The 70112-nt window shown below is 47.2% G+C and overlaps 5 protein-coding genes, 2 long non-coding RNA genes and 1 pseudogene across 7 annotated transcripts; 4 read left to right on the forward strand and 4 right to left on the reverse strand.

The window, feature by feature from the left end:
- The first annotated feature begins 14618 nt into the window (after nt 1-14618).
- Nucleotides 14619-17264, forward strand: LOC139838410 (uncharacterized). The gene is made up of 2 exons (XR_011754817.1): nt 14619-14926; nt 16378-17264. It is a non-coding gene; the product is annotated as an uncharacterized lncRNA (long non-coding RNA).
- Nucleotides 16573-19447, reverse strand: LOC127341412 (rust resistance kinase Lr10). The gene is made up of 3 exons (XM_071827908.1): nt 18677-19447; nt 18455-18478; nt 16573-17782 (listed from the first exon to the last, which is right to left on the reverse strand). The coding sequence occupies exons 1-3, from the start codon at nt 19440-19442 to the stop codon at nt 16722-16724; spliced, it is 1851 nt and encodes a 616-aa protein (XP_071684009.1). The 5' UTR covers nt 19443-19447; the 3' UTR covers nt 16573-16721.
- Nucleotides 19448-20612: 1165 nt separating this feature from the next.
- LOC139837865 (LEAF RUST 10 DISEASE-RESISTANCE LOCUS RECEPTOR-LIKE PROTEIN KINASE-like 2.4) lies at nt 20613-22854 on the forward strand. Its single transcript, XM_071827169.1, has 3 exons — nt 20613-21340; nt 21448-21626; nt 21725-22854. The coding sequence occupies exons 1-3, from the start codon at nt 20613-20615 to the stop codon at nt 22852-22854; spliced, it is 2037 nt and encodes a 678-aa protein (XP_071683270.1).
- Nucleotides 22855-26161: 3307 nt separating this feature from the next.
- Nucleotides 26162-28024, reverse strand: LOC127341414 (rust resistance kinase Lr10-like). The gene has a single exon (XM_051367261.2). The coding sequence runs from the start codon at nt 27313-27315 to the stop codon at nt 26182-26184; it is 1134 nt and encodes a 377-aa protein (XP_051223221.2). The 5' UTR covers nt 27316-28024; the 3' UTR covers nt 26162-26181.
- Nucleotides 28025-29235: 1211 nt separating this feature from the next.
- On the forward strand, nt 29236-35682 carry LOC139837866 (protein FAR1-RELATED SEQUENCE 5-like). The gene is made up of 7 exons (XM_071827170.1): nt 29236-29319; nt 29410-29886; nt 30794-30847; nt 30938-31093; nt 33228-33281; nt 33372-35098; nt 35175-35682. The coding sequence occupies exons 1-7, from the start codon at nt 29236-29238 to the stop codon at nt 35680-35682; spliced, it is 3060 nt and encodes a 1019-aa protein (XP_071683271.1).
- A 395-nt stretch (nt 35683-36077) lies between these two features.
- Nucleotides 36078-37108, reverse strand: LOC139838409 (uncharacterized). The gene is made up of 2 exons (XR_011754816.1): nt 36610-37108; nt 36078-36526 (listed from the first exon to the last, which is right to left on the reverse strand). It is a non-coding gene; the product is annotated as an uncharacterized lncRNA (long non-coding RNA).
- A 17617-nt stretch (nt 37109-54725) lies between these two features.
- LOC127339309 (LEAF RUST 10 DISEASE-RESISTANCE LOCUS RECEPTOR-LIKE PROTEIN KINASE-like 2.4) lies at nt 54726-57788 on the forward strand (annotated as a pseudogene).
- An 8661-nt stretch (nt 57789-66449) lies between these two features.
- LOC127341413 (rust resistance kinase Lr10-like) lies at nt 66450-69388 on the reverse strand. The gene is made up of 3 exons (XM_071827909.1): nt 68629-69388; nt 68355-68378; nt 66450-67682 (listed from the first exon to the last, which is right to left on the reverse strand). Exons 1-3 carry the CDS (start codon nt 69386-69388, stop codon nt 66586-66588), a joined length of 1881 nt encoding a protein of 626 aa, XP_071684010.1. The 3' UTR covers nt 66450-66585.
- Between the last annotated feature and the right edge of the window lie 724 nt (nt 69389-70112).

Here is a 70112-nt window from a genome sequence, read left to right on the forward strand (position 1 = left end):
TTTAGAATTTGATGATTGCCACATCTCTGAAGTTATAAAGTTCTTGCAAAAACTTGCTAAGAGTCCCAATGCTAGCGCTGTAAACTTGGCTTTCACAAAACATATTACAAATGCTCTCATAAAAGCTAGAGAAGAGAAACTAAAACTTGAAACTTCTATTCCTAGAAAGCTAGAGGATGGTTGGGAGCCCATCATTAAAATGAGAGTCAAAGATTTTGATTGTAATGCTTTATGTGATCTTGGTGCAAGTATTTCTGTTATGCCTAAGAAAGTCTATGATATGCTTGACTTGCCACCACTGAAAAACTGTTATCTGGATGTTAATCTCGCTGATAATGCTAAAAAGAAACCTTTGGGGAAAGTTGATAATGTGCATATTATGGTTAACAATAACCTTGTCCCCGTTGATTTTGTTGTCTTGGATATTGAATGCAATGCATCTTGCCCCATTATATTGGGAAGACCTTTTCTTCGAACCGTTGGTGCTAATATTGATATGAAGGAAGGTAATATTAAATATCAATTTCCTCTCAAGAAAGGTATGGAACACTTCCCTAGAAAGAGAATGAAGTTACCTTATGATTCTATTATTAGAACAAATTATGATGTTGATGCTTCATCTCTTGATGTTACTTGAGTTACACTTTCTACGCCTAGCTGAAAGGCGTTAAAGAAAAGCGCTTATGGGAGAAAACCCATGTTTTTACTACAGTATTTTTGTTTTATATTTGAGTCTTGGAAGTTGTTTACTACTGTAGCAACCTCTCCTTATCTTAGTTTTGAGTTTTGTTGTGTCAAGTAAAGTCTTTGATAGTAAAGTAAGTACTAGATTTGGATTACTGCGCAGTTCCAGATTTCTTTGCTGTCACGAATCTGGGTCTACCTCCCTGTAGGTAGCTCAGAAAATTATGCCAATTTACGTGCGTGATCCTCAGATATGTACGCAACTTTCATTCAATTTGAGCATTTTCATTTGAGCAAGTCTGGTGGCCTAATAAAATCCATCTTTACGGACTGTTCTGTTTTGACAGATTCTGCCTTTTTATTTCGCATTGCCTCTTTTGCTATGTTGGATGAATTTCTTTGATCCATTAATGTCCAGTAGCTTTGAGCAATGTCCAGAAGTGTTAAGAATGATTGTGTCACCTCTGAACATGTTAATTTTTATTGTGCACTAACCCTCTAATGAGTTGTTTCGAGTTTGGTGTGGAGGAAGTTTTCAAGGATCAAGAGAGGAGTATGATGCAATATGATCAAGGAGAGTGAAAGCTCTAAGCTTGGGGATGCCCCGGTGGTTCACCCCTGCATATTCTAAGAAGACTCAAGCGTCTAAGCTTGGGGATGCCCAAGGCATCCCCTTCTTCATCGACAACATTATCAGGTTCCTCCCCTGAAACTATATTTTTATTCCGTCACATCTTATGCACTTTGCTTGGAGCGTCGGTTTGTTTTTGTTTTTTGTTTTGTTTGAATAAAATGGATCCTAGCATTCACTTTGTGGGAGAGAGACACGCTCCGCTGTAGCATATGGACAAGTATGCCCTTAGGCTCTACTCATAGTATTCATGGCGAAGTTTCTTCTTCATTAAATTGTTATATGGTTGGAATTGGAAAATACTACATGTAGTAACCCTAAAATGTCTTGGATAATTTGATACTTGGCAATTGTTGTGCTCATGTTTAAGCTCTTGCATCATATACTTTGCACCTATTAATGAAGAAATACTTAGAGCTTGCTAATTTGGTTTGCATATTTGGTTTCTCTAGAGTCTAGATAATATCTAGTATTGAGTTTTGAACAACAAGGAAGACGGTGTAGAGTCTTATAATGTTTACAATATGTCTTTTATGTGAGTTTTGCTGTACCGTTCATCCTTGTGTTTGTTTCAAATAACCTTGCTAGCCTAAACCTTGTATCGAGAGGGAATACTTCTCATGCATCCAAAATACGTGAGCCAACCACTATGCCATTTGTGTCCACCATACCTACCTACTACATGGTATTTATCCGCCATTCCAAAGTAAATTGCTTGAGTGCTACCTTTAAAATTCCATCATTCACCTTTGCAATATATAGCTCATGGGACAAATAGCTTAAAAACTATTGTGGTATTGAATATGTACTTATGCACTTTATCTCTTATTAAGTTGCTTGTTGTGCGATAACCATGCTTCTGGGGACGCCATCAACTATTCTTTGTTGAATATCATGTGAGTTGCTATGCATGTCCGTCTTGTCTGAAGTAAGAGAGATCTACCACCTTTATGGTTGGAGCATGCATATTGTTAGAGAAGAACATTGGGCCGCTAACTTAAGCCATGATTCATGGTGGAAGTTTCAGTTTTGGACATATATCCTCAATCTCATATGAGAATAATAATTGTTGCCACATGCTTATGCATTAAAGAGGAGTCCATTATCTGTTGTCCATGTTGTCCCGGTATGGATGTCTAAGTTGAGAATAATCAAAAGCGAGAAATCCAAAATGCGAGCTTTCTCCTTAGACCTTTGTACAGGCGGCATGGAGGTACCCCATTGTGACACTTGGTTAAAACATGTGCATTGCAAAGATCCGGTAGTCCAAGCTAATTAGGACAAGGTGTGGGCACTATTAGTATACTATGCATGAGGCTTGCAACTTGTAAGATATAACTTTCATAACTCATATGCTTTATTACTACCGTTGACAAAATTGTTTCATGTTTTCAAAATAAAAGCTCTAGCACAAATATAGCAATCAATGCTTTCCTCTTTGAAGGACCATTCTTTTTACTTTTATGTTGAGTCAGTTCACCTATCTCTCTCCACCTCAAGAAGCAAACACTTGTGTGAACTGTGCATTGATTCCTACATACTTGCATATTGTACTTGTTATATTACTCTATGTTGACAATTATCCATGAGATATACATGTTACAAGTTGAAAGCAACCGCTGAAACTTAATCTTCCTTTGTGTTGCTTCAATACCTTTACTTTGATTTATTGCTTTATGAGTTAACTCTTATGCAAGACTTATTAATGCTTGTCTTAAAGTACTATTCATGAAAAGTCTTTGCTTTATGATTCACTTGTTTACTCATGTCATTACCATTGTTTTGATCGCTGCATCCACTACATATGTTTACAAATAGAATGATCAAGGTTATGATGGCATGTCACTTCAGAAATTATCTTTGTTATCGTTTTACCTGCTCGGGACGAGCAGAACTAAGCTTGGGGATGCTTGATACGCCTCCGACGTATCGATAATTTCTTATGTTCCATGCCATATTATTGATGATACCTACATGTTTTATGCACACTTTATGTCATATTCGTGCATTTTCTGGAACTAAACTATTAACAAGATGCCAAAGAGCCAGTTGCTGTTTTCTGCTGTTTTTGGTTTCAGAAATCCTAGTAACGAAATATTCTCGGAATTGGACGAAATCAAGACCCAGGGTCCTATTTTGCCACGAACCTTCCAGAAGACCGAAAGGGATACGAAGTGGGGCCACGAGGGGCTGCCACCATAGGGCGGCGCGGCCCAACCCTTGGCCGCGCCGACCTGTGGTGTGGGGCCCCCGTGTGGCCCCCCACGTTGCCCTTCCGCCTACTTAAAGCCTCCGTCGCGAAACCCCTGATGCGAAAAACCACGAGACGGAAAACCTTCCAGAGACGCCGCCGCCGCCAATCCCATCTCGGGGGATTCTGGAGATCTCCTCCGGCACCCTGCCGGAGAGGGGATTCATCTCCCGGAGGACTCTACACCGCCATGGTCGCCTCCGGAGTGATGAGTGAGTAGTTCACCCCTGGACTATGGGTCCATAGCAGTAGCTAGATGGTTGTCTTCTCCTCATTGTGCTTCGTTGTTGGATCTTGTGAGCTGCCTAACATGATCAAGATCATCTATCTGTAATACTCTATGTTGTGTTTGTCGGGATCCGATGGATAGAGAATACCATGTTATGTTAATTATCAAGTTATTGCATATGTGTTGTTTATGATCTTGCATGCTCTCCGTTATTAGTAGAGGCTCTGGCCAAGTTGATGCTAGTAACTCCAAGAGGGAGTATTTATGCTCGATAGTGGGTTCATGCCTGCATTGACACCTGGGACAGTGACAGAAAGTTCTAAGGTTGTGTTGTGCTGTTGCCACTAGGGATAAAACATTGATGCTATGTCCGAGGATGTAGTTATTGATTACATTACGCACCATACTTAATGCAATTGTCTGTTGCTTTGCAACTTAATACTGGAAGGGGTTCGGACGATAACCTGAAGGTGGACTTTTTAGGCGTAGATGCAGTTGGATAGCGGTCTATGTACTTTGTCGTAATGTCCAATTAAATCTCACTATACTTATCATGACATGTATGTGCATTGTTATGCCCTCTCTATTTGTCAATTGCCCGACTGTAATTTGTTCACCCAACATGCTTTTATCTTATGGGAGAGACACCTCTAGTGAACTGTGGACCCCGGTCCATTCTTTAATACTGAAATACAAATCTGCTGCAATACTTGTTTTTACTGTTTTCTCTGCAAACAATCATCTTCCACACAATACGGTTAATCCTTTGTTACAGCAAGCCGGTGAGATTGACAACCTCACTGTTTCGTTGGGGCAAAGTACTTTGGTTGTGTTGTGCAGGTTCCATGTTGGCGCCGGAATCCCTGGTGTTGCGCCGCACTACATCCCGCCGCCATCAACCTTCAACGTGCTTCTTGGCTCCTCCTGGTTCGATAAACCTTGGTTTCTTTCTGAGGGAAAACTTGCTGCTGTGCGCATCATACCTTCCTCTTGGGGTTCCCCAACGAACGTGTGAAATACACGCCATCAGCGGCGACGTCCGTTGAGGGGACGGCGTCGAAGAGGGAGGCGTCGCGCTTGGAGCCGACGGCGCCGTGGACGATGGGATTGGCATTCTCCTTGTCTATCTCGCCGGCAGAGGAGAGGGAGAGGGAGAGGGTTTTTTGCTTTGGAGAAGATGATGGGACGTGAGAGAGGCGGCGTTGCGTGGGCGAGTGAGAGTGACAGAGATAGTGGGAGGAGGCGTCTATAAAGGCGAGGGGTGGTTAATGCGACCCGCGTCCTACGCGTCCACCGCTGCACGTCTGCACGTCTTGGACTTCTGCAATGCGACACGCGTCCACGATTGCACGCCTTCGACTTCTGCACCGCGACCCACGTCTACGCGTCAACAATTGCACGTCTTCCATTTCTGCACCGCAACATGCGTCCTCGAGTCTAACCCTGGAAATTTAGATATACTCAGGTATAACCTCGAGTATTATACTAGCATTTTTTGTGTGCTCAGTTTTCCCCTTTAGTGCCAATACTGGCTAGTGCAATATGCTCAGTTTTACCCTCAAGTAGCTGGTCAACAGACAGTCAACAAATGGGATTAACTAGTTAAATGAGTCATTTAATGTGCAAAAAATTCAGAAAAATAGTGGCACATACTCATGGAGTCTTTACCACAAATTGGCAGTTCTCAAAACATAGATAAGTCATAGATAAATCAAGTTTTACCACAAATTGCCACTTCTCAGAGGCCTTCTCAAATCACCTAGTAGCTATGAAGGTGCATGGTTTTCCACAATAATCCCTTCCCAAAACAACTTTCCCCAAAACATACTTTGTCTAAATGAGGCCACAATTCTCACACTCATGTATATTTGTATTGCAAATAGTTTGAGATAGGCCAAGATGGGTTTCATTGTACAAAACACGCATTTTCCATTTTTTAAATCTCGTATTTGAATCCCTTAGTCTATTTATATATTACATAGGTGCCCTTGGTTTCTTGATACTACTCAGTTTTGTCATCTCCCTCCACAAATTCTCTCACACGTGAAACATTGCCCTGATTGGTCTAGCCCATGTCACGCGGATCGTGCCCGCCGACCGTTGATCGTATGATCTAACGGGTAGGATAACCCCTCTCTCTCTGTCGGCGGTTACCTTCCACTCTCTAAGTATGCTAAAGGGCGGTTTTCTGTATTCATTTTCACGCGCTAAAAATTATAAACTCTTTTAGGCATTACTTTTCACGCAAAAAATGATAAACCATCACCGATTTGTTGTAGCCATTAATTTTCACGCAAAAAATGATAAACCATCACCGATTTGTTGTAGCCATTAATTTTCATGAAAAAAAATGATAAACCATCACCGATTTGTTGTATCCATTACTTTTCACGTAAAAAATGATAAACCATCACCGATTTGTTGTATCCATTACTTTTCACGCAAAAAATGATAAACCATTACTATTCATGGTAAAAATGATAAACGAACCAATCTATCTATCTCTGTATTTGAAGTTTGGAAGGGTTCACCATCTACTTATGTTAACTTTCGAGGTTTTGACCTGAAAAACAAATGGGTATTATAAAGGGAAAGAAAAGTTCAAAAAAATGTAAAAACGAAACAATCTACCTATCTTTGTATAGAAGATCGTCTGTTGATTTTTTAGGTCATTTAGAGAAGGTAGAAAAAACCTAACTTGTTACAAAAGCTGGTTTCAGTGAGACCTAACCAAATTTGGCATACATTATGCCATATCTATAACAACAACGAATATCTAAAAGGGAAAGTTTCACAAAATTCGAAATTTAGGGCGAAACTGATGCCATACATGATGCTGTTTTTCGAGGTTTTGACCTAAAAATCAATTGGGTATTATAAAGGGAAATAAAAAGTTCGAAAAATGTAAAAAACGAAACAATCTAACTATCTATGTATAAAAGATCAGCTGTATGAAATTTGAGGTCATTTAGAGAAGGTAGAATAAATCACCTTGTTAGAAAGCTGGTTTCAGTGAGACGAAACGGCATGCGTTTAAGCAAAGCGATTTTTTCGAACATCTCCAAATGACCCCAAATTTGCCATACATGATGCCATACGTGTAACAACAATGAACCCTATCTAAAAAGTGTCAAAAAAGTTTGCCCAACCGTATAGCTCTATCAAAAAGAACCTCACCATGGCGCTAGTATAATTTTGGGCTTAGTTACAAACTTTCGTTACCTAACCTTCAACACGAAACTTGTTTCAAATCACTTTTGGCGTACAAGAAAAAAATCCCACCTTGATTCGAGCACCACAGCCTCCAAACGATACCGACGCCGATATCGGCATGGTCAGAACGGCTATGCGTGCCGCCACTGCTAGGTCACGGCCGGGATGCACCATCAATCCCGTCCCCTCATTCGATCACTGACACACCAGAGATACCGCCGAGGCCAATGCCGAACGTACATGCTGATGCCAATGCCGAACATGCATGCACGCCACTGTGGGCACGGCCACGCCGCCCCGCTATGATGGACGCCACAGACCACCGCGAGGCCTTTCCCTTCGCCACCACACTCTTCTAGCACCCATCTATACACGCCAGAAAGGAGAGACACTAGTTTTCTCTATATTTCTCGCGTTCGTGTCGGACACGGTCAGTCAAAGTTTTTAGGTTATGGTCGATGTCGTCGACCATTTCTTCTCTTCTTTGCATGGTTAAACGCGTCTAGTTCATATCTATCTAATGCGTCTGATCTCGCCTCATGCAGTTCTTTGTGGACGTCGATCTCATCTCGGCACCCCGCAGCCCACCTCCTCCGTGCCATCGCTGTAGAGCTCCGTTTAAAAATCTATTCCTACTCGTGTATTGCCCCTTGTATCAGTGCCATGGCCCACTTGTCATTCGATATACCGAAGCCCCACTCGTGCGCGTTTTGGTCAGGGATACAGCGATGCTTACGGTCAAACAAAGATGGATGGCCTGACGTGTCTTTGCGGGCTCTACGTGGCCCCACTAGTCAAAAGATAATGGTCAACCGTCGGGCAACCGGCCGTTACAGCACCTGTGATGGTTTCAGACAAGGTCTTGGGGAAAACTGAGAAAAAACTAAGGAGCTGGGAAAAACTGAGCACAACTAAGGAACCGAGGGCACGAAAATAGAAATCCCTAAATCATTCGTGGCACCAGCTCAAGACATCAAATAAATAAGAGATCACATCGACATATATAGGATATCAAATAGGTGAGACTTCAAGTGCAGAGGATGAGAGGGAATTGTAAAAACGTAAATGCACGTGCGAATAGAATACATCAGGAACAGCGGCAGAGCATTGGACAAGAAAGACCTAGAACTCACCTGAGACGGTTGATCTTGTTAAGCATGAATTGTTGCAAGTCCTCCCCATCCTCTTTATTTAAGTAGATCGCATTCACGGCTCACAGTGAGACTTGGTTAACCAATTTATTTTGAACTCGAACCCATTTAACCATATCATTTTTTTTATAACAAACTCTCAGAATGAAAGGTTTCTCTAAAGAGTGGCGTGCGTTAATCAATAGTTTTATCTCGGGTGGAAGTGTTGCCATTAAAGTCAATGATGATGTGGGCAAATACTTGCAGACTAAGAAAGGACTAAGACAGGGAGATCCATTATCACCAGTGCTATTTAATATAGTGGCTGATATGCTTGCTGTCTTGATTGAACGCGCAAAGTCCGAGGGCAAAATTGAAGGGGTTAATCCTCGTCTGGTTGATGGGAGGTTATCCATTCTTCAATATGCCGACGATACAATACTTTTTATGGATCATGACATAGACAAGGCTCGGAACCTAAAGTTAATTCTTTCTGCGTTTGAGCTTTTGTCGGGTCTGAAAATAAATTTCCATAAAAGTGAGTTGTTTTTTTTTGGTGAGGCCCAAGACCATGTTGCAGAGTATGCTGAACTTTTCGGCTGTGGCCAAGGCCAATTTCCAATCAGGTATTTTGGAATTCCGATTCACTATCGGAGACTTACCAATGCCGAGTGGAAATTGGTTGAGGAAAGTCTTCAGATTAGATTAAGTAGTTGGAAAGGTAAATTGTTGTCCTTGAGAGGAAGATTAGTTCTCATAAATGCGGTACTCATTAATATGGTACTATATATGATATCTTTCTTCTAACTACCCAAAGGAGTCTTAAAATGGTTGGATTATTTCCGATCAAGATTCTTCTGGCAAGGGGATTACGAGGAACGCAAATATCGGCTGACTAAATGGAGTGTGCTGTGTCGGCCCAAAGATCATGGAGGACTTGGTATTCAAGACCTCCAGGTCAAGAATAGGACACTTCTTGGTAAATGGCTGTATAAACTACTTACCGAAGAGGGCATATGGCAAACACTCCTCAAGAGGAAGTATATTGGCTCAAAAGCTTTATCTCAGGTTCTATGGAAACCAGGAGATTCACACTTTTGGGCTGGTCTTATGGAAACAAAGAAGTTTTTCTTTCCATATGGATCTTTCTCTATTAAGGATGGATCAGAAATTCGTTTCTGGGAGGATAAATGGTTGGGTAACACCACACTCCGGGAACAATATCCGGCATTGTACAATATAGTACGCCACAAAAGCGATACTATTGCTAAGGTGTTGCAAAATTTCCCACCAAATGTGGAGTTTAGAAGAAGTCTCATCGGTCCCGGACAAACCTCTTGGAAGGAATTGTTACAGCGTCTTGAGTTAGTTCAATTGACGCAGGGACCGGATGTATTTCGATGGAATCTTACCGGGAATGGTTCATTCTCAGTGGCTTCCATGTACAATGTTTTAATTCAGCCTGAACTTCTGGTCAATAATAATTCCAGAATTTGGAAGATCAAGATACCACTAAGAACAAAAATCTTTGCCTGGTATCTTCGTCGGGGGTAATTCTTACTAAAGATAATCTTGCCAAACGCAACTGGCATGGAAGTAAAAAGTGTGTCTTCTGTCATCTGGATGAGACAATTAAACACTTATTCTTCCAATGTAAGTTAGCTAGGTCTATATGGTCAGCCGTCCAAATAGGGTCTACCTTATACCCACCAAGTAGTGTTGTCAATTTATTTGGCAACTAGCTCAATGGTGTGGATGTTAGGTTTAAACGTCTTATTAGGATGGGAGCGATTGCAATCATTTGGTCGCTGTGGCTATGTAGAAATGACAAGATTTTCAATAATATTTCTTCTTCCTTTTTGCAGGTCATCTACCGGTGCACAGCTTTGCTTCGTTCATGGATACCGTTGCAGCGTGTGGAGCACCGGGACCTCTTTACGGAGGTGTCTTCACAGTTGGAGGATACGGCGGGGGATATTTTCTCCCAACATGGGTGGCAGCGTGACCTTCGGCTGGATCCTCCTAGCTAGTTTTTGTTTCTGTTTTTGAACTATGTTTTATCTCGAAACACCTTTGTGGTTTTGTAACGAATTTGTGAGCGGCTGTGTGCATCTTAGTTATGTAGAGGCCGGGCTATTGCGCAAGTAATAAAGTGCCCATTTTTGAAAAAAAAATTTAACCATATCATGGGAATGGTAAAAGTTGTTAATCATTAGGTCACTAGGGTTGGAAATGGTTAACGACTGGCTATTAAGGTTCAAACATATTTTAATATTTGTAATAGCATGCCGATCGAACTTGTTATGAAATGAGATTATGTTTGCATATGGCAAATACTAGCCGTGAAAAATGAGAGAAATGGAGTGATCCAATAGTACAAATGATAATAGAGAGCCTGTTAAAAATAAATTGATCAGAGTGTTTATATATATAGGTATAGAGGGACTTATCAGTTGCTTTTTTTTTGGGAAATGGACTTATCAGTTGCTAGCTATTCTACTTTCAAAAAGTTGCTAGCTAATCTCCTAGCAGCTAGCTAACAACCTGTAGATAAGCTGGGTGCTGGCATAGCACTAGGACAAGCTACCGAACTACTAACGTGCACTAGAGGATGCCAGTAGAACACTTGCAAATCTCGAGTAAGGCGCCAAGGTAGAGCCGGCCTGACCAAGTACATGGTGGTGCCAGCGTCACGGGCAGCGCTGAGGCTGTCAGAGGTGCCAGCGGTCGAAGGAACTTGCCTCCCGGCGGTGACGGTGACCTCTCTCGTCACTACTAAGAAAACAACTAGAAGTGGCACACTTTTTTAGGCTATTAGTGGCGCATCAAGGATGCGCCATTGCTAGCGCGCCAATAGAAGTTGTTAGTCACTAGTAGAAAACCTCTCATCAATACCTGTTCCAGAGGGGCATTCGTACCGGTTGAGCAACCGGTATAAATTATCCAGCACTAAAGGCCCCCCCCCCCCTTTCGTACCGGTTGCTTACGAACCGGTGTAAAAGGGGCCTCCACGTGGGCCACCAGGAGAGCTCAGGGCCAAGGAGCTTTGGTACCGGTTGGTAATACGAACCGGTACCAAAGGTGCCCACCCGCGGCAGGGAATTTCCCGAATCTCTGCCGCGGCAGAGAATTGAAGTTTTAGGGTTTTTGGAGGGGTTTAGGGATATCAGTTTGTTTCATATCGCGTCGATGCACCAGAAACGCGTTTGGGTTTAGGTAGTACATGAAGATCAAGATGATGCATAGCAAGTTGGTGCATACAATATAACACACATGTAATTGCATAAGATCGCAAATTAAGAAGCACTATGCATGAAGATCGATCTTCATGCATAGTGGTACTCTCCGAGGTGTACTCTATATATGTCTATTACATGTAGCATAGTGGTACTCTTCGAGTCAACTAGACGTGAAGGGTCTTTGAGGTAGAGTAATCCTTCATATTCTTACAGGAACTACATGGACAATACATGAAACCATTCGACCGCCTGTTTGCCTCAGCCACATTGAGAAAATAATGCATGCCATTAATGAACTCGGGATGGCACCGGTCACCGTACATCCATTGTCGACTCATCTGCATTTTATATGTATATCAAAAATCATTAAGTACACAACATCGTGGATATATGAGTGACCAACTTAATTAATTAATATTCAAGTTCATCACATAAAACTAATTGTTTTTTATAAAAAAGAAGAGGGGCTCACCGAGGTGGTACCGTGCCGGCTAGGGGACGACGCTGGCGATCGACGGCGGTAAGGACGGGGATGATACTAATTAAAACCTACAAAACATACCATAATTTCAGCTCAAATTGCATATAAAAAAATAAAATCACTAACTTAGGCATTTCATCGAACACCTTGCTTGCACTAGAAAAATAATACGAGTTAAAACTACCAAAGAAATGAGCTAAATTAGAAACGCCGGAAGGAAGGATGATATTGCTAACCCTTGGATAGATGTATGCCGTTAATCTTGTTAAAATGGTGGAGAAAAATAAAGATTATTGGAGTGTGAGAGGTGCAAAATATTTGGAAATGTGAGGGAGGAGGAGAATTGGAGAATGAGATGCAGGGGGCTCGGGCAGGGTGGCGCGCGCTGATATAGGGGGACCCTTTAGTACCGGTTCCTTAGATGAACCGGTACTAAAGGTGTAGCCCTGGCCCCACCTCAGCCTGGAAACTGGCAGAAACCCTTTCATACCGGTTCGTAACACGAACCGGTATTAAAGGGCCATAACGAACCGGTATAGATGTCCCACCCCTGGAACCGGTATTAATAACGCCTTTCGTACCGGTTCGTAAGGGAACGGGTACTAAAGGCTTAGATGGATGAGAGGTTTTCTACTAGTGAGTAGTGGCACGCCACTTGTAAGTTTTTTAAATCTGGATCTAGATCCAGTACTACTTTTTTTATATTTTATGCGATTTTTTTGTGATTTTTTTTTCAAATTTTGATTTGCTTTCGAATTTCGTTCTGTGAGCTCCACATTCGGCTGAAGAGGAGGGAAGGGCTGGCGGACAGAGAGGATGGGAAGGCCAATGACCGGAGAGGATGCGAGGGTCGACGGTCCGAGAGGAGGGGAGGGACGGCAGCTAGGAGTAGATGAGGAAGGGGCGTCGGAGCAGAGGATGGAGCAGAGAAGGGAGAAGAGGAAGGAGTGAGGAGGTGAGAGGAGAAGAGGGAGAAGGAAGGAGAGGTGCCCGAAGAGGAGCGAAAAGACGGATTGGAAGCCATATTAGGGGTGCCAGTGGTCGGAGGAGGTACGGTCAGACGGAGTAGAGAAGAGAAGAGGTGGATGAAGGGAAATGAGGAGGAGGGAGGCGACAAGGAAGAATAAGGGTGGATGAGAGAAAGGGACTTGCCTCCACCAATCGGAAACCAAGAATAAAGAGCACACGTATTGTGTGTTTGTTTACACATGTTGGGAGCTGTTGCATCGTGCATGTGAATCTGGAGTTGTCCAATATACTAGTGGCATATCACCGGTGCACCACAACTCACTTTTTTTAAAAATTTCTTTTTGGCAACGAAATATAAAAGGTGAGAAAACTCCAATTTTCATTTTGATTTTGAGGATTCTAAAACATCGGTAAACAGTGGTATGTCGTTGAAATCAGATGTAACTTTTTCCGTAGATACATATTCATATAAAAAACTTTGTCATCGAATGTCTTATGCAAAATTCAGAGCCATTTTACCGAAATATGGAGCCATTTTGCATAATATATCGAGATTCATGTTTCTTCTTTTCCTAGCAGCTAGATTAATGACATATCAAAATTTGTACTCTTTTCTTTAAATTTTATCAAAACTAAAAAGGCGATCCACAAGGTGGCGGGGCTGAGGATTTTGGGGAGATACCTTGGTGCGCCACTGTTATGTCTGGGAGATGGGGGTCAACTAGGCCTAGCAATAGGAGTGGCACATCCATACATAGTACGTCACTACTATATTTGCTAGCAGTGGCAGCACTGGCGCATCAGTAACATTGTGCACCACTACTAGCAATCTCACGGCTAGCTGTTTTTCTATTAGTGTGTTACTTGCTCAGGACGGTGAAAAGGTCAACCTCAACATCGGTGACGACACGGCCAAGAATGCCCCTGGTCATGGCGGCATTCGGCAACGTCTGCAGCTTTTGTGCATCTTGTTGGTTTTATGGGCAACCATCACATCCCAGCCTGGACCTCATGTAGCTGTGCGTTATCTGGATGCCGACAAGGAGTTGTACCCCAACACACCACGAGGCGTCGGTGGAACCACGACGTGGTGGTTAATCTTTGAGTCGGGGCAGCAGACACTAACGGTGTGGTGATGGACCTCACCCATGGCATGCTGATGAATGGAGCGAGACATCAAGGAGATGGGATGAACGCCTGGAGGAGATGGGTGGCTTGTCGGCAAGGTGGAGGTGGCTAGGTATGCGGTGGCTTGAAATCAAGAGGTGGGCGTGTCCATCGGCGCTCGGAATTTGATGTGGTGATGGATAATCATTGTGAAAAGGGGTTTGAATCTAAGTAATCCTTAGCTTTTTTGGGTTAAATCCAAGGCTCATTAGACATTTTTTAGGTTCGGCTAACCTAACCATTTGTTATACGGCACAAACTCCCATCGCTATTTATGATAGTGTTTCCATGGTTATGTAAAATGCTCCTACGTCTCGATTCAGTGAGAGGAGATATCTAGATAGGTGATTGAACATGAGTGGATCATTCAAACTATAATTAAACACAACTGTTGAGCTGAGCATGATGCCTTTTGACGCAAAACTTTTTCATGAAATACAATTCCTATTGTTTTTTTTTGTAGACACATAATAATTTTAAATTAATATTCACAAGCCTTGCATTTGCGACTGAATTAACCAATGATGAGTTAATTAGGTTAATTTTTTGTGGGTTGTCGGAAAACTCTAAAACGTCTTATATTGCAGTACGGAGGAAGTACAATGACAGTCCCAAACCAGCAATATCATCCGTTTGGAATGCAAGGAGAAAAATCTACAGCCGCCGTCCTCGATCCCGTTGTGCCACTGCATCTCTCCCACTCGCCTGGACCGACGGCGGCGCCTCCGGGCTCTGCGGCGAGCGCCCACCATCCGGTTAGGATGCCTCACGCATCGTGGACGGGGCTGCACGGCGGATGGGCAGGACCGCAGGAGGCTGGTCTTGGATCCCCAAATCCCCGGCGCGCGGTGATCGGCTCCTCATCGGGCGGCGAAGACTCTGCGTTGGGCGGCGTGGAGATCCTCTTGCCACGTCTCCATTGCCAAATTCTTGTTCGAATTGTGTGTTTTTATAGGACAAACAAACTAGCAAGGGAACGGTCGGTTGTCCCTCAGAGAAAACCGCTTCGCTCTCCTCGGGTCGCCCCCTCCAGGCGACCGAGGGGGCGAAACCCTAGCCGCGCCGCCTCCGTCTCCTCCTTCCCCTCCTGCCCTCCTCGTCGCCCCCAGAGACGCCGGCGGGCTAAGCCCGCGACGCCGGTGAAGGGGGCGGCGGGGATCTGAGCCCTTGGCCCCCCGCGCGGTTCTAGATGGAGGATCTCCGCGCCGGGATCGCCTTGACCTTGGCGGCTGCTCGACGGGCCCCTTCCTCCGATGGCCCGCCCCTGGCTGGGCCGTAGGCGAGGGTGTCCTCCCCGGCGGCTTCCTCGGTGGGGGCTCCGGAATCGTGGCGGTGGCCTCGGTTGGTGAGACGGCGCTGTCCGCGCGGCCGGCGGCGTTCGTGGATGCTGGTGACCGGCGCCCTAGTCCGTGTGGACGGCGGGGCGACGACGGGTGCAGCTCAAGGGTGGGCGGCGATGTCTGCTCGCCGGAGCCCGAAGGTCAGATCTGCTCTTTCCCCCTGGCATCTCTCCCTCCCCGCAGATCTGCGATGTCGGCTTCGTGCCGGTGTCTGATGGCTGGGGAGCGGGTGTGGCGGGCTGGGGCCGGGAGAAATCCTCGGTCTTTGACCACAGTGGCGGCGACGCCTTTGGGGCGCCGTGACCTGGTGAGGCGCCACTGAGGTCCCATTCCCCCCCCCACACCTCCTACCCCCGATCCGGGTGAAAGCCCAAAATCCGTTGGATTGGTCGGCAGCGGCGCCTTGGCGTCGTTCCCTCCTTGGAGGTGCCGTCTGGGGACCGGTGGTGTAGTGGCGAGCGCTGCTATGGTTGGTGTGGTCCTGTTGGCGGCGGGGCTGAAGCTTGGCTCCGTTGTGTCTTCGAGTTCGTTGGCTGTTTCCCAAGCTTTCCCATCTCCTGGGTGTCCTCGCGGAAGTTCGTCGTCGCACCGGTGTGCCTGGAGGCGAGGTGGTCCGTGTAGTCTCCGGTTGGTCTCCTGGAAGGTAACTCTCCTTGTTTCTAGGGTGAACATCTCCATCTGCCGACGGTACGGCGTCCTGCGATCCAGGACGAGAGGGTAGGGACTCTCTTCGGTGATGGAGGAGGAAGTTGCTCCTTCGTTGACAACGGTGGGGATCACTGTGTGCTACCCTCAATGCCATTGCCTACCTGGTGCTGCTACTGCTGCTGTCCTGGCGCTCATGCGAGGAGGTCATCGCCGGCCCAAACTGCGTTTCTGGTTCATCTTTGTGTGTTTGAGTTGGGTGTTGTGTTGTAAGCTGTCTCAGCATTCTTGTATCTATCGGCCGCACGGCTTTATTAATTTAAAGCAGGGCTTCGTGCCTTCAATTTAAAAACAAACTAGCAAGGCATTTATCTAAGACTATCCTGATGCAATTTCAGGTCCCATGAACAACGAATTGGAGTGGGGATAAATTTGATATAAATCGCCCTGTTCGCACCATGTAACCAAGTCTAAAACTCATGTCAGTTGACGCAACTGTATTTTGAAGTCAGGAATCCGGGGTGGAAGAATTACTTGAGTGAGGATAAATCACTACAACAACGTAATAAGGTAACCATCATACCATTCGCAACTTAACTGTTAAATACGGATTGAAGCTGATATGCTGCAAAAACGTGAAATATTACATGCTGGTTACTGAAAATCCGAAATACACATGTGAGGATAGCTCAGTTATTCCACTAAATTATGGTAGTGTGTTCTCCCTGTCTTACGGCACATGCTAAGTTTCAGATGAAACAAAAGGCTTTGGTGGTATCTGTAGATTCTGCAACTTCCCTGTTAACATATTTACCACATTTGTCATTGAGGGCCGGTTCTTTGGGTTCCACTGGATGCACCACAGTGCCACGATGGCCAGCTGTCTCATCTTTACTTTCTCTTCCTCCGTCAGTTCCCTTGTAAGCACTGAGTCCTGGCCAGTGGTTACTTTCTCATAGATCCACTCCGGGAGGTAAACCTCATTCTGGCTGTCAATACCTTGGTCTGAGTTCCTCCTTCCACTCACCATTTCCAACACTAGCATACCAAAGCTATATACATCTGACTTGTAGGATACACCCCCAAAGTTACGAGAATATAGCTCTGGTGCAATGTATCCCATAGTACCTCTTGCTGCAGTTAAGGTGACTATACTTTGATCCCTGGCGCACAGTTTTGCAAGGCCAAAGTCTGAGATTTTCGGAGTAAAGTTGTAGTCCAGCAAGATGTTGTGTGGCTTGATGTCAAAGTGAAGGATGCGCTGGTTGCATCCTTGGTGTAGGTACTCCATTCCTCTGGCGATGCCTAATGCAATGTCTAGCATTTTCTGAGGTACTAGTAGATCTTGGAAAACATGAGACTCACGTGAGAATATGTATTTCTCCAGCGACTCATTAGGCATGAATTCGTAGAGAAGAGCCCGTCTCGTCCCTTCAGAGCAAAAGCCCAGGAGGCGGACAATATTGGCGTGGTGGATTAGTCCGATTGTTGCAACTTCATTGATGAATACTTCTCCCTCTCCTGTAGAGTTCTCCAACACCTTGACTGCTACAGGCACTCCATTTGGTAGCTCGCCTTTATATACGCTTCCAAATCCTCCCTGCCCTACTTTTAACTTAAATCTTCTGGATATCTTCTTAACTTCAGAGAAGGTGTACCTCGTTGGTTTCGACGTGCCATATGTTTTGAGAAACATTTCAACTTTGAAATGTATCTCTTTGTTATAATTTGTCTTCAGTGAAAGATACAGTGCAGTGGCCAGTATCAAGAGAAGAACAATTAATGTGGCCACTGATGATGTTGCTGCATAAACAGAGAACATTAAATTAGCAAATTGCACAACACACGATCTGCACATGGTCATTTATCCAGCCTGAGGAGCACACACAGGTCATGATTTGTGTGTGCAGCCATTTGGAAGTAGTTGCATGAAATTTTTAAGACTAGCGCGTTTGGAATAGGACATCATGTTGATGCTAAGGCGCTTCAGGTTGGTATCTTTTTTTAGATGGTTGATTCATGTATCGACCTTATGTGAGACCCTTGAGTTGTAATCTCTCGTAAACAAACTTGAATAATAATTAAATAAAAAAGCTATATGCATCAATTGATGCACATGCTTCTCTTTTACGAAAAATGAAATTAGCATATTGTATTAGCATTGGAAACAATTACCTACTGATTGTAATGGGGATAAGACGAGGATGTTATATCCATATTACGGAAATTAATGAAATCTGGTGTTTCAAACTATATTTTTGGCTCTGTTTGTTATTGTCTTTCTTTTGCCTGAATAATTATGGTGGCCTCATGCCGACTGAATTTGTAATAAACGTTGGTTGTGTGCATCTGCAAATGTTGGGAGATGATTTCTTCCATTTTCTAAAAATTTCAAGTTGTGAGTATTGGGAAGCTTCATTTTCTATGTTTATTATTCTTTTGAAATAGAGAGAAATATATGGGCTTTAATAATACCTGCAATGACTTTGATGCGTGAACCTGCAAATAGAAAAAAAAAGTGAGAATTGGTTGTTGATTTAGCAAGAAAAAAAGTAACGGTACTTTCTAAAAAGCTTGGTAGTTGCTCAAACGGTTTATTGGTTAAAAATCTTTCAGGTGAATGAAATTTAAACCAGTTCAGAAAATAAAATGGGATGCGACGATCATATTGTGCTACTGGCCAGTTAGAAACTATACCACGCGGCATGCAGAATGTTTGATTCCTTTGCGAGCTGAATGCACACCGTCCCCCCTTGTCTTCACAGTCATAGCAATCCCATGAATGTTCCCATCTCAGTGCCATCTCTTCTGATTCGAGGAATCTTTCCACACTTGTATTGAGCGTAGTTGTTGAGCCGTCTTCATGACTCATATAAGGTAACTGGACTAGGCCGTCTGAGACGACCTCACAGCTCATTGGAAGATCTGTCATGGGTAGATAACTAGACAACAAATACAATAAGTGAGTTGCGTTACTAAGGCAGGAGATTGGCCCGGCAGCATCAATGCTTGGTGTTAACTCTCGCGAGCAATATACAACGATTACATACGTCGCAGGATATAGATATATGTCACAAAGGTGTTGGTACGAGGGCACTTCATAGGCCATTTGAATTGGGATGGTTTTGGAGATAATATTCTGGAGCGGACAGGGAGACAAGGCTGCAAGCGGGATGAGTTTAATGACAAGACGACTGTAATATATGTGGATTACTTTGCATGGGCCAAGAAGTGGGTGAACTAGGATGGTGTCTTTGCCGGAGCACACTAACTCCATGCAGGGCCTGCCGCATGATGTATTGCTGGCCTCGAGCCGGAAAGGAAACCTAATCTCTGGGCCATGTTTGCTGCACTTGGACGGAGGACAGTACCTGAAAAAATCTTGATCGTCCCACGCCATGGCCAAGCCAGTTCCGTGGTTGATAAGAGAAAGTAGGAAGGCTGTGACAAGGAGTTTGCACATCTTGCAGTACTAAGATGGACAGGTTGAGAAGATATGAAGGCGAGCAAGGCGCTGCACGTATATAGAAGAAAAAGGCATCACATGTGGCAATCTACTGTGAAGTAGTCTAGTAGCCTATACTAGTATGGTAATGGTCTGATAGCGGCATGCTTTAATTGTGGTGGACGAATTCCAACTGCGCATCCAAGTGCGACTGAAGACTGGCTAGCGTCCATGATTTAGTACGCCATGGAACTAGTGGACAGTATGTAAATTCCACTGCCGTGATTGCCTTCTCACTTCTGACAGATACGTTAATTATTGTGGTCGAATACTAGTCGTACATGCTGCAGTGATTTGAGTGTGACCCATGACTATATAATCCACGATTTACTACTACGTAGAAATAGTCAAATAGGACACTGCTTGGGAATTCTGGTACTGTAACTGCCACCTCAGGGAAGTACGTACCATGCACCAACGAGTGTGTTAATTGTTCTAACTGCAGCTAATATTCAAAGTCGTGCTGTACTGATAGCTATATATGTGTACAGAGGTCTAACTCTACTGTGGTGTCCGCTTGTAGCTTTCTGAGTTCATGTAGTAGTCCTCTACACGCTGAACTCGAAGCCTGCCGTGAGGGCATTGCCATGGCGTTGGAGTGGTGTACACTCCCCTGCTTGATTGAGATGGACTGCGCGGAGGCAGTCAGGATGATCAAGGAGCCGGGCATCGACCGTTCGCCGTTTATGGGCATCGTCCAGGAAATAAAAGAGCAAGTTGCTGCAGGGGTTGATCTTCATCTTAGCCTTATTAGTCGTGATCAGAATAGAGCTAGTCATATCTTAGCAAACATTGGTCGCTCTTTGTCTAGTTCTAGGCTTTGGCCAAATTCTGGTCCTGATGAAGTCCTGGCAGTTTGCCGGGCAGACTGTAATCTTTTGGGCTAAGTAATATAAACCCCCTTTTGGTCGCAAAAAAAAAACTCTACTGTATTGTGGTAGCTACCGCTTTCAAATATCCCTTTACTGTGTAGATGGCACAGGCCAGGGGGGAAATTGTCCCTTTCCATTTTCTATAGACCAATTTTTTTTTTCCTACAGCCAATAGTGCACCAATCATATAAGGCCTGCGTATTGTAAATAAGTAGTAATTTTCTCCAAACCCAGGATATCAATCTGCGAAGCTGTCATGGCTTACACTGGTGCATTTCATTGTTCCATTGCCTTTCAAGCCTTTATGGTCCTATTTGTGCTTTCAGTTTTTGCAGCAGATGTCAAGGGAGGAGATGGATGCCCGCATTTCTCTTGCGGTCATCTCCGACATGTCCGGTCTCCTTTCCGCCGGCGAGGTGATCCACGTGAGTGCGGCTCTCAATCACATGAGCTGGTTTGCAGCGATAGTAAGGCTAAAATTCTCATCACCAATACAGCATACTATGTGGCTACCATCAACTACACCAGTTCGTCTTTCTGGGTTTTGAACGCCAACTTGGATACAAACAGCAGCTGCCCTCTTCCTTACTACTCTTTCCCACGGAATGGAATAACTAATTCAGATGGCTTTGTGGATTTCTATACTCCTGCCAATTGGGCTTGCTTTGTTAATTGTTCGCGAGCAATAGCGAATAATAGTTGGTACAAATCTGTTGCTTGCCTGAGTGCAAACAATTCACATGTTTATGTCCTGGCTGGCTCGTATTCGTGCACGATCGAATATCTCCAACCTTCTTGTCGAAGCTTGAACATAATTCCCTTTGGTGGGAAATCGCATATCTCCAACCCAGAGCTACAGAATGCAAGTTATCATCATATCATGGAATTCATAAGGATGGGATTTATGGTTGAGTTTCCTTTTCATCGTAGTAGACCTTTCTCGAGGGTTGATATTATCGACAAATGCGTGAACAACTCAACAAGGTGAGTCCATTTCTTCCCCTAATTTGGTTTTTTATAATTGTATATATTGTATATAAGAATCGTGTGCCCTTATCATAAATCATTTTCTCTACAATTCTGGCTTGCAGTTACTTCAAGAAGCTTATCTCTGATCCAATAGTGATGCACTGGTTTCGTGCTATTTTCTTTACGGGAAATCAATTCATAAGCTGTTTATATCCTTATGATGGTTACCCAATATCACATGAGCTATATTTGAGTTCTGAAACCATAATATATTCTATTGATGTCCTCAAGTTCCTTTTTGGTATGTGATAATTGCCTACCTTTAACCATCACCTTGGCAATCATACCTACATTATGTGGCTGGCCAACTTATGCATGTTTGTCGACTTGTTTGGGAAGGTCTCTGCAGATTTGTCTTGGCACCCTTGGCTGTATTAATATTCCTTGCCCACAAGTACTGGAAAACAAGGATCATAATTGATGCAGTTGAAAAGTTCCTCCGGATGCAACAAATGATCGGCCCAGTAAGGTACGCCTACACAGACATCACTGCAATCACCGGCCATTTCAGAGATAAATTGGGCCAAGGGGGCTACGGCTCCGTGTACAAGGGAGTGCTACTCCCAGGCGATGTTCATGTCGCGGTCAAGATGCTAGAGGGTAACTCCAATTGTAATGGAGAAGATTTCATCAGTGAGGTCTCCACACTCGGCAGGATTCACCATGTCAATGTGGTTCGTTTAGTGGGGTTCTGCTCCGAGGAAATGAGGAGGGCGCTAGTCTATGAGTACATGCCTGAAGGTTCTCTTGACAAGTACATTTTTTCCGCCGAGAAGATTTTCTCTTGGGACAAGCTCATTGAGATTGCTTTGGGCATTGCCAGGGGGATCAACTACCTCCACCAGGGATGCGAGATGCAAATTGTACACTTTGACATCAAGCCACACAACATTCTTCTTGATGGAAATTTTGTCCCCAAAGTTGCTGATTTCGGTCTCGCCAAACTTTACCCGAAGAATAATAGTTTTGTTCCACTGAGTGTCCTACGGGGAACTGTCGGGTACATAGCTCCTGAGATGATATCCCGAAGCTTTGGCGTCATATCGAGCAAATCCGATGTTTACAGCTTCGGGATGCTGCTGCTGGAGATGGCTGGAGGACGTAGGAATTCTGACCCGAATGCAGTGAACTCAAGCCAGGCATACTATCCGTCATGGGTGTATGACCAGCTAAAGAAGCAAGAAGTGAGAGAGGATGAGATATCTACTGCAGCGTCTGAGATGCATGAGTTGGAGAGGAAGTTGTGTCTTGTTGGGCTTTGCTGCATCCAGATGAAGTCCCACAACCGGCCGACGATGAGCGATGTCATAGACATGCTTGAAGGTGGCGTCGACGGCATGGAGGTGCCTTCCAGGCCATTTTTCTGTGATGATGAGGACGCCGATATAACAGATTCTTACCGTTTCTTCTCGGAGGTTACTGCCATCTCCGAGGAGGAGGTGAGCGAAGACATACATACATGCAACTGATTTAATTATTTCGAGGAGGCGATCCACTTATTTAGCTTTGAAACATTTGAAGTTCTGGTTTTAGTTGTACGGAATAAGAAAATATCTTTCCATGTTTCTCTCCATACCTCTGATCTTGTATGCAGAAACTTTGTAATACCGATGTTAAAACTTCTTAATCCATGATTTAATGCAAATCATTTGCTTGCTTTTTCTTCGAAAACAATACCAGGAAACGTGTTATTTTTCTGTGATCTTATACTCAGCTTCTACTGGTGTTTGTCTTCTGTCGATAGAGCCTCTGTACCGTCCACAATCGTGTTTCTTGTAGAAGTATTCAGATCAAAGAAAAACCGAGACGAGAGTTTGAGTGCAGAGTCGCCGCGGTCCATTTCCGTGAGGAAAAGGATCGTCGCCACCTCTGGTCCATATGAGCCACTACAGAGCAGTGGACGGCAGCCCCGTCTTTGACGGTATTCCAGCACAGCCAAGTTCCACTGAATAGTGAATACATCAGACTGGACTTTGTGCTCTTCTCCTGCGTTGCTCCTCTTGAGACCTCCGTCCTAGATGTTATGTTGGGCCACCGCCTTGCTGATGGTTTGATTCTCTAATCCTCCTTCCAGGAAGCTTAGTTTGTCACCCTAACGCACATCAAACAAGTAACATATTAGAAGAATTGAAGATGGATAGTCTTTGTATACTTTTCATCTTTGTTTGGCTGGTCCTTGTCACGACCTTAGATACCGCATAATTGTAATAAGTACACACTTTAACATCTAAATAAAGGACATGGCTGTGTGATGCAGAGGCCGGAGCTATGCTCCCATATCGAAAAAAAAGTTCACCTCACAAAGTCTATGTTCCGCGGCACTGGCATAACACAGGAGGGTAATTTACAAAGAGGGCCCCGGACAAATAGTGAAGTATCAAAATATTTTTCACCTTTTACAAGAAAGACCTCCTCTCAAATTGTAAAACACAACCGAGTCCGTCTTCTCTACCGCAGCTTAAGAAAGATCTCTAGTCACATCCACTAACACCGGACTACCACTTGGGTTGCCATCAGTGTGGAAGGCCGCACTTAGACCAAAGATCCTGAACATCGGCACACTGGCTTGGAGGAAGAAGATTTTGCGAGCCCAACACCACAACGCGGAGTGGACTCTGGTGGCCACAAATCACCTCGACAATCTTGGCCTTTGTCGGAAATGAGCTTTTCTAAATTCAAGTTGTTGAAATCCTACTTGTGTTTTAAATTGATACAAGAAATACTAAATGGGTTGGTAACATTTGCACCTGAGAATGATATCTCAGAGAAGATTAATTACAAAGATAAGATTGAAGATATTGTTTCAAAAAATATCAAACAAATGATGCTTTTCTGTAGAGCATGAGGTTCTATATTTTGATCTTTTAGAATTAATACATGATATATTTCTGAGCATTGTACGGAGTAGCGCATTTTATAGTTATATAATTGAGTAAACATATTAATTTGTTTTACTAGTTATTGGAAAAAAAGAATGATCCCACTTTGTAAGTCACATTGGGGCTCAAATCCTGAAGACGGGGCTGATATCATGGAGTGTCCATTGAAAGATTGTTGCAGTAGTCAATTGAGCCAAAAGTTCAAACTCATGAAAATAGACTAGATAATATATTTATATTCAACACTCTCATTCACGTCTACGCTATTTTAGTTCTTAGCGTGGGTTCGATGCGGGCCACATAATCTTTCTTTTCTTTTATTTTTAAAACTGCATGAGCAGGGTCTTGAACTTAAAAACTCCTGTCTCTGATACCATGAAATATTGATGCACTAGCCAATAAAATCAGAAATCCGAACTAACATCATTGAAGCCTAGGATTTCCCCTTTCTTTTTGTTAAGCATTTCTTCACATATTATTTACCGATTTTAACGGAATGGCAACATTAAATGGCATCTGAAATTCAAATTGTAATTGGCATTTTACTGAACTGATTCCAAATTTTCGATTTCAGTGCGAGTAGATAACTATAACAATACAAAACTATTGAGCCGAGCATGATGCCTTTTGATGTGTTCATGAACTGTTTCATGAAATTATAATTAGTCAGGAACTAATGCGCCTCGTTGGTCTGTCAAAACTGTTTCACGAAATACATTTTCCTACTGATTTTTGTAGGCAATAATGATTTTTTTTTTGCGAGGAGGCACATAGTGATTTCAAATAGTATACTATTCACAAGCCTTGCATCTGCGACTGAATTAACCAATGATGAATTAAGTAGTAGGTTAACTACAATGACAGTGCCAAACCAGCAACATCTATCCGTTTGGAATGCGAGGGCAAAATGTACAGTCGCCGTCCTCGATCCTGTTGTGCCACCCCTCCCGCTCGCCTGCGTCGACCTGGACCGACGGCGGCGCCTCCGAGCTCTGCGGCGAGCGCCCACCATCCGGTTACGATGTCTCGCGCATCGTGGACGGGGCTGCACGGCGGATGGGCAGGACCGCAGGAGGCTGGTCTTGGATCCCCAAATCCCCGGCGCGCGGTGAGCGGCTCCTCGTAGGGCGGCGAAGACTCTGCGCTGGGCGGCCTGGAGTTCCAGCTCGGGGCGGAGCGCGCGGGGTGGCTGACCGAGACCATGTACTTCGCAACGCATGGAGCTCGTCGGCAGGGTGCTCGGTGAGCTAGATCTCACGGACCTGATGCGGCAGCCGCTGGAGCAGCTCGGCACCACGTTGTGGCGACTCCTCGTCCACAGCTCTGCAAATATTCATCATCTCAAGGTACCCCTGTTCCAGCTTCTAGTTGGTTTGGTGAGTAGTTTTGTCTATATCAAAATTTCTAGCCAAACGACCTCTTAATAATGTAATCTCCTTTGTATGAATATAGATCGTTAACTAATTTCTGTGCTTAATACAAAGTGGAGTTCTCTTAAATTTGTGTTTTTTTAGGACTGAAAAACCAGCAAGGCATTTATGGTATAAATCTAAGACTATCTTAATACAATTTCAGGTCCCAGGAACAACCAATTATAGTGGGGATAGAATTGATATCAATTGCCCTGTTCGCACCATGTAACAAAGTCCAAAACTCGTGTCAGTTCATGCACTTCATTTTGATGTGAGGAATTCGTGGAAGACAACTGCATTGCAGAATTAGTCGAGTGAGGATAAATCACTACAACAACATAATAAGGTAACCATCATATCTATCATAATTTAAGTGTTAAATACGAAATGAATCTGATATGCTGCAACTACTTGAAGTATTGCATGCTGGTTACTGAAAGTCCAAAATACACACGTGAGGATAGCTCAGTTATTCGACTAATTATGGTAGTGTGTTCTCCATGTTTTACTGCACAGGGTATGTTTCAGATGAAACAAAAGGCTTTGGTGGTATCTGTAGATTCTGCAACCTCCCTGTTAACATATTTACCACATTTGTCATTGAGGGCCGGTTCTTTGGGTTCCACTGGATGCACCACAGTGCCACGATGGCCAGCTGTCTCATCTTTACTTTCTCTTCCTCCGTCATTTCCCTTGTAAGTACTGAGTCCTGGCCAGTGATTACTTTCTCATAGATCCACTCCGGGAGGTAAACCTCATTCTGGCTGTCAAGACCTTGGTCTGAGTTCCTCCTTCCACTCACCATTTCCAACACTAGCATACCAAAGCTATATACATCTGACTTGTAGGATACGCCCCCAAAGTTGCGAGAATATAGCTCTGGTGCAATGTATCCCATAGTACCTCTTGCTGCGGTTAAGGTGACAATACTTTGATCCCTGGCGCACAGTTTTGCAAGGCCAAAGTCTGAGATTTTCGGAGTAAAGTTGTAATCCAGCAAGATATTGTGTGGCTTGATGTCAAAGTGAAGGATGCGCTGGTTGCATCCTTGGTGCAGGTACTCCATTCCTCTGGCGATGCCCAATGCAATGTCTAGCATTTTTTCAGGTACTAGGAGATCTTGATAAACATTAGAATCATTGGAGAATATGTATTTCTCCAGCGAATCATTAGGCATGAATTCATAGAGAAGAGCCCGTCTCGTCCCCTCAGAGCAAAAGCCCACGAGGCGGACAATATTGGCATGGTGGATTAGTCCGATGGTTGCAACTTCATTGATGAATACTTCTCCCTCTCCTGTAGAGTTCTCCAACACCTTGACTGCTACAGGCACTCCATTTGGTAGCTCGCCTTTATATACGCTTCCAAATCCTCCCTGCCCTACTTTTACTTTAAATCGTCTGGCTATCTTCTTAACTTCAGAGAAGGTGTATCTCGTGGGTTTTGACGTGCCATATGTTTTGAGAAACATTTCAACTTTCAAATGTATCTCTTTGTTATAATTTGTCTTGAGTGAAAGATACAGTGCAGTGGCCACTATCAAGAGAAGAACAATTAATGTGGCCATTGATGATGTTGCTGGATAAACAGAGAACATGAAATTAGCAAATTGCACAACACAAGATCTGTACATGGTCATTTATCCAGCCCGAGGAGCACAGGCAGGTCATGATTTGTGTGTGCAACCATTTGGAAGTAGTTGCATGAAATTTATAAGACTAGTGCGTTTGGAATAGGACATCATGTTGATGCGAAGGCGCTTCAGGTTGGTATCTTTTTTTAGATGGTTGATTCATGTATCGACCTTATGTGAGACCCTTGAGATGTAATCTCTTGTAAACAAACATCAATAATAATTAAATAAAAAGCTATATGCATCAATTGATGCAGATGCTTCTGTTATTCGAAAAAAATGAAATTAGCATATTGTATTAGCATTGGAAACAATTACCTACTGATTGTAATGGGGATAAGACGAGGATGTTATATCCATATTACAGAAATTAATGAAATCTGGTGTTTCAAACTATATTTTTTGGCTCTGCTCGTTATTGTCTTTCTTTTGGCTGAATAGTTATGGTGGCCTCATGCTGACTGAGTTTGTAATAAACGTTGGTTGTGTGCATCTGCAAATGTTGGGATATGATTTCTTCCATTTTCTAAAAATTTGAAGTTGTGAGTATTGGGAAGCTTCATTTTCTATGTTTATTATTCTTTTGAAATAGAGAGAAATATATGGGCTGTAATAATACCTGCAATGACTTTGATGCGTGAACCTGCAAATAGAAAAAAAAAGTGAGAATTGGTTGTTGATTTAGGAAGACAAAAAGTAACTGTACTTTTTAAAAAGCTTGGTAGTTGCTCAAACGGTTAAAAATCTTTCAGACTGCAACACCTCGAATTGTAGCATGGGCAAATTCTGGTAAAAAAAATTTCAAGGGGAAATGAAATTTAAACCAGTTCAGAAAATAAATGGGATGCGACGATCATATTGTGCTACTGGCCAGTTAGAAACTATACCACGCGGCATGCAGAATGTTTGATTCCTTTGCGAGCTGAATGCACACCGTCCCCCCTTGTGTTCACAGTTTTCGCACTCCCACAGATGTAACCATCCGAGTTTCATCTCTGCTGATTCGAGGATTCTTTCTACATGTATATTGAGCGTAGCCGACCAGTCTAGATCACTAGGATAGGGTAACCGGACTAGGCCGTCTGAGACGACCTGACAGCTCAATGGAAGATCTGTCATTTGTAGATAAGGTGGCGTCGTATCTTATGCATCCTACTGCTTCGTGCATCCGTGCATCCCGATCAATTATGACCGGCTGATCAAATCGTAGCGCTTAGAGTTGCTTCGATGCAATATTCTAAAAACACACCCGCCCTGCCTCCCTAATTAGGCTTGTAAATTTGCATCGGCACCCCTACACCACCGTGGACCGCACAATACGCCCGCACCCTGGTTGTACCCCACGATCGATCGACTGCAGTTGCAGGTTGCGATCTCCATGGCGGCGACCAGCAGCTAGACGGAGAAGCCGTCGGGCGGCCGGAACTCTAACGGGCACAGGATCCCGAGAGTTGTTGGCTTCAGCCCGATCGTCCAGCACGGCTCTCGCCTGGAATTTTCGGAAAGGTTTGTACGTCAAGCCGATTCAATCTTGTTGTGATACAAAGTGGACGAGGTATCTCCACTTCAAAGAGCTAGCTTCTGTAGCGACTAGCAAAAGCTAGCTAACTAGTTACGGGAACCTTATTCATCTGGATTTCTGTACTCACAACATGCAAAAACACACTTACGCATCATGGTTCTGGATTGCTAAAGGCTAGATTAGAATTCCCTATATATTGTACCAGGACTATCGTATGCTTAATTGAAACAGCAGCACGCTAAGCGGCATAAGCAGATTGAATTACTTCAAAAATATTTTATCAACTGAAAATAAAACTTTATGAATTTCTTTAGCAGTATGTTATCAACAAAAACTTTATGAATATTGTACAGTATTTACCAACATAGATAAAACATAGTGAATATATACGTATTTGTGCAGCAATGGATTCTAGCAATATCATGCAAATGCAGCTGAACGGGGAAGGATTTGGCACACCCATTAAGAAAGCAAGTGTTCCTCTCTCCGTAAGTAAATTGGTTTCACTGACCATGTGTATATTCAGCTCAATTATTTACACATGAAGGTTCTTACCGATTCATTGTTTTATGTTGAAGTGTTTGTCTTTTACACCTGAATGCGAAGATAATTTGAAGCCTAAATTGGGGATGACATTTGAAGGACTAGAGGCCGTGGAGAAGTTCTACAAGAACTATGCACATGGATCTGGTTTTGGAGTTCGTGTTGGACAGCAAAAGAAGTTAGACAAAGAGGTAATTCGCACTAAACGATACATGTGTAATAGGGAAGGATTCAAGTCTGAGAAAGGTAAAGAGGTTGCTGGGCCATCAAAGAAAATGCGTAAGAACACGGCGACAAGATGTGGTTGTGATGCACATATCTTTGTGAAGTTGTGTGGTAATGATACCTACAAGATAGAGTCATGGGTTGAGCAGCACAATCATGGTCTTGTGTCACCTGATAAGCGTCATTTGATTAGATCAAATCGTCAAGTTAGTGAGAGGGCAAAGAATGCATTGTACACATGTCACAAAGCAAGCATAGGCACCTGCCAGGCTTACAGGCTCCTCCAAGTCAGTGAAGGCGGGATTGATGGTGTTGGATGCACAAAGAGAGACTTCCAAAACTACTATCGTGATCTCAGATATAAAATCAGGGCGTCGTATCTTATGCATCCTACTGCTTCGTGCATCCGTGCATCCCGATCAATTATGACCGGCTGATCAAATCGTAGCGCTTAGAGTTGCTTCGATGCAATATTCTAAAAACACACCCGCCCTGCCTCCCTAATTAGGCTTGTAAATTTGCATCGGCACCCCTACACCACCGTGGACCGCACAATACGCCCGCACCCTGGTTGTACCCCACGATCGATCGACTGCAGTTGCAGGTTGCGATCTCCATGGCGGCGACCAGCAGCTAGACGGAGAAGCCGTCGGGCGGCCGGAACTCTAACGGGCACAGGATCCCGAGAGTTGTTGGCTTCAGCCCGATCGTCCAGCACGGCCCTCGCCTGGAATTTTCGGAAAGGTTTGTACGTCAAGCCGATTCAATCTTGTTGTGATACAAAGTGGACGAGGTATCTCCACTTCAAAGAGCTAGCTTCTGTAGCGACTAGCAAAAGCTAGCTAACTAGTTACGGGAACCTTATTCATCTGGATTTCTGTACTCACAACATGCAAAAACACACTTACGCATCATGGTTCTGGATTGCTAAAGGCTAGATTAGAATTCCCTATATATTGTACCAGGACTATCGTATGCTTAATTGAAACAGCAGCACGCTAAGCGGCATAAGCAGATTGAATTACTTCAAAAATATTTTATCAACTGAAAATAAAACTTTATGAATTTCTTTAGCAGTATGTTATCAACAAAAACTTTATGAATATTGTACAGTATTTACCAACATAGATAAAACATAGTGAATATATACGTATTTGTGCAGCAATGGATTCTAGCAATATCATGCAAATGCAGATGAACGGGGAAGGATTTGGCACACCCATTAAGAAAGCAAGTGTTCCTCTCTCCGTAAGTAAATTGGTTTCACTGACCATGTGTATATTCAGCTCAATTATTTACACATGAAGGTTCTTACCGATTCATTGTTTTATGTTGAAGTGTTTGCCTTTTACACCTGAATGCGAAGATAATTTGAAGCCTAAATTGGGGATGACATTTGAAGGACTAGAGGCCGTGGAGAAGTTCTACAAGAACTATGCACATGGATCTGGTTTTGGAGTTCGTGTTGGACAGCAAAAGAAGTTAGACAAAGAGGTAATTCGCACTAAACGATACATGTGTAATAGGGAAGGATTCAAGTCTGAGAAAGGTAAAGAGGTTGCTGGGCCATCAAAGAAAATGCGTAAGAACACGGCGACAAGATGTGGTTGTGATGCACATATCTTTGTGAAGTTGTGTGGTAATGATACCTACAAGATAGAGTCATGGGTTGAGCAGCACAATCATGGTCTTGTGTCACCTGATAAGCGTCATTTGATTAGATCAAATCGTCAAGTTAGTGAGAGGGCAAAGAATGCATTGTACACATGTCACAAAGCAAGCATAGGCACCTGCCAGGCTTACGAGGCTCCTCCAAGTCAGTGAAGGCGGGATTGATGGTGTTGGATGCACAAAGAGAGACTTCCAAAACTACTATCGTGATCTCAGATATAAAATCAGGGCGTCGTATCTTATGCATCCTACTGCTTCGTGCATCCGTGCATCCCGATCAATTATGACCGGCTGATCAAATCGTAGCGCTTAGAGTTGCTTCGATGCAATATTCTAAAAACACACCCGCCCTGCCTCCCTAATTAGGCTTGTAAATTTGCATCGGCACCCCTACACCACCGTGGACCGCACAATACGCCCGCACCCTGGTTGTACCCCACGATCGATCGACTGCAGTTGCAGGTTGCGATCTCCATGGCGGCGACCAGCAGCTAGACGGAGAAGCCGTCGGGCGGCCGGAACTCTAACGGGCACAGGATCCCGAGAGTTGTTGGCTTCAGCCCGATCGTCCAGCACGGCTCTCGCCTGGAATTTTCGGAAAGGTTTGTACGTCAAGCCGATTCAATCTTGTTGTGATACAAAGTGGACGAGGTATCTCCACTTCAAAGAGCTAGCTTCTGTAGCGACTAGCAAAAGCTAGCTAACTAGTTACGGGAACCTTATTCATCTGGATTTCTGTACTCACAACATGCAAAAACACACTTACGCATCATGGTTCTGGATTGCTAAAGGCTAGATTAGAATTCCCTATATATTGTACCAGGACTATCGTATGCTTAATTGAAACAGCAGCACGCTAAGCGGCATAAGCAGATTGAATTACTTCAAAAATATTTTATCAACTGAAAATAAAACTTTATGAATTTCTTTAGCAGTATGTTATCAACAAAAACTTTATGAATATTGTACAGTATTTACCAACATAGATAAAACATAGTGAATTTTTTCGATAAGGGGCGCTTTATTACTTAAGAGTTTTAAGCCATTACACCCGACCTCTGCATATCTAAGATGCACACAGCCGTTGTTTAGTCTTGACACAAAAAAAAGGCGAGATTACATATCATATTGAGAAATTGTAAAGACGCCTAAACTGGAGGAGCTTCGATCCTTAGATTATGCTGCCATCCATGTAGGGAAAAAGTATCCCTCGCCGTAGCTTCCAACCGTAAACAGACCTCCGTAAACAGGTCTCGATGTTCCACACGCTGGAGCGACGACCATAAGCGGAGGGTGTTGGTACACCGGTATATAACCTGCAACAGAGAAGAATTAGTACCATTAAACAATTTATCATTTCTACATAGCCAAAGCGACCAAATAATGGCAATCGCTCCCACCCTAATATGCTTCTTGAACCTAGGATCAATGCCATTTAGCCAATTCCCGAAGATATTGGTAACACTACGTGGCTGATACAAGCTCGAAGCTAACTGGATGACTGACCATATAGACCTAGCGAACCTGCAATGGAAAAACAAGTGCTTTATTGTCTCCTCCTGGTGACAGAAAGCACATTGTTTACTCCCTTGCCAATTCCGCTTAGCTAGATTATCTTTGGTGAGAATAACGCCTTTTCGGAGGTACCATCCAAATACCTTTATCCGCAAAGGGATTTTCAACTTCCAAAGTTTATTGTTATTAGGTGTATCGATTGGTAAATCCGGATGAATAAGTGCATTGTACATGGAAGCTACCGAAAATTTACCATTCTCATGTAGATTCCAACGAAATTCGTCATGACCAGGTTGTAGATGAACATTCGCCAAACGTTGAAGTAAGGCGTTCCAGTCCAACAACCTCTGTCCTGACAAATCCCTACGGAATAAAACATAGTGAATATATATATATACGTATTTGTGCAGCAATGGATTCTAGCAATATCATGCAAATGCAGATGAACGGGGAAGGATTTGGCACACCCATTAAGAAAGCAAGTGTTCCTCTCTCCGTAAGTAAATTGGTTTCACTGACCATGTGTATATTCAGCTCAATTATTTACACATGAAGGTTCTTACCGATTCATTGTTTTATGTTGAAGTGTTTGCCTTTTACACCTGAATGCGAAGATAATTTGAAGCCTAAATTGGGGATGACATTTGAAGGACTAGAGGCCGTGGAGAAGTTCTACAAGAACTATGCACATGGATCTGGTTTTGGAGTTCGTGTTGGACAGCAAAAGAAGTTAGACAAAGAGGTAATTCGCACTAAACGATACATGTGTAATAGGGAAATATTCAAGTCTGAGAAAGGTAAAGAGGTTGCTGGGCCATCAAAGAAAATGCATAAGAACACGGCGACAAGATGTGGTTGTGATGCACATATCTTTGTGAAGTTGTGTGGTAATGATACCTACAAGATAGAGTCATGGGTTGAGCAGCACAATCATGGTCTTGTGTCACCTGATAAGCGTCATTTGATTAGATCAAATCGTCAAGTTAGTGAGAGGGCAAAGAATGCATTGTACACATGTCACAAAGCAAGCATAGGCACCTGCCAGGCTTACAGGCTCCTCCAAGTCAGTGAAGGCGGGATTGATGGTGTTGGATGCACAAAGAGAGACTTCCAAAACTACTATCGTGATCTCAGATATAAAATCAGGAATGCAGATGCGCAAATGTTTGTTGCCCAACTAGCTAGAAAGAAAGAAGTTAATTCAGCATTCTTCTATGATTTTGAAGTGAGTGATGAAGGAAACTTGATGTACGTGTTTTGGGCAGATGCCACAAGTAGGAAGAACTACAAACACTTTGGTCGCGTGGTCTCGTTCGACTCTACCTACACTACAAACCGTTATGACATGATATTTGCACCATTTACAGGGGTTAACCATCATTTACAAAGTGTGTTTTTTGGTGCTGCATTCTTACTAAATGAGCAGGAGGAGTCATATGTTTGGTTGTTTAAGACCTTCCTGAAGGCAATGGGAGGCGAAGCGCCAGGACTCATCATAACCGATGAAGCTCGTAGCATTAAAAATGCAATTGATATAGTTTTTCCAGGCATAATACACAGATTGTGCATGTGGCATATAATGGATAAACTTCCAGAGAAAGTAGGGCCGGTGATCAGAGAAGAACCTGAATTCTGGAAGAGGATGAACGCATGTGTATGGGGTTCAGAAACTCCAGCCGAGTTTGAGTCAGAGTGGAATTCCGTAATTTCAGACTTTGGTTTGAAGGATAATGAGTGGTTTACAAAAAGGTTCAGCCTTCGTGAGTCATGGATACCGGCCTACTTTATGGACATATCACTGGCAGGCATTCTCCGAACAACTTCAAGGTCGGAAAGTGCAAATTCATTTTTTAACCGTTTCATTCATCGCAAGCTCACCCTTGTTGAGTTCTGGCTAAGGTTTGACACAGCTTTAGAATGCCAACGCCAAGAGGAGTTGATAGCGGACAACTCAAGCATCCATAGGACCCCTCAATTAGTGACACCATGGGAAATTGAGAAACAAGGTAGTGAAGTATTCACATATGAGGTATTTGAGAAATTTCAGAAACAAATTATTGCTGCCAGGGACCATTGTTGTGTTCAAAGCATTACACAAGATGAGGGAATAAAAATAGTAACCTTCAGGACCGGTGCTAGCAAGATAAGGGAGGTCCGTTGTGACATAGCAAACATGATAGCTAATTGTTCATGCAAGTTATTTGAGTCCCATGGAATTCCATGCCGCCATTTTATCCAGGTGATGAGGATGGAAAATCAAGAGGAGCTTCCCACCTTCTATATTATGGAAAGATGGCAGAAAAGGTGTAAAAGGTACAAGAAAAATCATAACCATCATTACTCTTACTTTGTTGAAAATCATATGACTAACGTTTAATTTGTTTTGTAGAGAAAGTGTTTACGATGTTCAGGGTAATCTTCTAGAAGAGAAGCCCGCGGACTGTTTGGATGCGGCTGCAAGGAAGAAGATTTCAACACTACGCAACAAGTTGGAAGATTTTATCCAAACAGCCAAACAATCGGATGAAGGCATGGACTTTTTATTATCAAGTGTGTTGAGCATTGAGGAGCCTCTAAGGCAAAAGGTTCCTGCTGCGGTCAAGCACACTAGGCAAGAGGAATACGAGGCTTTTATTGGTTGCAACATTCCTAATGAAATCAACATACACCCGCCAAACGATGTCCGTTCGGTAGGGAGAAGTAAAAGAATAAAGAGAGGAAAGGAGATGTATGTTGAAGAACAGAAAAAGAAGAAGAAAGAAGTCAAGCCCAAGGTCGCACGCATGTGCAGAACGTGCAACACGCTAGGATTTCATGATAGTCGCAAATGCCCAAGCAAAAATGTTCAAGAAAAAGAAATAAATGTGCAAGACATGCATACTGATGGTGCATCATGAAAGTTGCATCTCTTGCAAGAAAAAAACATAGCTTACTAGTAGCACTATTTTATTTTTGAAATGACATCGTGTAATGGATCATAACATTTTTTGTCCAAGTGTTTGTCTTACTAGTGAGCAGATTTGAGCTTTCCTCTTTGTTAGTTGAGTTACAAATGACTATATGTCAGAGGGCAAATGATTGGATACTGCCTTCGCCAGCCTCTCTGGTAATCAAGATGGTCTAGTGTTGTTTGCTCTATCATACACGCCTTCATATATTGTCCATTCAGTAACACTTATTTGATACTCCTAAACTGAATCTGCGCATATGTCCAACATACTATGGCCTAACTCTACTAAGTTCAATACAGAATATGGCCTGATTCTACTAAGTTCATGACAGACTATCTCAAATTGCAAGTACATCAAAGTATAAACAATATTTTCTTTCTGTTATTTCCATTCGCAACAACTTACACTCCTTCTAAAAAAATCAATGTTGTACATTCGCACTGTAAGCTCACAAGCTGTACACGCATCAGGAGGCTACTCTATCAGTACTAGATCCATACAGTACACCAGAACAAGGGAAATTTCAGGTACAACAGCATATATCACCCCTCCTGTTTCTATATAAATGGTACATTTTCTAGAGACATTGAGGCCCCTTTCTGGATTGATGACACCACCAAAGCACCGTCTGAATCAAGAATCACTGGGTTATTTGCACCGTCTGAACTATGTAGGGAGAAGTAGAATTATTCAGCAATCAATCGCCTCCACTTCCTTGGCACCAGAACAATCTTCCAGAACTGAATTAGTTAGCATAGAAGAACACCTGACCAATACCAATCGGTGCAATCTGCAGTTGAATTAGTATAAACAAAAATCAGTTCAGCCGCACACATACAAAACCAATTTGATACTCTATTTGAGGTCAGTCACCTGTAGCACCACCGGGACGCCGCCGGGCTACATGTCGCTCCATGGCGTGCACTATCCACCGGATATCTCTGCTTGTCGCCTTCCATGCCGGTGGAGCCCCTCAGCGACTCCTCTAGCAGCAGCTCGCCGTCGCTGGCGGTGAAGCCGAGGCTATTGCGGATCATGTCGAAGGAGGCTCCAGCGGAGGGTCTTGTACTGCATGCCGAAGGACGGGCCAACCTGAAAGTCACGCGTGCGGAAGAACTTGAGGAGGACGGCGGCCGTGGTCTCTCGCCCTGGTCGGCAGCAGGGGAAAACGAGGCCAGATTTGATTCACGGGAGCACGGCTGCGGTTTCGGGGATTAGGGAGATAGGGGGGGATTTGCAAAAAGAATCATTGGTTTAATCTGGACGCGGGCATGTAATTGCAAATTGGTTTTCCACTTGACATGAGGCGCAGGATTTGGTTTTGCGGCTGAGATGATCGGGATGCAGGGATGCACGAAGCAACAGGATTCATAAGATACGACGCCCCGATAAGGTGGCAACAAATACGATAAGTGAGTTTTGTTGCTAAGGCAGGAGATTGGCCCAGCAGCTTCAATGCTTGGCGTTAGGGCAAGCTCGCCCACGCGGAGCTGACCGCGCTCAACTTCCACGTCCACCTGTGCTTGGAGGGGGTGCCGTTCCAGGCCTGGATCCGCGACGACATCGGCAAGATACTTGGCAAAAACTGCATCCTCAACTACTTTGATGTGGCCACTGACCTGAAGGAAGATGTGTCTGCTGCCAGCCTCTGGGCCTGGTGCACCAACCCAAGCGATTTACCTAAGGTCATGTGGGTCACCATCATTGACGGTCCTTCGCCGGCCATCGACGTCCGCCCCGACAGCTCCTTGCAAGGTAAACGGGGGCTAACTTATAAGGTGATCATCCATCTTGACCTCCACGAGGACTCGCCTGATGCTGATGGTCGTCCCCCTCGACACCCGGCGCGTGAGCGCCATGAGTGGCGCTTGGGCTATGCTGCTGGTGAGCAGCCTCGCAGGGAGCGCCGCGCCCAGCCCGCGGCGGATGATCGCGGCAACAACCGGAACAACGACAGGCGCGACGATGATGATGACAGGCGCGGCCGCCCCGACGATCGCCGAACCTGGGCTGGCCGTCTGTTCCGTAGCCGCTCACGCGTCGATGGTGGCCGAAGAGATGCCGGCGACCACCGTCGTGATGCTGGGCGCCGTGATGATCGCCGCGACGGCTATGGTGAGAACAGGCATGAAGACCGCCGCGACCGGCGCAGGGCTGAGCTGCCCATCCCCGACTACCGCCGCGTCGACCCGAAGCAATTCCAGCGGCTCAAGGATGGCTCCGTGATCCCTGCCTCGGGCTCGCGCCGCCGGGGCCGGGATGCTTCGCCTCCGGCCGCCCGCAGCAAGGAGGGGCACGACAAGGGGCGCCCTGATGCCGCGGTGCGAGGACGCTCGCCACCTCCTTGACGCCTCGCCTCCATCATCTGCCTGGGCGCTGATGGGCCGACCTTACAGGCCCCTTCGCAGCCTCGGTGTGCTCCTGGCTCGAGCATCTCTCCTCCGCCCTGCTCCACGGCCCGCCTAGCTCGCCGGAGTCTCTCCTGCGCCAGATGCATCGACTTCACGCCTGCCACGACAGTCTCCTCCCCGGCTCTGGCTTCTGCGCTCAACACGCCCGTTGGTGACCTTGGCGGCGTCTCGCTGTCCGAGGCTGGCTCCACTCCGGTGCACGGCGCTGGGGCGTCGCCCGCGCGCACTCCGCCTGCCCGCGCTCCTCACCCTCAGGCTGCGTCTGCCGGCGACGTGCTCTTCGTCAAGCTGCAGCCGCCTCTGCTTCCGATGCCTTCCTCGCCCTCGCCTCGTCCAACTCCGCCCGTCGCCTGCCGCAAAACCCTTGCCGGTGTCTCGAGCTTCAACTTGCGGCGCTCCAGCGCCCGCCTCCAGATGAAGGGCAAGCGTGCCCCCATGGCATTGCTTGCGGAACAGTTGCTCTGCAAGCGTCTTGGCATCCTCAAAGACGGTGAGTGCCTGACTGAAGCCGCCATCGCCAAGTTTGTTGGTATGTTCCAGGGGAAGCTGCCTCCACTCGCCGTCGACGCCCTCCGTGCCCTGTTCCGCCTTGACTGCGACCTTGCCGCTGCTGTTGAAGACGCTCTGCTTGCCCACGGCGGTGCTGTGGCGGTGGAGCTCGCACATGACGCCGCAGGGCTGGAGGATGCTGGGGTCGCGCCACCTGGGGCGGCTGGGCAGCAGATTGATGCCTGATCGCTGCGCGTTACCCTACCTTCAGCTGGGTTCTGTTAGTTCCTCATGTTAGACTCAAAGCCAACGTGTTTGCTTATGTATGCCTGGTTTGTGGGCATCCAGACCTCTATTCGTGCATTTGCCTATCAGCTGCTGCTCTCCCCGCATGTGGTGCGAGACTGCTTGTTCTTAGCTGATATCTGCTGCTGGTCTACCGCCACTATTGTACTGCCTGAACCAAGTCCTCTTCAGTTTCATGTCGGTTGCCTGTGTGCTAAGTCTGGGTTTGATCGCGCTGCAGATGATTGACTACGCCATCAATATTGCTAACTGGAATGTGCGCGGCTTGAACGATCCTGATCGACGATCCACTGTGCTCGAGACCATCTCCGACACCTCTTGTCATATTGTTTGTCTACAAGAGACCAAGCTTGCAAATGTCGACTCCTTTATCGCGGCGTCCATCGGCGGTCTACGTTTCCAGGGCTTTGCCCAAAAGCCTGCCATTGGCACCCGTGGGGGGATCCTCATCCTTTGGGATCAAGACGCGGTTGATCTCCACGACTTTGACATCCGCAGTTTCTCTCTCTCGGCCACGGTGAAGTCTAGGAGAGACGATGATGTTTTCAAACTCACGGTGGTTTATGGACCTACGGACAATGCTCTCAAGAACGATTTCTTCCATGAGCTTATTGAGCTTAAGCCGGCACCTGGTTCTAAGTGGCTTGCTCTCGGTGATTTCAACCAAATTCGTCGTGCTCAAGATAAGAACAACAACAACATCGATAGAAATCGTATCATTCGATTCCGCGACGCCTTAAACTCATGCGACCTCAAAGAGATTCATCTCCAAAACCGCAAGTTCACTTGGACTAATGGCCAAGATACTCCCACCATGTCTAGGATCGATGCTTTCTTTTGCAACGACGATTGGGACACCTCGCATGACGACCACATCCTCCACGCCCTCTCTTCGTCGCTCTCCGATCATTGCCCTCTTCTCCTTGCTAGTTGTCGAGGCCCTAGGAAACCTCACACGTTTCGCTTTGAAGAGTTTTGGGCTCGCATGCCGGGATTATCCGAGGTGGTCCAAAAGGCTTGGAATGAGCCTTCATCCCACTTGGACCCTTACCACATCCTCCATCACAAGCTCTTAATCACGGGTGAGCGGCTAAAGCATTGGAGTAGGAGCCTCTTCTCCAACACTAAGCTTCAACTTCACATGGCCCTCCATGTCATTCTTCAACTTGACTTGGCTATGGAGAGAAGACAACTTTCCCCGGAGGAGCGCGACATTCACGCTAGGCTTAAGAGAAGAGTGATTGGCTTGGCGGCTCTCGAAAGGGCTAGAAAGAGACAAATGGCCCGCATAAAAAACCTTAGAGATGGGGATGCAAACACGAAATTCTTCCATAGGAAGGTGAATGCTCGCCGAAGGAAAAACTTCATCGTCAAGCTTCGGCGCAACAACGGTTGGGTTACCTCCCATGATGACAAGCAATCTATCGCCCAAAGTCACTTCTCCTCGGCGTATGGTCGGCCAACTCCCCGCACTATTTCCTTCAATTGGGACTCCATCGACCTCCCAACGGCGACCTTGGACGGTTTGGATGACCCTTTTTCGGAGGATGAGGTGAAGGATGCCATTTGGGACTTGCCTTCCGATAAGGCTCCCGGGCCGGATGGGTTCAATGGCAAATTCTTCAAGGCTTGTTGGGATACCATTAAACATGACATCATGGCTGTTGTGCATCGCTTCTCCAACCTCCACACCAAGAACCTTCATTGGCTTAACACCGCCAACATTGTCCTTATTCCAAAGAAAGATGGGGTGGAGGAAATTACCGACTTTAGACCCATTAGCCTCATCCATGGTTTTGCGAAGATTGTGGCTAAAGTCCTTTCCCGCCGCTTGGCACCTCGCATGAACGACATTGTTTCTCACTCCCAAAGTGCTTTCATCAAGTCGAGGAGCATTCATGACAACTTCATGTTTGTCCGCAACTACGCGAGATGGCTTCACCGAAGAAAAAAGGCGACTCTCCTCTTCAAGCTTGACATCAAAAAGGCCTTCGACCATGTTCGTTGGGACTACATCCTTGATCTTCTTCAACGCCTTGGTTTTCCACCGCGCTTCCGGGATTGGCTTACGGCCCTTCTTTGCACCGCTTCGTCGAGAGTTCTCCTCAATGGCATTCCGGGGGATCCTATCAAGCATGGACGAGGTCTACGGCAAGGGGACCCGCTCTCCCCGTTACTCTTCGATATCGCGATTGACCCTCTCCAACGCATCCTTCACGTGGCCACCGATTGCGGCCTCCTTAGCCGCCTTCCCGGTAGAGGGGCAAGGTTCCGCACATCTCTTTACGCCGACGATGCGGCCATCTTTTTGGCCCCCAACCTTGTGGAGGTCTCCAACCTTGCACATATTTTGAACAACTTTGGCAATGTCACCGGCCTCTTCACCAACTTTGAGAAGAGCCTTGTGGCACCTATCCGGTGCAATGAGGTGGACCTTGAGTATGTCCTTCAAGACCTCCCAGCCACCATCACAACTTTTCCTATGAAATACCTTGGTCTCCCTCTCGCGGTCAAGCGCCTAAAAAGATCGCACTTCCAATACATCGAGGACAAAGCGGCGGCACGCCTCGCACCTCTCCACGGAAGATATTTCAACATTGCCGGGAGGATGGCGCTTGTCAAATCGGTCCTCTCCTCGCAAGCCATCTACCCCCTCACGGCCATTGAGGTTCCGGTGGAGCCCCTTCAAGCCATCATTAAGCTTATACGGAGCTTCTTTTGGGCGGGCAACGAAAACGCCACCGGGGGCAAGTGTAAAGTCAATTGGACCGCGGTTTGCCGCCCTACCTACCTTGGGGGCTTGGGTATCCTTAATATGGAAAAATTTGCGAGGGCCCTTCGCCTCCGTTGGCCATGGCTAGCTTGGACTTCCCCGGACAAGCCGTGGGTTGGAATGGAGAATCCTTGCAACAAGGAGGACTTGGAGCTTTTCAGCTCCTTGACCAAAGTTACCATTGGTGATGGAAATAAGGCTAGCTTTTGGAATGATCCGTGGGCCGATGGCCTATGCCCCAAGTGCTTTGCGCCTTCCATTTATGCTATCTCTAAGACGAAATCTTGGAACGTGCGGAAGTCTATCAACAACGATGCTTGGATCCTCAATCTTGACATTTCCGCGGGCCTTACGGTCCAAAACCTCCATGAGTTTACCTTGCTTTGGCAACATACCTCGCATATTGCTCTCCAAGAAGGTGTGCCGGATTCTATTGTTTGGAAGCTCACCGCGAATGGGACTTACTCTTGCTCGTCCGCCTACAAGGCTCAATTCGTCGGCACCATCCGCTCTTCCATGGAGTTGGTGGTTTGGAAGGCTTGGGCACCACAAAAATGCAAGCTCTTCTCTTGGCTAATCATACAAAACCGGGTTTGGACGGCGGACCGCCTAGAGAGACGCGGGTGGCCTAATGGGAGGATTTGCCCCCTTTGTCGTTGCCATGACGAATCGGCGGCCCACCTTATTTTCAAATGCCGCCTCTCCATCCGCATTTGGACTATGATTAGGGATTGGCTTCACATCCAAGACTTCGACCCCGCATCTTGGCATGCCTGTTGGCCCAGACCCGGCAGTACTCTCGCCGATCTGATACCAAACACAGCCCCTACCGTCGAGTACTTTCCGACGACTGACGATGAAGTGATTTCCGACGAGACGTCACGCACGTACGATAGCCAGTACTTCCGCCGTGAGGTACGACCCAGCTAGCCAAGCTCCTGCTTGATCGATCTTGTGATCTGCTAGCTAGTACTACTCACGCGCACAACACAAAAGCGATTAGCCACAGGTGCATATCGCACCTTGGTGTTTTTCCTTGTATTGATTCAACTCACGGTGTTGTTACAAGCCTAGCTATTACATAGATTATATAATACCTAGACTAGCTAACCGACTCGGTGCACAACTCCTAGAGCCATACACATACGTATACTACTCGTACACGTGAGCACACCGTGTTGTCTTCATATCGGAGTGCTTATTCCTAACAATCACCCCCTAAGCACGACGTGCGCTTCACCTTGACCTAGGTCCCAAATGCGCCAGCTGCTTCTCGCAGGCGCCTTCCTCGGCATTACTTTCGCCGCTTCTCGTGGAACCCATGCCACCGACTTTACCTTCGCCGGCTTCTTAATGGCTTGACGCCGACCTTCCTTGTCTGCATCTTCCGTCTTCACCGGTTCCTTGATGAACAAACATTTCTTTTTGCGTTTCATCTTCACCGGATTATTCACCGTCCGAATTTCCTTCTTCGGATAGTAGTCCAACACGCGTCGTATGCGTGCTCGCGTCGGTCGTAGTCGTCTTGTCTCCAGTGCAGTCGGAGAAGGCATGACGACGTACTCTTCTGCGCCCGACGTCGCACTTGTTTCTTCTCTTGCGGATCCTTCATTTGCTGGCTGAGGACCCACGTCGCTTCTTCGCGACTCACTTTTGTAATCTCCTCGAAGTACTTCCTCCCCGAGATTCACAGGAACATGGACACCTAGCTCCTTGCCTGATGGATGCGATTCTAGCCGATGCTTTTGGCTATAATGTACCCCCATACAAGCTAGCTTATGCACAGCTAGTTCCATCAGCTCTAGACACATGTAACGTGTCTGCCTATTTCTTGCTAGGATGTGAACTTCCATCCCGTCTGGTGCAGCCTGAGATAGGCTCCTCTTTTCTTCTGGCCCGGTCAAAACAGCAACACGGCTGCCCTCATCCGGCCTTGTTTCTGGGCTAGTGAGCCCTTCTTCACTTCCTAGACCTCCAGACGAATCCCTATCGTCTGTCGCAGAATCTGGGATGTGCTCCCCTAAACCTTTCTCTAGTTCGTACGTGGAACCTCCATCCGGCCTTGTTACTTGGTCGGGCAAGTGGACACCAAGAAATAAGCCTCCTGGTTCCCAACGTGAACACCATGCTGCTGAGCTTCCACGCCTGCTTGCTGGGGAGAACACAGCGCCAGGAAACCCCGCGCCTGGGCCTTTTTCTCCCGCGCTGGAGCCACCAGGTCCATCTGGCCGGCCTCCCCTCGCTAGGCTTCCTGACATGCCACCTCCAGATGGGCCGCTAGATGAGCTCCCGTGTGCGGCTCCTTCTGGCCGAGGCCTCCTACTACTCCCGCTTCCTGGCCAAGCGTTGGACGCGCTCCTGTCCGCGCGTGGACTGGCCGCTGGCCACTTGGCGCCTGTACTTGGCGCCGTCGTAGGAGTCGATGAAGCTTCTGAACCTGTAGCGTTTCCTTCCGTACAAGTTCCTGTAGCTCGATCATCTGCATGCTCAGAATTACTGTTACAGACAACAGTAAAAATATCGCCATGTACCGGTTCCGTAGAGTCCCAAATCCATGATAAGTCTTCCTCGAAGACTACGTTGCTTGTGACAACCATCTTGTTCGTCGAGGGATTGCACAAACGGTACGCTTTCGAGCCTTTTTCATAGCCAGTCATGATCATTGGAGTACTCCGATCCGCCAAGTTTCTCTTATGGCCGGACACCGTCTTGACATGCGCCACACACCCGAAAGTGCGAAGATGATCAACTGAGGGCTTGCGTCCATACCATGCTTCGTACGGAGTCCCACCAACCATACTCCTAGTTGGCGCCCTGTTTAGCATGTAGACAGCCGTGTTGACCTCTAGCAATCCAAATCGTGTTATTACGTTGTGTTTCGGCGAGACAGAAATCGTCAGAAGTATTAAGTACGTGCTAGGAAAGCAATCTAGCTAAGCTACGTACTCGTGCGTGTCCAAGATCGATCAAGCAACCAGCTTGGTTGCTTAGCTCGACTTGTGGTTTGTTCGTGCGTGCGTCTCGTGCTTGGCTCGACTTGTGGTTTGTTCGTGCGTGCGTCTCGCCGGATCGTTGTTCGTCGTCGCTCACGCCGGAAAGTACACGGCGTATCGGGCCAGTTCTAACAATTGGTATCAGAGCCGAAGGTTATTCGTCCGTGATTTTCTGAAAGTACTAGAAGATCATGGCGATGTTGAAGGCGGGCGAGAACTCGGTGGTGGAGACGGTGGGGCCGGCTTTGTATCCGCGCCTCGATCGCAAGGACTACGGGCTTTGGGCCCTCAACATGGAGGTGGCCATGGAAGCTGCGGAGATCTGGGAGGCCGTCGATCCCGGCGGCGATGACTACGTCAAGGGAGGCGCGAAGTACACGAAGGATCGCAAAGCACTAACGGCGATCTATTCCGTCGTGCCGAAGGACGTGATGCAGCACCTCGTCGGAAAGAAGTCGGCGAAGGATGCGTGGGAGACGATCAAGACCTTACACCAAGGTCATGCCCGCGTGAGGGAAGCGCATCTTCAAACTTCGACGAAAAGTTATGAAGATCTGAAGATGGAGGAAAGCGAGACGGTTGATCAGTTTGCCGCCCGTTTCGTCACCCTCGTCAACGCAATCAGGGGTTATGGCGAGAAATTGGATGAGGTCAAGAACGTCAGAAGGTTCTTGCGTGCCGCACCGGCGCGCTATATGCAGATTGTTACATCGATCGAACAGTGTATTGACCTGAATACACTGACGGTTGATGATCTCGTCGGAAGATTCAAGGCCCACGACGAGAGAATCCGGCTCAGCTTCGATGACCCGGACCAGAGTGAGCACTTGATGCTCACAAAGCAGCAGTGGATGACTCTTTCGAAAGAAAAGCAAGGAGGGTCCACGAGCCGCAGCAACGGGAAGGAGAAGCAACGCCCGGCGAAAAAGTACATCGCTGAGCAGGAGGAGGAAGATGACGAAGCTCCGCCGCGGAGGAAGTTTGACATAAAGAAAGTAAGGTGTTATAACTGCGGGAAGCTCGGTCACTTCAAGGCTGATTGCCAGAAAGCATCGAAGGATAGGGCTCTCCTGGCCCAGGAAGAAGATGATGGACCAATGATGTTGATGCTCGAAGTATGCGAGCAGGACACGGAGGAATTAACTCCTCCAGCGCAGGCTCCGGAGATGGTGGACCACATGGATCAGCAGCGGAGTGCCCCGTTCCCATGTGAAGAGGCTTCGGAACTTGTTCATGGTGATCTATGCGTTGAAATATCACCTGCAACCCCGTCCGGCAATAAGTACTTCATGCTTGTGGTGGATGATTACAGTCAATACATGTGGATTGTGTTGCTGAAAAGTAAGGATCAAGCCCTACAAGAATTCATGAAGATCAAAGAAGCTGGAGAGTTCAAGGCGCAGGTGAAAATAAAGGTCTTATGCATAGATCAGGAGGGTGAGCTGCATCAAACCGTGGTGGCCATGGCACGGAGCATGATGAAGAGTAAAGGCTTGCCAGGAAAATTTTGGGGTGAGGCCGTCAATACGGCTGTCTACTTGCTGAACAGGGCGCCAACTAGGAGTGTAGCTGGTATAACGCCGTACGAAGCATGGTACGGATGGAAGCCCTCGGTTGATCATCTTCGCACTTTTGGGTGCGTGGCGCATGTCAAGACGGTGTCCGGCCATAATAGCAAATTGGTGAACCGGAGTACTCCAATGATCATGACCGGTTATGACGGCTCGAAGACATACCGTTTGTGCAATCCCTATACCAATAAGGTGGTTGTGACGAGCGACGTAGTCTTCGAGGAAGACAAATCATGGAATTGGAGCTCCAACGAAACGGTATATCTGACTTTTCACGTTACTTACGGTAATTGTGAGCATGCAGAAAATATTGATCAACCAGGCGCAAGAGTAAATCCTGTAGCAAAGGCCACGTCGTGGCCAGAAGATATAGGAAGCGGAGCGTTAGACCGCGAGCTTCCAGCAACTAGAGCTCGGTCAGGGGAATCAGCAGCGATCATCATTTGTTCTGGTAATCCAGACGCGAGCGAACCTGGTGGGCTACGCACGTACGGCGCGTCGTGTCCAAGAAGGCTCTGTAGCCTAGAAACCACGCTACAAGGAAGCAACCCTTGTGCTGTTACCAGATGGCTAAAAGAGAAAATCAAGCCATCAGGAAGTGCTTCACGTGAAGAAAAAATCACAGAAGCAGGAGATGTCGTTGGTGGTTCAATGCTACCACGTAGCCCACAGGCGGGCGGACCAAGTGCAGCAGCTCCAGTCCGTCAACAAAAAGAAGCTCCAGAAAGTGAAGGGCTTAGCAGCCCAGAAAGCGGCCACGATGGGGGCAGCAGTGTTGTTGTTCTAACCGAGCCAGAAGAGACTAATCCAGAAGCTGAAGGTCGAACTAGTGCATCGCTAGAAGGAGTCAAGCCAGTTTCATGCTACATGGAGCTAGCTAGGAAGTTTAATCAGCATAGTTTGGCTGGCTCTGGATATAGGTGCCTAGGCCAAAAGCAGCGGCCAGAATCATATGAGCTAGTTACTTTTGCTATATCTTTCGAGAAATACTTCGACAAGGTAGTAAGCAAAAGGAGAATAGAAGGAAAAACCAAGGTGACGAGCACCGATGAACAGGTGAAGACCGAAGACGCGGACAAGCATGGTAAGCGTCAAGCCATGGAGAAGCCGGCGAAAGCAATGTCGATGATGATGGCCGAAACGGTGAAAGAAATACCAAGGGTAACACCTACGCAAAGTAAGTGGCGTATTTGGGACCCTGGTCGAGATGAAGTGCACGTCGTGCTTAGGGGGGTGATTGTTAGCATTAAGCACGATCTGTGCATGTTCCGTCGGCAAGACATAGTGCATAGACGTATTCGGTTCGTGTACGGAGTAGTGTCCGTGCAGGTCTTGTTTTGTAAACCGACTAGGACTAGTGCTCAAGCCTATGCGTGTATATAAGTGCACCCAAGGCCTTGTAATCTTGTATCAAGTCAGAAGAAATAAAGCAAGACAACTACGAGGCTCGATATGAGCCTCTAGCAATCAAATCGATTTCGCGTGCGTGTGTTTCGTGAGCCAGCTTCGAGGCCAGCTTATTAGTACGTACGTACGTATTGTTGGCCCAGACCCGGCAGTACTCTCGCCGATCTGATACCAAACACAGCCCCTGTACGTCGAGTACTTTCCGACGTAGACGACGAAGCGATTCCCGGCGAGACGTAACACAGATACACCAGTATAGCCGCCCGACGCGCACGTTCAGCTAGCAAGCTGAAGCTAGCTAATCGATTGAGATCGATCGATCAGCCTAGTACTACTTACGTACGCACTCAACACCAAATATAGTTTGGATAGCCAAAGGGCCTTGTCGGTCCTTGGTGATTTTCTATTGAATCTCAACTTCACGGTGTGTTACAACCTAGCTATTACATAGGTATTATATACTAGTCTAGCAACTCCACACATGAACCGACTCGGTGACTACCAGCGTCCAACACGGCATGGACTCCATGCCCAACACGACGCCGACCCGGTCTAGTAATCCGGTTTACAACAGAACTAGAAGTTCTACTTGGTAAAGAACACACGTACGTATACCTCTCGTATACGCAAGTGTACGATGCCGTGCCGGCCGGAGTGCTTATTCCTAACAATCACCCCCTAAGCACGACGTGTGCTTCACCTTGACCTGGGTCCCAAATGCGCCAGCTACTTCCTGCCAACGTCGTTCTCGGCATTGCTTTCTTGAATGTCCTTATCGACATTTCTTCCGTCGTTCCTCGTGGCACCCATGGCACCGACTTTACCTTTGTCGGCCTCTCCAGAGCTTGACGTTGACAATCTTCCTTGTCCGCGTCTTCAGTCTTCACCGGTTCCTTGATGAACAGACAATGTCTTTTGTGCTTCATCTTCTCCGGATTATTTACCGTCCGAAGTTCCTTTTTCGGATAGTAGTCCAACACGCGTCGTATGCGTGCTCGCGTCGGTCGTAGTCGTCTTGTCTCCAGTGCAGTCGGAGATAGCACGACATACTCTTCTGCGTCCGACAACGCGTTTGTCTCATCACTTGAGGGTCCTCCATTTGTTGGTTGAGGTTCCATCGGAATTTGAGTTGGATTGCAATCTACCATGCTACAATTCTCGAGTATCCTCTTATTGAATAGTTCCTTCATGTGTAGCTTGAACTTTGCAATCTCCTCCTTATCCGTAGCACGACGCCAACACTTCTCCGTGTTCGCGTCCTCGAACTTTGTCAGCTCCTCGGTGAGTAAACACCGACCTTGTCCTCTCCCTCGCACACGCGTTGTGCGAAAGGTCTCCAGTAAATACAAATCGAAAACGCTTCGAAATATTTCCGGTGTAGGTTGCCGTCTCCGTTCCAGTACAGTCGGATGAGACGCCAGAGCTGACATTGGACTTGTTTCGGCGCCTGCCGAACCTCCACGAGCTGGCGGCGAGGGTGACACAAGACCTTTGCCCGCAGCAGGTCCTTGTCCTCTCGCTGCATCAGCAGCGAGGCCTCTAAGCTTGCTTGCATGGCTTCCAGAGCTGTCGCCCACAGACATGCATGCTCCTCCACGCGCTAAGCCTGGAGCAACTCTTTCCGGCTTGCCGGCCTTGCCGTTTGAGACTTCAGCAACAGCTGGTCCAGGGTGATCTTCCGGCCGAGCGATGCTCCCTTCTGGCCTTGGTTCCTCACGTGAACCACTTGCTTCTGGCCAGCAGGCCAACACACGTGAAGCACTTGCTTCGGGCCAGCCAGCCTCGCTAGGAGTGACTCTACCTCGAGTTGGGTCTGGGTCTTGCTCCGTCCGAGCTGGGCTCCCGTGCAGCTCCACTGTTGGGCCTCCTGGCGGATTGCCGCCTGGGTCTCCTGACCGACCGCTGAAGCTGTCGCTAGAAGCAGCTGCACACACACCAGCACTCCTGGTCGCGACGTCCGCATTTGGAGTCGCTTGTGCTGCGTGCATGTTACCGGCGCCTTTGCCGGTACTCGTGTCCACGTCGTCACGAGATTTTGCTTCTTGATCATCTGCATGCAATTCACTGCAAACAACAGTAAACATATCATCCGGTTCCGTGGAGTTCCAAATCCATGATAAGTCTTCCTCGAAGACTACGTCGCTTGTGACAACCACCTTGTTCGTCGAGGGATTGCACAAACGGTACGCTTTCGAGCCTTCTTCATAGCCAGTCATGATCATTGGAGTACTCCGATCCGCCAAGTTTCTCTTATGGCCGGACACCGTCTTGACATGCGCCACACACCCGAAAGTGCGAAGATGATCAACCGAGGGCTTTCGTCCGTACCATGCTTCGTACGGAGTCTCACCAACCATACTCCTAGTTGGTGCCCTGTTCAGCAAGTAGACAGCCGTGTTAACTGCCTCACCCCAAAACTTTCCTGGCAAGCCTTTGCTCTCCATCATGCTCCGTGCCATGGCCACCACCTTATGCTTCAATTCACCACCCCGATCTATGCGTAGGGACTTTTTCACCCTCGCCTTGACCTCTCCAGCTTCCTTGATCTTCTCGAATGCTTGTTGACCTTGATCTTTACTCTTCAGCAACACAATCCACATGTATTGGCTGAGATCATCCACCACAAGCATGAAGTACTCATTGCCGGACGGGGTTGCTGGTGAAATTGGACCACATATATCGCCATGAAAGAGCTCCAAAGCTTCACTTGCCTGATCCGTGGTCTCACGTGGGTACAGGGCACTCCGTTGCTTCTCGACGATGCCTTCGTCGCATAGCTTGTCCACGTGATCCACACACGGTAGACCGTGATCCATCACAATCTCCGTAGCTGGTGATGGAGGAGGTAGCTCCTCCTCGTCCTTTTGCTCGCATACTTCGAGCATCAGCATCATCGGTCCATCATCTCCTTCCTGGGCGATGAGAGCCTTTTCCTTCGGCTTCGGTGGTTTCCGGCAATCAACCTTGAAGTGACCGAGCTTGCCGCAGTTATGACATCTTACTTTCTTGATGTCAAACTTCCTCCTCGGCGGAGCGTCGTCCTCGTCCTCCCCTGCGATGTACTTTTTCGCTGGGCGAGAAGCTTCTTCATCACTTCTGCTGTCATATGCCTTGTCGCCCTTCTCTTTGGCGACCACCGCCTGCCACTGGGCACGGGTAAGCATAACGTGCTCTTGCGGTACCACATCACCATAGGTGATCTTCATCCGCTCGTCATGAGCCTTGAACCGTCCAACTAGATCATCCATCGTGAGAGTCTTGAGATCGACGCACTGCTCGATCGCCGAAACAACGGGCAAGTAACGCGGCAACGCCGCGCGTAGGAAACGCCTTACGATCGAGATCTCCTCGAGCTTCTCGTCGAGCGCACGAATCCCATTGACCAATGTAGCGACCCTCGAAGCGAAGGCGTCCAGCGTCTCATCTTCTCCCATCTCCAGATTCTCGTACTTCTTCTGCAAGGTTTGTAGGGCCGCCTCGCGGACGCGCTCGTGACCAAGATTTAGCGTCTTGATCGTCTCCCACGCCTCCTTTGCAGATTTCTTCGAGATCAGGTGCTGCTTCACGTCCATCGGCATCACCGAGCAGATGGCCGTGAGTGACTGTCGGTCCTTGCGGTACTTCGGCGCGCCCTTCATGAACTCGTCGCCGCCGGGATCGACAGCCTCCCAGATTTCGTTGGACTCGAGCGCCCACATCATCGTGGTCGCCCACACCGTGTAGTTGTCGCGGATGTACTGCGGATACTGCGTCGACACCGGCGCCGCGGCGCCGGAAGACTCGCCCACTTCCTTCGTCATGACCTCCCGTTACTAGGAGATCCTCCACGAGGCTCTGATACCCACCTCCAGATGGGCCGCTAGATGAGCTCCCGTGTGCGGCTCCTTCTGGCCGAGGCCTCCTACTACTCCCGCTTCCTGGCCAAGCGTTGGACGCGCTCCTGTCCGCGCGTGGACTGGCCGCTGGCCACTTGGCGCCTGTACTTGGCGCCGTCGTAGGAGTCGATGAAGCTTCTGAACCTGTAGCGTTTCCTTCCGTACAAGTTCCTGTAGCTCGATCATCTGCATGCTCAGAATTACTGTTACGGACAACGGTAAAAAATATCGCCATGTACCGGTTCCGTAGAGTCCCAAATCCATGATAAGTCTTCCTCGAAGACTACGTTGCTTGTGACAACCATCTTGTTCGTCGAGGGATTGCACAAACGGTACGCTTTCGAGCCTTTTTCATAGCCAGTCATGATCATTGGAGTACTCCGATCCGCCAAGTTTCTCTTATGGCCGGACACCGTCTTGACATGCGCCACACACCCGAAAGTGCGAAGATGATCAACTGAGGGCTTGCGTCCATACCATGCTTCGTACGGAGTCCCACCAACCATACTCCTAGTTGGCGCCCTGTTTAGCATGTAGACAGCCGTGTTGACTGCCTCACCCCAGAACTTTCCTGGCAAGCCTTTGATCTCCATCATGCTCCGTGCCATGGCCACAACCTTATGCTTCAATTCACCACCCCGATCTATGCGTAGGGACTTATTCGCCCTCGCCTTGACCTCTCCAGCTTCCTTGATCTTCTTGAATGCTTGTAGACCTTGATCTTTACTTTTCAGCAACACAATCCACATGTATTGGCTGTGATCATCCACCACAAGCATGAAGTACTCATTACCGGACGGGGTTGCGGGTGAAATTGGACCGCATATATCGCCATGAACGAGCTCCAAAGCTTCACTTGCCTCAAACGTGGTTTCACGTGGGTTCCATTGCTTCTCGACGACACCTTCGTCGCATAGCTTTCCCACGTGATCCACACACGGTAGACCGTGATCCGTCACAATCTCCGTAGCCGGTGATGGAGGAGGTAGCTCCTCCTCGTCCTTCGCTCGCATACTTCGAGCATCAGCATCATCGGTCCATCATCTCCTTCACGGGCAATGAGAGCCCTTCCCTTCGGCTTTGGTGGTTTCCGGCAATCAACCTTGAAGTGACCGAGCTCGCCGCAGTTATGACATCTTACTTTCTTTATGTCAAACTTCCTCCTTGGCGGAGCGTCGTCCTCGTCCTCCCCTGCGATGTACTTTTTCGCTGGGCGAGAAACTTCTTCATCACTTCCCCTGCTTGATGCCTTGTCGCCTTTCTTCTCTTTAGCGACCACCGCCTGCCATCGGCACGGGTAAGCATAACATGCTCTTCCGGTACCACATCACCATAGGTGATCTTCATCCGCTCATCATGAGCCTTGAACCGTCCAACTAGATCATCCATCGTGAGAGTCTTGAGATCAACGCACTGCTCGATCGCCGAAACAACGGGCAAGTAACGCGGCAGCGCCGCGCGTAGGAAACGCCTTACGATCGAGATCTCCTCGAGCTTCTCGTCGAGCGCACGAATCCCATTGACCAATGTAGCGACCCTCGAAGCGAAGGCGTCCAACGTCTCATCTTCTCCCATCTCCAGATTCTCGTACTTCTTCTGCAAGGTTTGTAGGGCCGCCTCGCGGACGCGCTCGTGACCAAGATTTAGCGTCTTGATCGTCTCCCACGCCTCCTTTGCAGATTTCTTCGAGATCAGTGTCGCTTCACGTCCATCGGCATCACCGAGCAGATGGCCGTGAGTGCCTGTCGGTCCTTGCGGTACTTCGGCGCGCCCTTCATGAACTCGTCGCCGCCGGGATCGACAGCCTCCCAGACTTCGTTGGACTCAAGCGCCCACATCATCGTGGTCGCCCACACCGTGTAGTTGTCGCGGATGTACTGCGGGTACTGCGTCGACACCGGCACCGCGGCGCCGGAAGACTCGCCCACTTCCTTCGTCATGACCTCCCGTCACTAGGAGATCCTCCACGAGGCTCTGATACCAATTGTTGGCCCAGACCCGGCAGTACTCTCGCCGATCTGATACCAAACACAGCCCCTACCGTCGAGTACTTTCCGACGACTGACGATGAAGTGATTTCCGACGAGACGTCACGCACGTACGATAGCCAGTACTTCCGCCGTGAGGTACGACCCAGCTAGCCAAGCTCCTGCTTGATCGATCTTGTGATCTGCTAGCTAGTACTACTCACGCGCACAACACAAAAGCGATTAGCCACAGGTGCATATCGCACCTTGGTGTTTTTCCTTGTATTGATTCAACTCACGGTGTTGTTACAAGCCTAGCTATTACATAGATTATATAATACCTAGACTAGCTAACCGACTCGGTGCACAACTCCTAGAGCCATACACATACGTATACTACTCGTACACGTGAGCACACCGTGTTGTCTTCATATCGGAGTGCTTATTCCTAACAATGCCTTCGATAGTGTGGAACATTGGTGGACTTCCATGGTTCTTACTCATGGCGGAAGAAGGAAGGCTATGGCCTCTCTCCTTATGCTCGTCGCTTGGGAGATTTGGAATGAGAGGAATGCGAGAACCTTCAAGAACAAGAGCACTATGCCAACCATCATCTTCGATAGAATTAAGTTGGAAGCTAGAACTTGGGTAGTTGCCGGTGCGAAACATTTGGGTCTTTTGATTTCGGGAGAGTAGGCTTTTGTCTCGTTGGAGTTGTAATCCTAAAACTTTGTTCTATGTCTTCTCCTTATTTAATGAATTAAGGCAAATCTTTTGCCTTTCTTTCAAAAAAAAAAATGCTTGGCGTTAATTCTCGCGAGCAGCATACAAGGGTTGCGTACATCTCATTATATATGTCACAAAGGGCCCCGTGCGGGTAGTGGCCATCATAGGCGATTTGAACTGGTGGGATGGTTTTCGAGATGAGTTTCTGGAGTGGGCAGGGAGACAAGGCTGCAAGCGGGACAAGTTTAATGAGACGACGATTGTAATATATGTCGATTACCTTGCATGGGCCAACTGCCAAGAAGTGGGTGAACTAGGATGGTGTCTTCGCCGGAGCATGCTAACTCCATGCAGGGCTTGCCGCATGATGTATTGCTGGCCTTGAGCCGGAAAGGAAATCTAATCTCTGGGCCATGTTTGCTGCACTTGGATGGTGGACAGTACCTGAAGAAATCTTGATCGTCCCAGGCCATGGCCAAGCCGGTTTCGTGGTTGATAAGAGAAAGTAGGAGGGCTGTGAGAAGGAATTTACACATCTTGCTGTAATAGAGACGGAGAGGAAGAGGAAGATATGACGGCAAGCAAACCGCTGCAGGTATATAGAAAAAAAGGCATCACAAGTGGCCTATTACGATAGGTGGTCTGATAGCGACACACTTAAATTGTGGTGGACGAATTCCAACTGCTCATGCACCCCCTACCGTGCTCTAGCCATCCAAGTGCGACCGAAGACTCCGTGGACTGCATGGAAATTCCACTGCTTCACGCTGTACTGATTCCAGCTGTACATGTTGTACCGATTAGAGTGATACGTACCTATTCCAAATATCCTTTCACTGAGTAGTTAGGGCTAGGACTGGATATAATCCACGATCTGGTACTCCATAGAAATAGTCAAATAGGTCACTGCTTGGAAATTCCAGTACCGATAGCTATGTGTACAGCGTTCTAACTGTACTGCACTGTGATACCTACCGAATCCAAATATCCTTTCACTGAGTAGCTAGGGCAGGACAGGTTGGGAAAATCTTCCTTTCCACTAACTTTTTTCTCTACATCCTACAGTGTACCAATCATATAAGACCTGTGTCGTCTAAATAAGTAGTATTCCTTCTCCATACCTAGGATTATCAACCTTTTTTTGCGGCAAACCTAGAATATCAATCTGCAAAGCTGTCATGGCGAACAGGGTGCATTTCATCGTTCCATTACCTTGCAAGCCTTTACAGTCCTATTTGTGCTTTCAATTTTTGCAGCAGATGTTGAGGGAGGGGATGGATGCCCGAGTTTCTCTTGTGGTTATCTCCGACATGTCCGGTCTCCTTTCCGCCGGCGAGGTGATCCACCTGAGTGCGGCTCTCAGTCACACGACCTGGTTTGCAGCGATAGTAAGGCTAGAATTCTCATCAGCAATACAGCATACTATGTGGCTACCATCGACTACAACAGTTCGTCTTTCCGGGTTGTGAACGCCAACTTGGATACAAACAGAAGCTGCTCTCTTCCTTACTACTCTTTCCCACAGGAGGGAATAACTGATTCAGATGGCCTTGTGGATTTCTATACTGAGTCCCCTTGGGCATGCTTTGTTAATTGTTCACGAGTAATAGCGAACAATAGTTTGTACAAATCTGTTGCTTGCCTGAGTGCAAAGAATTCACATGTTTATGCCCTGGCTAGCATGCAGTCGTGCACGATCGAATATCTCCAACCTTCTTGTCGAGTCGTCAACATGATTCCCATTGGTACGGAATTGTATCTCTTCAAACAGAATGCAAGTTATGATGATATCATGGAATTCATAAGGATGGGATTTACAGTCAAGTTTCCTTTTCGCGTTCATAGAGATTCCTCGAGGTTGAGATTATCGACAAATGCGTGATAAACTCAACAAGGTGAGCCCATTTCCTCCCGAATTTGGTTTTTTTATAATTGTATACAAGAATTGTGCCCTTCTCATAAATCATTTTCTCTACAATTCTGGATTGCAGCTACTTCAAGAAGCTTATCTCCGATCCAATAGCGATGCACTGGTTTCGTGCTATTTTCTTTACGGGAAATCAATTCATAAGCTGTTTATATCCTTATGAGCATGGTCACCCAATATGACAAGGGCTATTATTCAGTTCTGAAACCATAATATATTCTATTGATGTCCTCGAGTTCCTTTTTGGTATGTGATAATTGCCTACCTTTAACCATCACCTTGACAATCATACCTACATTATGTGGCTGGCCAACTTATGCATGTTTGTCGACTTGTTTGGGAAGGTCTCTGCAGATTTGTACTGGCACCCTTGGCTGTATTAATCTTCCTTGCCCACAAGTACTGGAAAACAAGGATCATAATTGATGCAGTTGAAAGGTTCCTCCGGATGCAACAAATGATCGGACCAGTGAGGTACGCCTACACAGACATCACTGCAATCACCGGCCATTTCAGAGATAAATTGGGCCAAGGGGGCTACGGCTCCGTGTACAAGGGAGTGCTACTCCCAGGCGATGTCCATGTCGCGGTCAAGATGCTAGAGGGTAACTCCAATTGTAATGGAGAAGATTTCATCAGTGAGGTCTCCACGCTCGGCAGGATTCACCATGTCAATGTGGTTCGTTTAGTGGGGTTCTGATCCGAGGATATGAGGAGGGCGCTAGTCTATGAGTACATGCCTGAAGGTTCTCTTGACAAGTACATTTTCTCCGCCGAGAAGATTTTGTCTTGGGACAAGCTCATTGAGATTGCTTTGGGCATTGCCCGGGGGATCAACTACCTCCATCAGGGATGTGAGATGCAAATTGTACACTTCGACATCAAGGCACACAACATTCTTCTTGATGCCAATTTTGTTCCCAAAGTTGCTGATTTCGGTCTCGCCAAACTTTACGCAAAGAATAACAGTTTTGTGCCACTGAGTGTTCTACGGGGAACTGTCGGCTACATAGCTCCTGAAATGATATCCCGGAGCTTTGGCGTCATATCGAGCAAATCCGACGTTTACAGCTTCGGGATGTTGCTGCTGGAGATGGCTGGAGGACGTAGGAACTCTGACCCGAATGCAGCGAACTCGAGTCAGGCATACTATCCGTCATGGGTGTATGACAGGCTAAAGAAGCAAGAAGAGGAAGATGAGATATCTTCTGCAGCAGCTGAGATGCATGAGCTGGAGTGGAAGTTGTGTCTTGTTGGGCTTTGCTGCATCCAGATGAAGTCCCATGATCGGCCGACGATGAGCGACGTCATAGACATGCTTCAAGGTGGTGTCAATGGCTTGGAGGTGCCTTCCAGGCCATTTTTCTGCGATGATGAGGATACCGACATAGCAGATTCTTACCATTTCTTCTCGGAGCTTACTGCAATCTCCGAGGAGGAGGTGAGCGAAGAGATACATACATGCAACTGATGTAATTATTCCGAGGAGGCGATCCACTTATTTAGCTTTGAAACATTCAAAGTTATGTTTTTTGTTGTACGGAGTCCGAAATAATCTTTCCATGTTTCTCTCTATACTTTGTAATACCTATGCAGAAACTTTGTAATACCTATGTTAGAACTTCTTATTCCCTGATTTTATGCAAATCATTTGCTTGCTTTTACTTTGGACACAATACGGAGTAGTGCTAAGAGCATCTCCAGCCGCGTCCCCCAAACCGTCCCCCAAACCGCGCCGGATTGAGCGTTTGGGGGACGTGTTTCGTTCGTGCCGCGTTTGGGGGACGTCGCTCCCCAGTCGCGTCCCCCAAACAAAATTTCGCAAATTTTAAATTTAACTAGATTCGATTAGATTCGTCCAAACTTACGTAGATTCGAACGAAATTTGACTAACTTTAAAACTAAACCTAATCTAGAACCACTTGCGGCGGCCGGAGGCGTCGTAGTACTGCTGGAAGTTGTACATCTCGTCGGTGACGACCTCCTGCTTGACGCGCTCGTCGACGGGCTCGTCCTTCACCAAGCCGCTTGGTCCTGCCTCGCCGTCGTCAGTGAGGTCCACCAGCGGCTTGCCGGAGTCGCGGATGGACATGGCGATCGCCGCGTCCAGGTCGCCCCTCCAGGCGTCCTTGTCGTCCATGGACGCCAAGAACGCCGCCCGCAGCCCTGGGCAGTCGTCGGGGTCGTCGCTGCTGGCGATGAGCCGCTGCTGCCGCTCGTACTCCGCCAGCAGCGCCGCCTGTGACGCTTCCTCCGGCTCCTCCTTCACCTCCGGCTTCGGGATGAGGAGGGCGCCGCCGCGCCTCCCTTGCTGCCGCCCGCTGCCGCTGCCGCCACGCCTCGTGTTGACGGGCGTCGCCGGCTCCTCCTTGACCTCCCGTTTGGGGACGGTGTAGGGCGCCGACCGGTACGACGAGGACGGCGTCGATCGCGCCGGTCCCGAGGAAGAAGAGTGCGAGGAGGACGAGTACGTCGTCCTCCTCGGCTGCCATTGAGGAGACGGCGGCGGCGACGACGGCATCTCCAGCCTTGGAGCGCCGTTGCGGAGGCCGCGGATGACGTTCTCGAGGGTGCGCCCCGGAACGCCCCAGAACGCCCCGGAACGCCGTTGCGGAGGCCGCGGAAGTACGTCGTCCACCAGGCGTCGTTGTCGTTGACCGCCCATGTCGGATCCAACCGCTCCTCGGCGGTGAGTTGAGCCCGACGGGCCTTGATGGCGTCCCTCCATTGGTCCGTCTTCGGCTTCGGCGGCGGCGGAACGCCAATGCCGTTCACGGCCATCTTCCAGCCGCCGCTGCTTGGCAGCCGCATGTCCGGCGGGACTGGATACCGGGCGTGGTACAGCGCCCACGCCTCCGCCACGGTGAGGCTGCCGCGGCCGAAGCCGTTCGCCGCGACGATCTTGCGGGAGGACGAGCTCGACATTTTTTTAGCGGCGATGAGAAGATCTGGGAGGGGGAGGCGGCGGCGACGAGAAGGATTATGAGCGGCGAGAACTGCAGGGCGTCTTAAAACAGCGGCGGCAGCGGGTGGTTGCACACAATAACTCCGGCGCGGACGGCCACGCGGCCATGCACGACGAGACGCGTCCCTGCATCGCCTGGGAAAACAGGGACGCCATTAACGTCGCTTGACCAAAGGTAGGCGACGGGGTTTTAGCCTTCCTGTGCCGCTGACGGGTCGGGCCCACCACTCCCCGCCTCGCTTTTCGTTGTGTCCGGCGTCCCCGGTGCGTCCCCTGTGGGACGGGGACGGGCTCGGGGCGCCGGACACCGTATCGGGCCGCGCCGGACAAAAATGGGCTTTGGGGGACGCGGTTGGAACGCATTTTCTGTCCGGCGCGCCCCAAATCCCTTTGGGGGACGGTTTGGGGAACGTGTTATTTTTCTGTGATCTTATATTCAGCTTCTACTGGTATTTGTCTTCTATGAGAAGCCGAGACAAGAGCAATCATTTTTGTTGTAGAACTTCTTCTGTCGATAGAGCTTCTCTACCGTCCGAATCATTTTTGTTGTAGAAGAAAACCGGGACGAGAGTTTGACTGCAGAGTCGCTGCGGTCCATTTCCGTGAGCAAAAGGATCATCGCCACCTCTGGTCCATATGAGCCACGAAAAATCAGTGGACGGCAGCACCAACCTGAGTTCGTGGGCAAGGACTTCTGGAAGTGTGCCCCATCTTTGACGGTATTCAGTGAAAGTTCCACTGAATACATCAAACTGGACTTTGTGCTCTTCTCTTACGTTGTTCCTGTTGAGACCTCCTTCCAGGAAGCAGGTAGAATGGCTCAATTTGTCACCTCACGCTGTCACGCACATCAAACAAGTAGTTCACCTCACAAAGTCTTCGGCACTGGCATAACACGCGAGGATAATTTACGAAGAGACCCCCGGACAAATAGCGAAGTAACAAAATATTTCTTAAATTTTACAAGAAAGACCTGCTCTAAAATTGTAAAACTCAATCGAGTCCTGTCTTCTCTACCGCAGCTAAGGAAAGATATTCAGTCACATCCACTAACGTCGACACCAGGAACTACACCACTTGGGTTGCCATCAGTGTGGAACGCCAGACCAAAGATCCTCCGCATCGGCACACTGGCATGGAGCGAGAAGATTTGCGGTGCCAGCCCAACACCACAGCGTGGAGTGGACTCTGGTGGCCACAAATCACATTGGCAGTCTGGGCCTTCGTTGGAAATGAGCTTTTTCTAAATTCAAGTTGTTGAAATCCTACATAACTTTTAATTTGATACAAGAAAGACTCAATGTGTTGGTGGCATTAGCAGTTGAGAACGATGTATCAGAGAATATTAATTACAAAGATATGATTAAATTTTTTATTTCAAAAATACCAGACATATGATGCTTTTCTGTAGAGCACGAGGTTCGTTATTACGTTAGCGCTATATTTCACTCACTTAGAATGAATACGTGATATATTTCCGAGCATTGTACGGAATAACACATTCTAAACTTATATAATTGAGTAAACATATGATTTCATTTTACTAGTTATTTAGTTTGATAAAAATAGTCCTATTTTATAAGTCGCACCGGGCCCCTAAATCGTGGGGACGGAGGTGATGTTTGTGAAGTGTCATGTGTCATAAGAGATCCACTTCTTCGGCTAGCATGCCCTTCACCTTTAACCCTAACTTGGTAGAGGACAAACCACGTCGCTCTCTTTTCTTCCTCACATGCACAATCATTGTTGCTGCCGCATTGTCAAAAGTAAAAGCCTCAATTTGCAGGAAGTGCAATGGAATTCTCCATAACCGACTGTCAAAAATAAATCTCTATAACCTCGCATAGGCCATGTCAAACAGATCGGTTAGAGAGTAAAGGGTGGACAAACAAAATGTGGCGACACAAAACTACCATAAATTTATTTCCATGAGCTCACGATACTTCTTTTTAACGAAATTCAATTACTTACATACCATACACACCCATATGTTCATTCCGCAGCGACGCGGGCACTTTTTTTTTTCGATAAAGGATGCTTTATTACTTTGTGAAAAGCAATTACATCCAGCCTCTGCATAACCAGGATGCACACAGCTGTTCAAGTCTCCAGAACGAACAAAACATAAAAAAAGGCGAAAAACATCTTGAAACGATGAACTGTAGAGCGCCTAAGGAGAGGGTGGAGCTGCAATCCGTAGACTATGCTGCCACCCATGTAGGAAAAAAGTATCCCTCGCCGTAGCCTCCAACCGTGTACAGACCTCCGTAAATAGGTCTCGATTCTCCGCCCGCTGAAGGCGACGCGGGCACTTGGCTAGTCGTTATACTGTACTAAAATATAGGGAATGAAAATGCAAGTTTCGTCGGCTCCAGGGGCAATAGGTATTGCATTCTGGAATTGGTTCGTGAAATTGCAGAGGTTAGGGCAGGGTACGTTACTGTTCAGTGTTTGCCATTCAGCAGTCCAAGATTTCATTAGAGAGCGAAAGCAGAGGTTCACTTCGCAAGTTCGCATCCTAGACGAGACGGTATGGATCTTACCTCCATAGGTGTCGCCGCACCGTGGAGACGATAGAAGAATGTGATACATAGCCTGCAGGTTGATGGCGCGGTCATCTCTGATCATGCGTCCATGGCTGAAGCGGCTTTCTCACACTTTGAGGGCTTGCTGGGCACCTCGGTTGATAGGCTGCACTCGCTGGACTTAGATTTCCTGGACTCACACCCAGAGGACCTATCCGAGCTCGAGGTAGCATTCACCGAGGACGAGGTTTGGGAGGTGGTTCGGCGACTGCCGACGGGCAAGGCGCCAGGACCGGACGGCTTCACGGCTGAGTTCCTGCAGAAATGCTGGAGCGTGGTCAAGGGTGATTTCATGGCTGCCTTTGACAAGATGTACACGATGTGCGGGCGCGGGTTCCAGGGCCTTAACCAGGCCCTACTAACCCTGCTACCTAAGCGCCCGGATGCGGCGGCTTTTGGGTGACTACCGGCTGATTAGCCTCATCCACATCTTCGCCAAGCTGGTGGCGAAGACGTTGGCTACCCGTCTGGCCCCCAGGGTGGAGTCGCTAGTGGATCGCAACCAGTGCGCGTTCATTCGCAGACGTTGCATCCACGACAACTTTATGTTGGTCCAGCAGACACCTAGATTTCTCCATCGGGAGAAGCAGCCGAGGGTGATGCTCAAGCTGGATATTGCTCGCGCCTTCGACTCTATTTCGTGGGGCTTCCTTCTGGAGGCCCTGCGCAAACTTGGGTTTGGCCCGAGGTTTCGCGAGATGGTTTCCATCCTCCTATCCACTGCGAGTACTAGGGTGTTGCTCAATGGCGAGCCAGGCCCCCCCATCTGGCATCGGAGGGGTCTGAGACAGGGAGACCCCCTGTTGCCATCGCTGTTCGTGATGGTGATGAACTCGCTCAACAAGATCTTGGCAAAGGCCACTGAGTTGGGGGTCTTGAGGCGCCTTGCATGACGAGACTTAATGACATCGGTCTCCTTCTATGCGGACGATGTGGTGATCTTCTGCAACCCAGACGAGACGGGACTGTGAGCTGTTCGCGGCATCCTGGAGCTCTTTGGGATGGCATCAGGGCTGCATACCAATTTCGCCAAGTGCTCGGTATCCCCGATCGGGTGCTCGGATGATGAAGCTTCTGGCGCTGCTGAGCTCATGGGATGTCAGCTAGCGCCGTTCCCGGTGAAGTATCTCGGCATACCACTGTCCATCAGGAGGCTGACGGCTGCCTCATTCCAGCCACTGGTGGACCGGCTTGCCGACAAACTTCCCACATGGAGGGCGGCCATGATGCCCAGGGCGGGACGCCTGACACTTATTCGCTCGGTCCTCGCAGCTATCCCGCTGCACCAGCTGATGGTGTTAGGTGTCAACAAAACCGTCCTGAAGTAGGTCAACAAAATCCTGAGGGGTTTCCTCTGGGCCGGCAGAGCCGATGCCAATGGGGGGCACTGCCATGTCAGCTGGGCACGGGTCTGTCGACCTCTACGGCTTGGGGGCCTCAGGATTCCGGACCTGGCTCGCACTGCTACCAGCCTAAGGGTGAGGTGGATCTGGAGGATGCATACTGACCCCCTGCGACCTTGGCGCGGGCTGGACATGAACTTCTCGAAGACGGAGCTGGATGCCTTCGCGGTCTCCACCACCATGGTGATCGGGAATGGGGAATCCGCCCTTTTCTGGGAGGACAGGTGGTTCGACGGCAAAGCCATGAAGGAGGTGGCGCCTGAGGTGTATGCGCAGGTACCGAAGCGCCGAGAAAGGCGCGCATGATCCGCCAAGCCCTGATGGACCGCACGTAGATCGCTGATATAGTGGGGGCACCGAGCGCTCTGGCACTATGGCTGTGGAGCTGTGGAGCCCGCTCAGGGACACCCAACTTTCGGCGGATCCGGGCAGGATGATTTGGCGCTGGACGACGGATGGCCAGTACTTTCCAGTTCTTGCTATGATGCCCTCTTTCAAGGGGCGATAATCGCAGGCTTCTGGAAGCTGAACTGGAAATCCTGGGCGCCGCCGAGGGTGAAATTCTTCTTGTGGCTGGCCTGTCTTGACAGATGTTGGACGGGGGAGAGGCTGGCCAGACGGGGGTTGCCGCATACCCCCAACTACCCGCTCTGTGACCAGTCAACGGAGACCATGCGCCATCTACTCACAGGCTGCTCATTCTTCAGGATGGTTTGGTTTGAGGTGCTGTGGATTCGATCCACTTCAGGCCCTCCCACGGCTGAGGGCGACTTCGCGGAGTGGTGGTCGCTGGTGGTGCGGACCGCTCCTCGCCAGTTGCGCAAAGGCACTTCGTCGATTATCATGCTTACGGCATGGTGGATATGGAAGCATCGAAACGCGGCGGTCTTTGACAACGCGCGGCCTTCGGTGACAACCCTGTTCAGCGACATCGTGGCGGAGGCGCGGCAATGGGCGGACGCGGGAGCCTGGGGTGTGCACCTTCTGCTCCCCTAGACTAGTTTTTTCTTTCTTGGATCGAGTTGTACGGCGTGGTGTTCGTCCAACCTCGAACTTATACATATAACCTTCTTTTTCTATCAATGTTCGGCGAAAAAAATGATAGTCGGGGAGCCCCCGAGGAACACCCGTCGACGGAGAGGTCAGAGGAGGCAGGAAGCACTGGTAGAAAAAAGGGCTTCCGTCCAGCCCCATTAGTCGTGGAAATATTCGAACCGCGACTAAAGGGGGCTTTAGTCACGGTTCGGGAGGCAACCCGCGACTAATGCTCCATCCGAGACGAAAGGGTACCCCTTTAGTCGCGGTTGGTAACACCAACCGGGACTAAAGGGGTATGGAAGGATGCGGCCGGCGAAAAAACCTTTAGTCGCGGTTGGGGACACCAACCGTTCCGCATTTTTCACTCCCCACGCATCCTGCACCCCCCCCCCCCCCCCCCGGATCGCCTTTTTTTGCTTTGTAAAATACAAAAGAAAATGATAGAAAATTCAAAAAAAAATTTTTTTTTTAGATTCTTGGATGTTATGCAACCTACTATTCGGAGAAATTAAAAAACCGCAATAACTTTTGCATACGACGTCAGAAAAAAACGTATAATATATCAAAAAAATCCTGGGAAAAAGTTACATCCGAATTTTCAAATTTTCAGGTTTTAGGTTTGGCAAAAAAAATATTTAAAAAAATAAAAAATTAATTATAATATAAAATTAAAAAGTTAATATTTATTTATTTATTCAAGATTATTATTACATCATTAATTTTGTTTATTAAAATAATTATTTGACATTCAAACAATAAAAAAGTGTGACATCGACCAACATGTTAATAGGATTGATATGATACTAGTATCAACAACATGCGCGCGAAACACTTGGAAGGAGGATGGGAAAGGAACTTGGAAGTTAAGCGTGCTAGTGCTAGAGTAGTGGGAGGATGGGTGACCGAGCGGGAAGTTCAACCACAGGTAAGAAATAACAGAAATAGTAGAAATTCTAAAAAAATAGAAAAAAAAAGAGGGAGTGAAAAATAATTAGAAACCCAAATGAATTAAAAAAATAACTCGAAATAGCCTTTAGTCCCGGTTAAATGTCGCATACCCAGCCACGTGGCGTGAGCCTTTAATCATGATTCGTAAGCAGCGACTAAAAGTGCCTTTAGTCGCGCATCGTTAGTCGCGGTTGCGCAACCGCGACTAATGGCGGTTGCAAACTGTGACCAAAGCCGTTTTTTCTACCAGTGAAGTGCTCTCTCGTGGGCCTCGCAACGTACAATATGTACAGTCAGACTAGCCCACGCGTCAGCCAAATAGCCCTTCCATCTCCTCCCATGTATTCTCAAAAAGAAAAAACTCCCGTTGCGCCGGCTGCGGCCCCGTCCTCGATCCAGTTCGCCTGCGTCGACCTGAACCGCCGGCGGCGCCTCCGAGCTCTGCGGCGAGCGCCCACCATCCAGTGACGATGGCGCGCGCATCGTTGACGAGGCTGCAGGGGCAATGTGCATTGGGCAGGAGGCCGGTCTTGGATATCCCGTGGTGGACGTGCTCAACCGCCAGTTCCCCTTTGATATCTCCACTCGTCGGCAGCGTGCTCCGTGAGATGCCTGAGCTGATGTGGCGGGAGGCTACCAGGCGGCCGCTGGAGCAGCTCGGCGCTGTGCTGCGGGAATACTATGCGCTCCTCAGCACGTGCCACGACTGCGGCTACCGCCGCCGCCTGTTGATTGGGGCACGGATGGCCAACGAGCTACACACAGTGCAATAGGAGTTCGACATTTTCATCCGCCTCATCCCACTCATCCATCATCACCTTGGTCCACAGTTCTGCAAATAGTCGTCATGTCAAGGTACCTATGTTTCACATTCTAGTTCGTTTACCGAATAGATTTGTCCATATCAAAATTTGAAGCATATGATGTCTATCCAAACGACATCTTAATGTAATCTCCCTTGTACTATGAATAGATCGCTAACTATAATCCGAACTTAATGAGAACTGAGTTTTCCGGGCATGTCTCCATTGCCAAATTCTTTTCCGTCAATTTGCAATGTCGAATTTGTGTGTTTTTGTCTAGGACAAAGAAAACCAGCAACACATTTATGGTATTAATCCAAGACTATCCTAATGCAATTTCAGGTCCCAGGAACAACGGATTTAAGTGGGGATAAATTTGATATAAATCGCCCTGTTCGCACCATGCAACCAAGTCCAAAACTCATGTCAGTTCGCGCAACCGTGTTTTGAAGTCAGGAATCCAGGGAGGACAACTGCATTGCAGAATTACTTGAGTGAGGATAAATCACTTCAACAACATAATAAGGTAACCATCTTATCATTCGCAATTTAACTGTTAAATACGGATTGAATCTGACATGCTGCAAAAACGTGAAATATTACATGCTGGTTACTGAAAGTCCGAAATACACACATGAGGATAGCTCAGTTATTCCACTAAATTATGGTACTGTGTTCTCCATGTTTTGTGGCACAGGGTAGGTTTCAGATGAAACAAAAGGCTTTGGTGGTATCTGTAGATTTCGCAACCTCCCTGTTAACATATTTACCACATTTGTCATTGAGGGCCGGTTCTTTGGGTTCCACTGGATGCACCACAGTGCCACGATGGCCAGCTGTCTCATCTTTACTTTCTCTTCCTCCGTCAGTTCCCTTGTAAGTACTGAGTCCTGGCCAGTGGTTACTTTCTCATAGATCCACTCCGGGAGGTAAACCTCATTCTGGCTGTCAAGACCTTGGTCTGAGTTCCTCCTTCCACTCACCATTTCCAACACTAGCATACCAAAACTATATACATCTGACTTGTAGGATACGCCCCCAAAGTTACGAGAATATAGCTCTGGTGCAATGTATCCCATAGTACCTCTTGCTGCAGTTAATGTGACAATACTTTGATCCCTAGCACACAGTTTTGCAAGGCCAAAGTCTGAGATCTTCGGGGCGAAGTTGTAGTCCAGCAAGATGTTGTGTGGCTTGATGTCAAAGTGAAGGATGCGCTGGTTGCATCCTTGGTGCAGGTACTCCATTCCTCTGGCGATGCCCAATGCAATGTCTAGCATTTTTTCAGGTACTAGGAGATCTTGAAAAACTTTAGAATCATGCGAGAATATGTATTTCTCCAGCGAATCATTAGGCATGAATTCATAGAGAAGAGCCCGTCTCGTCCCCTCAGAGCAAAAGCCCACGAGGCGAACAATATTGGCATGGTGGATTAGTCCGATGGTTGCAACTTCATTGATGAATACTTCTCCCTCTCCTGTAGAGTTCTCCAACACCTTGACTGCTACAGGCACTCCATTTGGTAGCTCGCCTTTATATACGCTTCCAAATCCTCCCTGCCCTACTTTTACCTTAAATCGTCTGGCTATCTTCTTAACTTCAGAGAAGGTGTATCTCGTGGGTTTTGACGTGCCATATGTTTTGAGAAACATTTCAACTTTCAAATGTATCTCTTTGTTATAATTTGTCTTCAGTGAAAGATACAGTGCAGTGGCCACTATCAAGAGAAGAACAATTAATGTGGCCACTGATGATGTTGCTGGATAAACAGAGAGCATGAAATTAGCAAATTGCACAACACAAGATCTGTACATGGTCATTTATCCACCGCAAGGAGAACACGCAGGTCATGACTTGTGTGTGCAACCATTTGAAGTAGTTGCATGAAATTTATAAGACTAGTGCGTTTGGAATAGGACATCATGTTGATGCGAAGGCGCTTCAGGTTGGTATCTTTTTTTAGATGGTTGATTCATGTATCGACCTTATGTGAGACCCTTGAGATGTAATCTCTTGTAAACAAAATTCAATAATAATTAAATAAAAAAGCTATATGCATTAATTGATGCAGAGGCTTCTCTTTTTCGAAAAAATGAAATTAACATATTGTATTAGCATTGGAAACAATTACCTACTGATTGTAACGGGGATAAGACGTGGATGTTATATCCATATTACAGAAATTAATGAAATCTGGTGTTTCGAACTATATTTTTGGCTCTGCTTGTTATTGTCTTTCGTTTGGCTGAATAATTATGGTGGCCTCATGTTGACTGAGTTTATAATAAACGTTGGTTGTGTGCATCTGCAAATGTTGGGAGATGATTTCTTCCATTTTCTAAAAATTTCAAGTTGTGAGTATTGGGAAGCTTCATTTTCTATGTTTATTATTCTTTTGAAATAGAGAGCAATATATGGGCTGTAGTAATACCTGCAATGACTTTGATGCGTGAACCTGCAAATAGAAAAAAAAAGTGAGAATTGGTTGTTGATTTAGGAAGACAAAACGTAACTGTACTTTTTAAAAAGCTTGGTAGTTGCTCAAACGGTTTATAGGTTAAAAATCTTTCAGACTGCAACAACTCGAATTGTAGCATGGGCAAATTCTGGTAAAAAAAACTTCAAGGTGAAATGAAATTTAAACCAGTTCAGAAAATAAATGGGATGCGACTCATATTGTGCTACTGGCCAGTTAGAAACTATACCACGCGGCATGCAGAATGTTTGATTCCTTTGCGAGCTGAATGCGCACCGTCCCCCCTTGTGTTCACAGTCATAGCACTCCCGCAGATTTTCCCATCCGAGTTTCATCTCTGCTGATTCGATGATTCTTTCTACAAGTGAATTGAGCGTAGTACGTGACCAGTCTACATCACGCGGACAGGGTAACCGGACTAGGCCGTCTGAGACGACCTCACAGCTCAATGGAAGATCTGTCATGGGTAGATAACTAGGCAACAAATACGATAAGTGAGTTGCGTTACTAAGGCAGGAGATTGGCCCAGCAGCATCAATGCTTGGCGTTAATTCTCGCGAGCAGCATACAAGGGTTGCGTACATCTCATAATATATGTCACAAAGGGCCTCGTGCGTGTGCTCTTCATTGGCGACTTGAATTGGGATGGTTTTGGAGATAAGTTTCTGCAGTGGACAGGGAGACAAGGCTGCAAGCGGGACGAGTTTAATGACAGCATGGCTGTAATATATGTCGATTACTTTGCATGGGCCAAGAAGTGGGTGAACTAGGATGGTGTCTTTGCCGGAGCACACTAACTCCATGCAGGGCCTGCCGCATGATGTATTGCTGGCCTCGAGCCGGAAAGGAAACCTAATCTCTGGGCCATGTTTGCTGCACTTGGACGGAGGACAGTACCTGAAAAAATCTTGATCGTCCCACGCCATGGCCAAGCCTGTTCCGTGGTTGATAAGAGAAAGTAGGAAGGCTGTGACAAGGAGTTTGCACATCTTGCAGTACTAAGATGGACAGGTTGAGAAGATATGAAGGCGAGCAAGGCGCTGCACGTATATAGAAGAAAAAGGCATCACATGTGGCAATCTACTGTGAAGTAGTCTAGTAGCCTATACTAGTATGGTAATGGTCTGATAGCGGCATGCTTTAATTGTGGTGGACGAATTCCAACTGCGCATCCAAGTGCGACTGAAGACTGGCTAGCGTCCATGATTTAGTACGCCATGGAACTAGTGGACAGTATGTAAATTCCACTGCCGTGATTGCCTTCTCACTTCTGACAGATACGTTAATTATTGTGGTCGAATACTAGTCGTACATGCTGCAGTGATTTGAGTGTGACCCATGACTATATAATCCACGATTTACTACTACGTAGAAATAGTCAAATAGGGCACTGCTTGGGAATTCTGGTACTGTAACTGCCACCTCAGGGAAGTACGTACCATGCACCAACGAGTGTGTTAATTGTTCTAACTGCAGCTAATATTCAAAGTCGTGCTGTACTGATAGCTATATATGTGTACAGAGGTCTAACTCTACTGTATTGTGGTAGCTACCGCTTTCAAATATCCCTTTACTGTGTAGATGGCACAGGCCAGGGGGGAAATTGTCCCTTTCCATTTTCTATAGACCAATATTTTTTTTCCTACAGCCAATAGTGCACCAATCATATAAGGCCTGCGTATTGTAAATAAGTAGTAATTTTCTCCAAACCTA

This window comes from Lolium perenne, chromosome 3 (assembly GCF_019359855.2).
Source record: "Lolium perenne isolate Kyuss_39 chromosome 3, Kyuss_2.0, whole genome shotgun sequence".
NCBI lineage: Eukaryota > Viridiplantae > Streptophyta > Magnoliopsida > Poales > Poaceae > Lolium > Lolium perenne.

Bases quoted from the DNA above. Each gene is read 5' to 3' on its own strand.
- LOC139837866 (XM_071827170.1), top strand. From the start codon at position 29,236: ATGGATTCTAGCAATATCATGCAAATGCAGCTGAACGGGGAAGGATTT. The intron at 29,887-30,793 runs GTCAGTGAAGGC...ATGCAAATGCAG, and splicing joins AGGCTTACAGGCTCCTCCAA to ATGAACGGGGAAGGATTTGG. The intron at 31,094-33,227 runs GTAATTCGCACT...ATGCAAATGCAG, and splicing joins AAAAGAAGTTAGACAAAGAG to ATGAACGGGGAAGGATTTGG.
- LOC139837865 (XM_071827169.1), top strand. From the start codon at position 20,613: ATGGCTTACACTGGTGCATTTCATTGTTCCATTGCCTTTCAAGCCTTT. The intron at 21,341-21,447 runs GTGAGTCCATTT...TCTGGCTTGCAG, and splicing joins TGCGTGAACAACTCAACAAG to TTACTTCAAGAAGCTTATCT. The intron at 21,627-21,724 runs GTATGTGATAAT...TTGTTTGGGAAG, and splicing joins TGTCCTCAAGTTCCTTTTTG to GTCTCTGCAGATTTGTCTTG.
- LOC127341414 (XM_051367261.2), bottom strand. From the start codon at position 27,315: ATGACCATGTACAGATCTTGTGTTGTGCAATTTGCTAATTTCATGTTC.
- LOC127341412 (XM_071827908.1), bottom strand. From the start codon at position 19,442: ATGTGCAAACTCCTTGTCACAGCCTTCCTACTTTCTCTTATCAACCAC. The intron at 18,479-18,676 runs GTATAGTTTCTA...TTCTATTTGCAG, and splicing joins AACATTCTGCATGCCGCGTG to GTTCACGCATCAAAGTCATT. The intron at 17,783-18,454 runs GTATTATTAAAG...CTGTTTATGCAG, and splicing joins ACGCATCAAAGTCATTGCAG to CAACATCATCAGTGGCCACA.
- LOC127341413 (XM_071827909.1), bottom strand. From the start codon at position 69,388: ATGTGCAAACTCCTTGTCACAGCCTTCCTACTTTCTCTTATCAACCAC. The intron at 68,379-68,628 runs GTATAGTTTCTA...TTCTATTTGCAG, and splicing joins AACATTCTGCATGCCGCGTG to GTTCACGCATCAAAGTCATT. The intron at 67,683-68,354 runs GTATTACTACAG...CTGTTTATCCAG, and splicing joins ACGCATCAAAGTCATTGCAG to CAACATCATCAGTGGCCACA.